Consider the following 70517-nt stretch of genomic DNA (forward strand, 5'->3'; position numbering starts at 1 on the left):
AGGCTCGAGGGGCCATTTGCACAGAAAAGCCCCTGGAAATGACCTGGATGAGCTGCAGGTGGGGAGGGGCGGGGCCTCCAGGAATCACGGGGCGGGGCCAAAGGTGTGGGTCAGGGGCTGGAGACTCAAATATGGCGCCTGCCTGCCGGCTGTGTGCGGGGAGGACTCACCAAAGGAACCATGGCTTCTGCCAGCTCCTCTCCCTTGGAGAAAGCCGCCCTCCAGCTCTCACCCGGGTCTCAGGCAGGTTAGTTCCTCCCCGAGTGTCCCGGGTCCCTTCAGGCTGCCGCCCGGCACTGGGCTCAGAGGGAGCGTCCGAGTGAGTCTGTGCCGGGCCCTTTAGAGGAGCTGCTGGGGCTCCCGCAGCCTCCGTGACCCCCAGGGACAGTCCCCGCTGGTTTTACAGCCCAGAGTTGTGGGGACGTCTCTTCCTGGCCCTGGAGCCCTGGGCTGGGGGCCTGCTGTGGGGCTGGGACCCCTCGCTCCTCTGGGAAACCTCCGCCCTGAGATTCCCTCTCGGGTTTAACCTGGGGCACCGTGGCCGCGTCTCTGGGATTCAGCCCCAATCTGCCCTTGTCTCCGCCCCTGATGCTCCTCCAGTTCCCTGGTTGTGGGGCTTCTGTTCAGCCAGATTTCAGGAGGCTCTGAGTTCAGTATTTTAGTTGTGCGAGGCGGGGGGAACAAGGTTACTTGCACCACCATCTGGTTGTCTCTCCATCTGAGGTTTTCTTCATTTTCTTTGAATATGCAGGTCACTTGCTGTTCCTTCTGCTTATAATGTCATTTGTCTAGATGACCTTTTACAAGTCTTGGCTCAAATATCACCTTCAAATTGAGTTGTCCTCTGACCACTCTATTTATTTCCTATTTATAGTCAGGATTTATTTTTCTGAATAACACATATGATCTTCCCCAGGACCATATAGCACATTTATTTAGTTTTATGTCTAGACATCTGCCTCCCCTAAAAGTTAAGCTCCTTGAAGGCAAACATTTTTGTTTATTTTATTTAATGCTAAATCTAAATCCCCAGTGCATTCAACTAATATTTGTTAAATGGAGAAATTAATTTATATAATATTATACATTTTCCATGGAAAGTATATTGATGTGTGTATATCTCCAAACCAAGTTTAGCACTAGGGAGAGTTGTGAGCTGGGAAAGGGCAAATGGGATAATGATTGGTGTGGGCGAAGAGACTATCAAAACGGTATTTTACCTTTATAAAAATTATTTCAAGTTGTTTTAAAATATGTTTTTATTGATTTCAGAGAGAAGAAAGGAGAGGGAGAAAGAGATAGAAACATTGATGAGAGAGAAACATTGATCGGCTGCCTCCTGCAAGTCCCCTGCCCTGACTGGATTGGAACCGGTGACCTCCTGGTACATGGGAAAATGCTTAACCAACTGAGCCACACAAAAATTGTTTCAAGTTTTTAAAGGTGATATAATCATTAATTATCTTTTTATATAATGGGGATTCATTATTTATCAATAGTAACATAATGTATCACAAGCATATATTCTGTAGCCCCTATCTCCTCCCCTCTTCCAGATACAGCTGATTGGACCAGGGTATATATATGTAATTCAAGCTGGAGAAATCAGATTATCTTTCCCAGGAATTTAGAATTGGGTTGTTGACAGACTAAGCCAGTCAGAGAACTGTGAGAACTGGAACTATAGGCCATGTGGAATTTGAGACCAATGTCAAATAATGCCATATGTAAAGCAAATTTTTGAAGTGACAAAGAAACCATGAATAAGGAAAGAAAGCTTATGTGAGAAGAGAAACAGGAGACTAGATGGGGCAGATGTGTAGGGAGAAGTACATGTGGCCTCCTACTTTTCAGAGCCATCCGCACGCAGACACTACACTCTATTTCCTGTCCATGCTCTTTCCTATCTATAAACACCCTTTAACATCAACTACTTTAAAAAGAATTCTATTCCCTGTAATGTTAGAATCTTGACTTAAATACCCATATCTCTTCTATGGTAGAAGCACAATATCCCAACATTTGGAGAAAGAAGAAAAAGTATTTTCAAATATATGAAAATGTGCTCAAAGTTAAATTCAGTGCTTTTAATTAAAAAGTACAAGAAAGCAAAGACCAAGGCTGATATGCCTTTTCAGAATTGTTAAAACCTATATTAATTTGCATACCTTCATAATTTGATTTTAAATTTTATTGCTATTAAAGCGATTCTTTACTATTTATTTAGCAAAACTCCTTAATTCTGCCATACATTCCCCTCAATTAAAACAGCTGCTTTCAGTCTGAGTATCCCAAACTCTTGGTGAGGAGAGTTGCATGAATTTGCTACTACTAATAAAGCACATAAATTTATGAATCATTTCTTTTTTCATACACTTGAGCAGTTGTGGTTCCTCACATTCCCATAAGCATTCATCCGTGGAAGAGAAAGTGGTGAGGTTACAGGTGGATCCACAGAAGTCAAGCATTTTCTGCAGCCTCTCACTATATTCCAATCCAAAATTTAAAATATCCAAAGGGAGTATGTGACACAAGTTTGAGCTTCCTATTGCTGCCTTCCTATTATATGGGTCACTTACTCAGACATCCTCTGGCCCATGGAGCTAAGGTATCCACAAAAAAGTATCTATCACATTATCACATTGTTCCATCTCAGTTAGTATTAATTCATTTAGTATCATCTGATACTTCCTTCCCCCCTCCCCCCCATTCTTTCTTCCCCACTAGAACATAATTCTATGACAGCTGGAAATGAAGATTTCTGTTTTGTTTATCACCATTTCCCTGGCACCTTAGCGTATGTTGTGCCTGGTACAAAAGAGGCGCTCAGCACATACTTGTGGAGAGAAATAGATGAATGCTTTAATTAACATGCCAAGCTAGTTCCCACCCAGCCCCTTCATATTTTCTTTCCTCAGCCAGAATCCCCTATCCCTTGTTCTTCTGATGGCCGGTTCCTTCACATCATTTAGGTCCCGGCTCAAATGTCAACTCTTCAGAAAGGCCACTGATTGCACCAGCCTCTCCACCCCTCCAGACCCTCTCTGACTCATGCGATTTTAACTTAAGCACAACACATGTATGTCAGAATTTCTCTTTTACATGTATTCTTTCCACATTCGTTGTTGCCACCCATTCCCTCTAGAATACAAGCTGCATGAGGAACTTTGACTGGTCTCCCACTGCTTCTTCAGAACCTAGAAGAGAACCTGACACTTAGAAGACATTTAATAAATCTTTGTTAAATGAGTGAATGGAAGGTTGAAAATTGCAGTCTAAAAATATATGTTCACTATTCTTCAGTGTTAGAGTACAGACAAGCTAGGTCGCTAAATGTGAAAGCAATTTTTAACAATTAAAAATTCCTATCTATAAACACCCAAGCCCAGCCAGCATGGCTCAGAGGTGGAGCGTCATCGACCTAGGATCCAGGAGATCTAGGTTCAATTCCAAGTCAGGGCATGTGCCCAGTGTGTGGGCTCCATCCCTGGTGGGTGGTGCGCAGGAGGCACCCTATCGGCGACACTGTCTCATCACTGATGTTTCTATCTCTTTCTCCATCTCCCTCCTTCTCTCTGAAATCAATAAAGACATATAAAAAAAAATTCACACAAAACATTGATCAAAAGTAGCCAAATTATATTTCCAGATGTATTTAGAATCCTGGTTGGGTACAAGTGGCTTATGATCAGGAGCTGGTTCAACTTTGACTATCCTTACTTAGTTTCCAAGAAAAAAAAATTTCTTTCCTCATATAGATTGGAAATAAAATTGCAAAGGATACTTTACTACAATTAAACCACAACTATTCAGACTTGGCAATTGTGTGCCACTGTCCAATGTATTTGTGTGTGCAAACAGACACAATTCCTAAAAGAAGAAAATTTTCCATTCCAAAAAATTATTTCCCATGACTACATCCCCAAACGGAATTAAGTCCCACTTCATAACAGTCTCAGACCTAAGGGGGGGGGGAGGTCCTTTGGGCGAGAAAATGACAACTACAATCACCCCAAGTCATCGATTACTGAATTGGCTCACAGCAGGCCGACTGAAACTGTCAAACAAGGGGACATTCACAGCTGAGACAAATCTAGTCGCCCTGCAGCCCTCCCCCGACACAACCATTCCCAGCCAGCCTATGGGTATCTGTGAGATCTCACCACCTTCTGGAGACCTTTCCTTACTCACTCAGTCAGCCAACCATTACTTATTGAATATCTATTATGTAGCTGCCACAGTCAGCCAAATAGAAAAAAATGCTCACCCTCATGGAGCTTGCATTCTAACTGAGTCACATTTACTTTAAAGACACGTTAATACAGAGATGACGCAGAGCGGATGTTTGGTAGAGATAAACACATAGAGTCATGGATACATCAACATGGTTGGCACATAAACTCACAGTTATCCTCTCTCTGCCAGGGCACTGAGAATTACGTCACCAGAGAGCGTGTTTGGGATATGGATCAGGTATGTTGCTTTCCAATTGTTTTCCTGTAACATTTGTGTGCGTGTTATATCATTATGGGCTCCCTTGAGCAGAAAAGATGTTCTTCATTTTCTTTGCACTGTGTTCAGGGGACAAGTTGTACAATGCCCCCAAATAGGCTAAGTTTGTTAACTGAGTGTTGGTTAAGTAATACATTGTATTTATAAGGTTCTTTTTAACATTTTAAAAGGTAGTTTTATGAAGATTATTATGATTAATATCACAGATATATTCTTACTCAATATCACAGATATATTCTTACTCTACTGATAGATTAAGGAGAAGACAGTGGACTGAAGTAAGGGAAATGGTGGTAACACAAGTAGCATGTTTGAAATAACCACCTTGCTTGCTAAGAACCCGTCCAGTGTTTTGTTGTTTGTTATTTGTTTTTCTGAATCCCTAATAATGTCTAGACTCTAGAAAGTGTAGGCATCAGGAAGTTTAAAAGCACAGCAATTGGTCTCTCCACTGTGCTGTGTATCTGAAACTAATGCAAAATAGTATTGAATGCAAACTGTAATCAAGAAGCAAAATAATTTTTAAAGATCACAGTAATAGAAGAAAGAGAAAGAAAAGAAAACTTGGGCCTAGAGAAAAACTGAAATCCAAGTGCATAGTCTAGGGCTTTAGTCAATGATTTTTAAACTTCACTTTGATAAGATACAGATTCCTGATTTAAACATTCTGGTTTGTTAGACCTGAAGTAGAGACTGGGAATATAAATTTTTACAAATATCCCCCTGATGATTCTGATACAAGTCCTCTGAAAAACACTGGCCCTGAGAGAGCTTACCTCACTGCACAGGTTGGGCAGGTATGGTCCATGAGTTCAATGAGTGGCCTTCACAGTTTGGCACGTTCGGGAATGGTTTGGTCCCAGAGGTCTATTACCACAGGCATAATACAGTAATGAGAAAAGCCATCATTGCTGAGTGCTGGCTGTCGGAAGAACCGCTGCTGCCCGAGGTGTACAGACCAAGATCTAGTCCCAGGGAGGAAAAAACTAGAATGCTTCTAATGTCTTAGTCTCATGGTACAGTCTGGTTGGTACCCTAGGGGAGATGAGTGCCAGGCAGGAACATCTGGCATTACCAGCACATGAAAAGGAAAAAAAGAAAAAACTAAGACAGAATTCCAATCTGTGGGAAGGACAGGCTGAAAAGAAGATAATTTTGCCACTTTGAAGGATTTGCTTGTTTTCATTTCTAATATTCCAGATCTGGTTAGAAGATGGGGAAGAGTAATATAAGCTAACAATAGAGGCCTTCTATAAAAACCCAAGTCTGAAGACCATGATTCAATCTCAAGTTCCATAATGAATTACAGTTGAGGATGCGGATTGGTTTCCTACCTCTAGTAGGAATGGCCCAGAAATGACGTCTGAAGGGCAGATGTGTTATGAAAGAAGAAACAATGAGTCAGGAGTTAACCCTGAACTTTAAGAGTCTACATCTCTCCCCAGGAAAGTATATGACCCAGCATCATCCTATCTCACTTTAAAATCTAAAGCCACCATCGCTTTCCCCACATCCTGAGAGATGTTCTGTCAGAATCAACACACTAAACAATTACAAGTAGAAGATAACAGCTAGTTCCTTTCCTAGATGGCAAACATTCAAGTAACTGCAAGTTTAAATTATTAAGCAACATTTTTCTTGCAAGGTGATAGGAATTGATACCTAATATATAAGAGTATATGGAAAAATATTATCTGGTTTATTTCAACCAGAGGGAGTATTTTTGTTCATGTTGAAAGAAGTTCATTGGCAATTCCATGTACGCTCATAGGTTGTCCAAGATGAAGGAAATAAACTTCTTTCTTTCTAGTTTTAAAGTTCATGTTCATTCTGCCTTCTGACTTTTCTGCTGATAGATAAATGGATAGGTAGACACTTTAGTGGGATTTTACCTGACTTTTTAAAAATTTTATTGAGAAAAAAATTTAAAAATATATACGGAAGTAGAATATTATCATGAACCCCAAGTACCCATTGCCCAGTAATGAAAATATTCATTCTTCTTTCACTCACTCACCCCTGCCTCATGGTTATTTGGAGCAAATTACAGACATGATATCATATCATCCACAAATAAGAGTTTGGGTCAGATCTCTAAAAGACCAGTCCCCTTTTTTAAAAAATTAACCATGTACTCTTTTTTTTAAAAATTAACCACAACATATAACTTCATATAACTTAATTAGATAAGAAAACATGCATTTAAATCACAGTGCATGAATTCATATTTATTATTTTATCAATAATTAGGGGATTGCCTTGGGTGGTATGAAGCCAAAATCCAAGGTGTTTCCGTGATAGTTTTTCAAGTGCAATTTTTTAAATTTCAGTATAAGATCATGTGTTGTTGTTTTTTTCATAAAAGGAATTTCTAGTCGTCACATTTTCCCAAACTCAGAAACTTTTGAGTTACTTCAATTCTATTACGACTACTGGGCCCTGGGAATTGTAAGATTTCCCACTGGAAGCTTCCATCTTCACTGATTGTCATGATAATCAACTGAATTATTCTTTCCCTCTCGGAAGCTACAGAGCTTCTTGATTCCAGTGGCTAACAAAGGCTCTGGTACTGGAAGCAAAACTGCTAAAGGATCGAGAACAGCAACCCAAAACCTCAAGCCAGGCAGTTTTTCAGAAAAATGCATTGATTGCCTTGGAAAAGGCTGTTCTGCTTTGTAGCAAACATAAACTACATATTCGTTAAATAATAAATATTCACACATTAAATAATATGATGTCTAGGATTTGCTTCAAAATCACCTTGGAGAACAGCGAGTGAAAGTACAGACGAAACTAAACTGGCTCTAAGTTGAAAAATGTCCAAGTTGCGTGACAGAGGTTTCTTTTATCATTCGCTCTACTTTTGTACGTTTGAAATTGTTCGGAATGAAAACTTTTAATAAAGAGGATAAGAATCACGTGAAAATGACAAAACAAAGTCCTCAAACACACTTCGCAACCTCTCCTGTCTGAATGGACTCACCCAAACAGCCAGCAAGCACCCACCGCCCTGGTCTGGGTCGCACCACTTCCCGACTGGCCCAAAGAACAACAGCAAAGCGGAATAAACAAAAATCTGAATAATATAGAACTGGTCAGTTATTTCTAATCTTTGATTAGTTACAGGTTAGCCCTGTTTAGACCTTCGAAAGGACTTGAATGCAACCCATTTCAGAAAACATTAATTATTTATTCCTTGGCTCCATGGGGTGACTATCAAATGTTGTAAGGACATAAAATTTCCCCGGAAAATACTACCAGAAAATTAAGTCAGCCTCGGGGGAAAGAAAAGCATGGCCGATTATGTCAGAACAGGTCAAAAATTCACACACACAGAAATGGTATGCTCATACTTTTATAGTAAATATTTTTTAAACTTAGTAAACATGAACAAGCAAACCATAATAAACACGAGAAAAAGGCTTACTTGTTAGTGACAAGGGATTCTGTATTTAGATCAAACAAAGAATAGAAGAGAGTGAAATCATGCACAATTCTGTGAAGTGTAAATATTCTGCGGAACAATCACTGCCATCTTCCCAAATATTAGCCTGGAGTTGTCAGAACTTGGTCTGTGGATGGCCTGAGCCACCTCCACCATAAAAACGGCCACCTGGTTGCTGACAAGATCTGAGCAGCCCCAAGGCCCAGGATGCACCCAGCTGAAGCCGGCCGCTGCGGGCCCGGCCTGACTGACTGCAGGTGGGCACTCGGACAAAACTGCCCGCACGGCAGAGGCCTCCGAGCATTCAGGCCGCCAGCTCACAGCACCACTGCCATCACCCTGAGAAAGTCCTTTTGAAAACCTCCTATTGACGTAGGTTCCAAAGCAAGGGAGAGGAGAGGAGAAAGGGAAGGAGCTGAGGGGAAGGGAAAGGAGGAAGGGAAGCATTAAAAAAAAGGAGGAAAGGTTTGTGGTATGATATTTTGTTCTGATGTTCTAACCCAGCAATTGAAGTCCGATATCTACTTAAGAGAATCAAAAAGTTAAACATTTCCCAGTCAAATTTTGTCTATGCCTCTCTTATGACCAGTACCATATTTTACCTTGAATTTTGTCAAACTGTTTCTGTCTCTCCTTTTAAATTTCTCGAGGGAAAAAACACTTGGAATTCATTCTTGAAGTACATAGTCTCTATAAAAATTACCATATTTGTCTTTAATGTTTGTTGGGTTAATTAATTAATCTGTCCACTCAAATGCAATCAGCTGATAGGGAAGTAACAAGCTTCAGCTGCAGAACCTGTAGATTGACTAATACACTCACTATATTTAGCTCTTCATGCTGATCCAGCAATGAGAGAGCATAGGAGGATTGAGTTTTCTTCTTATTTTTGTTACTTTACATAGTGGGATTTGTATAGCTGTCAGTAAGTTAATAATATAACAAATATATTTTATATCTATTTACAAAACTTCCCAAATGCATGCCCTTAAAACAATTGAATATAATGGTGTTTCCATCGCTTATGCACCCTCTGCCCCCAGTTTATGAAAATATTCTTTATAATCCATATAAACAAGACAACAGGAATTTATTTTATTTCCTTTTCAAACTGAGAAAGAAAGATAGTTTCCTGTACCCTCCCTTGTTTCTTAGAATGCATATTTTTGAAACAGGACTCTCAGAAAAGAAAAACCTTAAAGTGAGATTTTACAATAGAAATTGTTAGTCGACTGCATTTTATAGCCAAATTAAGTAGATTTTCCTGATTTAATTTTTCACAAATAAAATTCTATCTTTAAAGGTTTTGATTTTTATCTATATGCAAGAGCAAAGGAAATCACTGCTTTGAGAACTACATAAAACTTTAATGAGCATCTTGTCCAGGGTACTGATGCCACAAGTGAAAAGGCTAAGAGCCAACGATATTAACTGACTGCATCAGGTCAGCAAGTGAAATTATGACCGAGGCAGCACCAAAAATCACACAATCTCCATAGATTATTGTCTAAATTGTACAAATTGCTTATTTGAAGATATATACACACATAATAACAATCTTGAAATATGGCATTTCTATTAAATTATTACCTTAATTTTGTACATATTTATTGGTTCAGAAACTATAATAATGTTAGCTAACTTTTAAATCTAATGACTATCCTGGGATTTTTCTCAGCCATAGTACTAATACATACTCTGGAATATATCTTAGACCCACAAATTTTACCCTTTACCAAAAATAGCAGAGCCCTCTGTAAAGATTTATAGTATATAAAAGAAGTAGTACAGAAAATAGAAACACAGTACTAAAATTGTTGGATATTGATTAACTGTTGTCTGAACTACAAATATTTTTTTATTGCAGTTAACATACATTTTTGGAATTATAAAAAGTGTAGATATTACAAGCCATGAAAATGGGTAATAATCATTAAAGAAAAAAAAAACACAATTTTGGAGCTTGTACCTTTGTTTGCTTTTATTTACCATAAATGAGGTTATTTTTTTAATTTTCCTTTTGTGTGTAGATATCTCTTTTCCTAATACTTTTAACAGACAATTCCTAGAAATTTTTATTGGTGCATATTTGTAGAATTTTGTATATTTATTAGTGTGACCTTTTAAACTTCCAATTCTCCTTCATAAAGATTTCAATACTACAAATATATTTATATTTTGTAAAAAAATGAGCTCCATTTTTACTCACATTTTACAAAATAATTATTACACACTTCTGGGGGACCAGTATATATTTGTTAATTGTTTACCATATAGTTACTGGTTAAAAATAAATTACTAAATTCGGAATAAAATGATCACCATAACAGTTCTAAATCAAAAGCTGCCTACCAGACTCTAAAAGTTCCAAAAGAAAAATTAAAGTTCAGTTAGTTGGGGGTTTTTTGTCTGTGAAACATTAAACAAGTTATGCCTTTTAATGTACTTTTCAGGATGTTTCTGCCTCCTATAAATATAACTAGAGAGGCTTTTTATTCTGACCCTGTGGGGATTGACAAACACATTTTACATTCATATATATGGAGAAAATTTTATTATTTTGAGAGCTGCTATTTACAGACTATATGCTGTGATAGATGTGACTTTTATTTTTATATATAGGATCTTCCAAATAGCTGATTCTATTAAGGAATTTCAAGGAAATTATTCATGACAAATAAGATAATACTTCAGACATTTGAACTTGAGGATTATTGTTTCCACTTACATAAAAATTGCCTTAATTTAGATGGGTTTTTACTTTAATTCTAATTTCATTTTCCCTTTCCTAGAAAACCACTTCCCCATTACCTGTGGAATTCTATCTTATGTGGCATGATCCCTCCCCCCCTTTGCAGGTAAGAGCCCAAGAGACAATTCTGCTCACAATGACCCTGCTGTGCCCTGTGTTTACTTCAGTGATACGCAGAGAAAGGAGTTTGAACATGTATTAGAGCTAAAACCAAAAACTGGTGTGATTTTGAAGAAGTTATTGATGCTTAAAATTCTATTTTAAGCCATATATAAAAATAATTCCTTTTCAAACAAAAGAAAAGAAGGAAAGCTGCTTTTGATGTTACAAATGAAAGGTTTTGGTTCTGATGCCAAATTGCACTGTTCATTTATTTTAGCCCTATCCGTGTATGCAGGGTTTCCCCCCCTTCCTTTTTACTCAACAACAATAATAATAATATCAGATCTTTTGGACCTGACCAAACGGAAAGGGTGACAGGAACACACTGTATCCAGCTTTATAAAGCAGTGCCCATCCCCCTTGCTAATAGAGCTGATTAAGCTCCTCAAGCTTGAATCTGCAAGGAAGTTGTAGCGATTTTCGGATCCCACATGAACAAATGTTGACACTTCCACCAAGAACCCCCCAAACCAGGTACAAAGTGAGAAGCCCAGACCTGCAAACGAGTGGACCCAGGAGGCGGACCTGGACGCTGGAGGGTGCGAAGTTAGTAACTATGCTTTAAGAAACCTGATCGCTGTTCCTCATTCCATTTCTGCATTTCTTTTCCCTCTCCCCACTCAAATATATATATATATATGGGCTGATTTTATCAGCCTCCACCTGAATCTGAATAGCTTGAGCTTTCTTTTCGGCATTTACTCCCAGATAATTAGTGATGGCCACGCGGGTGCCTTGTGGACAGGGCTGGGGCTCGGGCGCGGGAAGCACCTGACCGCGCACCCTCGCCTGGTGCCTCCGTAGCCCCCCCCCCAGCAGCCCCCGGGGGGCCTGGACCTGCACAGTTCCGGGTGCGAGGAGGGAGCCCCCAGCAGGGCTGGATGAAACCCCAGAATGGTAGAAAGGGGCTTCCCTCAAGCCCGCAGAAAGTCCAGTCCCCGAAGCGCAGCGTTCGCCGTCACCCCAGCATTGTGACCGTGTCTGAAGGCCCAGCCCCAAGTGCAGGTCCCAGGGTACAAGGGTGGGCTTCTGGAGAAGGGAGCCAAAGAAAGTCAGGGTAAGTCTGCGAGCGGCCAGCGCTTTCTTCCTTCCATGTAAGTCAACGTTACATTGTTTCCACTGGCTCCAAAGGGTGAACCATAAATAGAAAGAGACCCATCGCTCTACCTCCACTTGACACAAGGTGGAAGTTAGTGATCGTGGGGCGTTTCCCCGCCCTGCACCGGGCGCTGGGGGGTCGCAGCTTGGGGACGGGGTGCTGGGACCCGCCCCTGAGGAAAATGCCCTAGATCTCGCCAGTCTTTTCTCTCTCCTTCCTCTCCCAGCCTTTTCCTTCTTCCCCTACCCTCCCTTGCACCCTTAGACCAGCTTTTGAAAACCTGTCAAGTCTGGGGAGTTCTCAAGATTATGAAAAGTGTGATTTATTTATTTTTTTCCAAAGAGGTCCAGGGCCACTGTTTCCACAAAACTGTTCAACCCTCACACTCGCCCTTGTCGGAGGGTCGGGGACCGAGTCTGGCTAGCGGTGGGCCTGTGCAGGGGCTGGAGTCTACAGAACTGGGTCTGGACAAATCCTGTAGCTCTCCTGGGCCCTGTCTGGACTTCTCCAACGCAGACCCTTGGCGAATCCTTTCTCTCCCCTAGAACCCTTATTTTTAAACTATCTTTTTCATGATAGTAGATGCTGTTCTCCTGTAATTTTCCACCTTTTCGTCTACACTCAGAGGACAGAGGCGAGTGGAGGCAGAGTCTCCTTGAGCAAAGATTTGAGGCCGAAAACTTTCGCTTGGAATAAATTCGGGTCCCAGGAACAGCCCCTTTGCAGCTCCAGCAACCCCGGCGGAAGCCAACGCCCAGGTGCACCGACCCGCCACTGCGCCGACCCTCCCTGCACCGCGGCAGCGAAGGATCAGCCGTGGCTGGTCTGCGGGGCACAGGCCAAGAATCTGACTTCACCCTGCTCTCCCCCTGAACCCCAAGAGTGGCTGGGCACTCGGGCAGGAGCGAATTTCTACCCCTCTCCAACTGAGAGCAGCTAGCGGGTTCAGTTACTGGGGGAAAGAGAAGAAAAGCAGTTTCTGGGTAATTAAAAAAAAGTTAGAGCTTTAATGTCAACTTAAATAAAATGACACCTTTCTCCACTCAGTCAACAAATTTCACAGGAGCTGCCACACCCTCCCAGTGGCCGCAGCGAAATGCCCAAGTCCAGCCTCATCCGTGAGGCCAGGGAGCTGCAGGTCCTGCCGCCCCCACCAGGCGGGGGTCCTGGTGGCCAGCCTGCCTTCCCTTTCTGGGCTGCAAAGTCTGGAGGCAAGCAGAACCAAACTAAATCGAGACCGGTCAAATCTGAACTAGCTTTAGTATCAGTGATGCTTCCCCCTGAATGTGCCTCACTGCCTAGTGGATATAAATTGTAACATTCCAGTATCTCCAGCCAGTAAATATATACATATATTAAAAAAAAAAAAAAGTATTGCCATAGTGTAACACTGACTTCACAGGCTTGCCTGGTGTTAGGAATTAACACAACAGAATTCATTCCAAGAAGATGATTAGCTTTATTCATAAGCGTCGCCTGGAAGCGGCAACTTGGAGGATTTCAGGAATTATTCGAATATTTTTTGTTTGTTTTATTTTGTTTGTTTTATGAGGAGCTATAAATGTGCCTTCCCTGGTGTCCTCACTGCCCTTTTCAGGTAGTGATCAGCCTCCTGACACTTAAGAAGATCTTAAAAAGCCCATTTCCTCGTACACTCATTTGAGCGGAATCTGGATTCAGACTGTGGGTTTACACGCCCAGCTCGCATGTCTAATGTATCAAATCCTCGTTAAGGAGCGCCCGCTCCGCGGCCGTGTCAGCCAAAGGTCAGCCCTGTGCAACAGGGCACCCGGTTCAAAAGCACTCTTCCAGCGCCTGCCTCCCTCCCCCAGCCCTCCATCCATCTTTTCACGTTTCAATAAAAGAGCGCACGGAGTTTCAACAAGAAATGCCAAGGTTGTTTTTCTTGCCTTCTTTCTTCACATTAGTGACATGTAAACGACGTGTCCTAAGGCAACTGCTGAAAAATTAAGTTTATTTTTTTCCAGTGGGAAGGGAGTGGAGCTAGTGGACAAAGTAATTGTCAAAACGTCCTCAAGAGGCACGAATACTTGAGAAGCTGTGGCTCTTAGAAATCTTCACTTAAAATAGTAATAATAACAATAATTAAGAATAACTTCACAGAATTGAAATGGAAACCAAGAACAAACTTTGTTGAAGAACCTAGGGATTAAAAACCACTCGGGGAAAGGGACAATTCCCCTCCTCTGCCCTCCCCCCTTCCACACACGCACACTTTAGAGCCCAGCAGAAAGCCTGTTCTTAAAAGGCAGCTTTGGTGTCCTCGGGGACAAAGAGGATCCCCGAGAGCGAGGCCGGGCCCCGTGCGCTCCCGCCTCGCTGGGGAGCCCCGCGACATTTCTGAGTACTTGGGGTCCGTGGTGGTCACACACGCGCGCCTCGCAGGCCGGAGAGGCGCGGCTGGCACGCAGCAGCCCAACTTCTCAGCGCGCGCCTCGGGCCACGCGCGCTCGCAGTCACGGGCCGCGTCCACTGGGAAGGTGGCTGCGCGGGGTGGGGAGAGAGCGAGACTTACCAGGTCTGGGGTCTGGGTTTCGGGCGGGGTTGGCAGCAGAGAGAGGCCGGGAAGATAACCAGTCCTACGAAAGACGCGCAATTTGGGCAGGGACTAGGGCGCTAGTGGGGAGAAGGAAGCGCCTCTCTTGTTTGGGGTCCGTCTTCCCCCGGCCCGGGCCCGCGCCCCCCGCTGTCGCCTCCGCGGACTAAACTCGGCCGGGCCTGGGGAGGCCCCAGAGCCCGCCTCGCCGCCATCTAGCCAGAGCCTCGGGACCTCAGGGCTCTGGCGCCGACCCTGGGGGCGCCGGGGCGGGGGCGGGGGTGGCCCGAGAAGGGGCGTCCCCACTCTCAGGCCGGGAGAGAGCGACCGCACCGCCCGCACCGACACTGGAGGCCGAGTCGGCTGCGCCAGGCCGCAGGCTTGCAGACCCCCGCCGCTCCCGCCCCCGCCCCTCCCTTTCCTCAAACCCCTCGCCAAATGAAAAGGGTTCTTGGGGCCTTGGCCTTTTGGGAAAGAGCGCAGGAACCCACGCTGGGTTTGATCTTTCTGCCCAGAGCGAGCCCGACTCGGGTCTTCGTCACTAGCATGGAGTCCGTAGAGTCTAGATCACACGCCCCATCAACACGTTCAAACACAAAAGGACCCAAATTGGGAAGGGATTTCCTGTGGGGTGGCCCTTCTGGCGGCGGCTGGGTGGATGGAGCGGCCTGAGCAGACGCCGGGTGGTCGGGGCCCGGACGAGAGAACCCCCGGGCTCCCTCCCCTTTCCGGCCAGTCCCCGGGAGTGGGGGTGGGGGCCTCTGCCCAGGTTCCCTGAGCCCAGGTGGTCCCGCCTGGCCTTCTGGCACCGTTCTCCTGTTCCTGAGCTCTGCGCCTCGGAGGCTGTGTAGGAGGAAAAGGCCTGTCCTGGCAGGAACGTTTCCGAAAGCCCTCTGCCCCACCCCCGGTGCCAAGCTGGAGGCTTTGCCATCGGCGGCTGTCAGGTGAAATGACGCTCTAGCCCCCAACCCGGCAGGGCTGGGGCTGGCCTGGCCCTAGGCTAGACAGAAGTGAGAACTGGGCAGTGCACAGGCCTCTCCTGTTGGCAATGGGAAAGCAAGAGGGTGGGCACCGTGGAATGGGCCTCCCCATTCAGTTGAAAGTGATGTCCAGAGGAGGAACGGAACCTGCCCGCGGCCTTTTCTGATGTCCTTGTACCTAGGATTTTGACTAAAATACCCAAAGGCAAAATCAGTTACCCAAGGACCCCCCACTACTGCTACCCCTTGTTTACAAGTGCTGACCACTCCTTCAGACAGGTTATGGAAACGTCAGTGCACTGACAATAAAGCGTCCTGCATCCTGCCGATACCCCAAGAATGTCCCAGACGAGGAAGGCACTGCACCCGAACTCCTTCAGACCCTACTTTGCAGGTCTCTGGGCCAGGACCGTTCCTCTGCCAGTCGTCGAGGCCGCACCACACAAGCATGAGCCTAACCGAGTGGACCAGCTCCTTCGCAGGGGAGCTGACAAGTATTATTTCGGAAGGGTCCAGTGAAAACTCTAGAGAAGCCATAGACTCAAGCGGCTGCTAGTCCCCAAATAGGGCGGGAGGGCCTGGGACACAGCCAGAGAGAGGAAGAGGGACCCAGAGAGAGAAAGCAAAGGGGGGGGGGGGGAGAGAGAGAGATGTGTGGATAAAGGATGGATGGATGGATGGATGGATGATAGATAGATAGATAGATAGATAGATAGATAGATAGATAGATAGATAGATAGATAGATAAATACAGATAGATGATAGGAGAGGGACGAGGACAGGTGGACACTCAGGCCCCGGTCTGTGCAAAGACAGAGGGTGGGCGCGAGGGAAACCCCTCGTGTGCCACCCCATCCCCCACGCACGCCTCAGGCTTGGGCTCTGGGCACCGGGTGAGCGGAATGGGATTTCCTCTCCAAGGAGCTAAGGACCACGGGACCAGCCAGGGTGCCAGTTTCCCACTTGGAAGGGGAGAAGGAAGAGGGGTTTTCAGCAGCGCGGCTGGCGGCCCGCTGGGGCTCTCGCACCTCGCCGCCCGCGGCCCTCGGGATGCGGGAGTCAGCCCACGGCGGAGCCACAGACGGCCGCGGCCGACGCCGTCTCCGGGCTTGGTGAACTCGCTCAAGCCAGCGCGGTTGGAAAACAAACACGTGCAGCTTCGCCGCCACACAACTTTGGCAGCAGGGCCGGCGGGTTTCACAGGCCAGGGCCTCCGGGCTGCTCCTCCCGCCGCCCGCGCGGGCGGGGCGCCTCCCGCTCCGGCGGCCGCGCGGGGACGCGAGGGCCGGGGTCCGCGCATGCGCACGGCCCTCCCCGCGGCGGCTCGGGCGGCCCGCGGGCGCCGGGAAAGCTCGCGGCGGGGCTGCGGGGCGGCGGGGCGGCGGGCGGCGGGGCGGCGGGCGGCGGGGCGGCGGGGTGCGGGGCGGCGGGGTGCGGGGCGGCGTGAAGGGCCCCTCAAAAGCTGACCTTCCGGCTCTCTGTGGAGGTGATGTGGGGAAGCCTTGCTGTTCCCCTCAACACACCGACACCCAAAACCTGAGTTTATGTATTTTTCAAGAAATTCTCCAGGACAAAAGCCTCCTCCGAGGCACAGGCTCACCCACCCGGCCCCTCTCAGTAGTTTGCCTTCCTCCAGCGGCCAGGGGCTTCCCGGGTCAACAGAAAAAGTTTAAAAAGGAATCCGGATGTGAGAGCTGCTCTCACCCTGGTTAGGTCCCTGTGTTTTCTGTAGCTTAATGGGAATTGTGACACGAAAGACAGATACATTTCATACATATGTTTGATAAGGTCGCTTGCCTTCAGAATTTTGGGTAGTTTTTTTTAAAGATATGATTCCCATATGTTTATATTCACGCTTAATGGTTGGTTCTTACGGATGCTGTAGGTGAAAATGTCGCAGTGTAAGCTTCACAGCCCGTGACCTCTCCTGCATGCACTCACAAAGATGCCCCCAGACCGTCAGGGGCAGCCAGAGACTTGACAGCTGTAAGCCTCTGGCATCTTCACTGCCAATGTAAATTCCATACTAGATTGCTAAACCCGATTTCTTACTCTTGAAAAACCCACCTCCAGTATAGCATCAATTAGAAATTCATACTATTTTAGGTCCTCGCTCTAAAGTGGAAATAAATGTTAGGAGCTAAAGCCAGACTTCAGCACGCATGGTAAAAATACCCCCTTGTTTAGCTGCATCATGTTTCCTCTTGCTCAGGCAGAGACTCTGGAGTGAACCAGCCTTGCAGAGATTGAGAACATTGCCCATATTTTGTGTATATTAGGCCATTATATTTGCAATAAACTTTGAGGAAAAGGCTTAATGGTGACGTGTTATAGGAAGTTAACATTTTTCGTATTTCTTGTCTCAGATTAGGGAATCTCATTTGAAAACATTGATTACTATATAGTTACCCCCATAAAGTCTTACTCTTTACATCTAACCAATTTAAATGGGTACATATTACTGAGGGTGAAATGGGTGGTAAAAAGCTGAAAATGAGAGCATCATGAATAATGTGAAGTTTCAGGGCTGGGTGAGCCTAGAAAGGATACACCTCTCCATTGCCACTCTATTTCCAAGAATTCTAAAACCAAAGAATATCAGCTGTGACCATCTTTATGAAAATAACACTTTTTTACCCCTAATTTCAACACATAGTTCTAAGATCTGCCCTTGGTACAAGGAGGAGGCCAGAAATCTGTATATAGAAAGAAGATAAATTTCTAACCAGCATTTTGAGTTGGAAAAAAAGAAAAATATATAAATAGGAAATCTCTAAAATCTGATGGTTTCATATCTAGTTTACAAATAATCAAAGGGACGCCCACTGTGTCTTCATTTTGAGTTTGTCAGACCACATACAGTTACTTCCCAACCCATCGTAAACAGATGCTGCTTTTTAAGGACCAGGGCCTTCTCTAAGCTGCTTCCTGGAAGGCAGTGTGCTCAGGTACCAACTCTACTAGCACTGATCCACGAGGGGTCCAGGACACTGATTACACCTTGGCCTCAAAAAGGGAACATCTTGAAGGTTTCCGGGCTGGACAGAGTATTTAGTGAGTATAATTCTGTTGCCATCCCTTTAGAAGTTCCGAGAAAACTTCAAAATCAACAAATAAATAAAAATATCTAAATGCCAGGCCCATCAGCAAAGAAGGTTAGTGCTATTTTCATTGTCAGCTAAAGCGGAAAAAAAAAAAAGAGATAAGCATATGGGGCAATTGAAAGGTTACATCTTTCTTTTGGAGATGGTTTGCTTCTGAAAGGTTAACTCGAATGCTTGACTTTAAAAAATCAAAATCATCAGCTGCAAATGCTTAAAGCAGTTGGGGGTACCTTTTGAAGAAGAAAACAAAGGGTCTGAAATGTTTGAAAATTACTTAGCCCTCATATAAATGGTGCTTGTATATTTATATGCTTACTCTGTAAATGTACACACACACCACAACTCATTTCTCTTCATTTCTCAAATATGATTGCTTGTACTCAGGCATTTTTTTGTTGACACAATATAACTTTTTAATAACTTGTTAGCTACTCTAATCATTAGACAGTATCCAGAAAACAATGCAGTTGAAATATGAACCAGGACAGCTTTCTGCCTCAATCAAAATCCACAGCTCCACACAGAAACCAGTCATTTGCAGCATCTGCAGCTTCGGCTAAATAGGGTCTAACAATATATTTTGCTGTTCACATGCATGTATTTCAGGACCTAATAGCCCATGAAGACAAGTATGAAGAGAACATCTCCAGAAGCAGACATTAAAGGTACCAGCAAAAATAATAGACTACATTTAAGTTTGAAGCATTATTTTAGGCGACCTACATCATTAATGACTTTTTCTTTGTGGTGGGTGTTACAGAAAAGAATGCATAAGGTGGGTTGGCATAAATATTAGTTTCTACTATAAAAGTTCCTTTTCTGTGAGATTTTTCACAAACACACACACAGTACTTCTCAGCTGCTTTTAAAAAAGTATTTGGCCTTCAAAGTCTAAAAAATATGTTTAAAATATGAAGTATTTTTGAAGTACATATTTGCCCCTACATTTACCTTTAAAATACCCTACTTAAATCATATATTATAGTATAGTTATTATACCATGACATTAAAATTTAAAAGAAGGCACCAGGTTCATAATAATGAGACATTCATATTTCCAAGTTTGAAGTAAACTGCATTTAGAAAAAAAAAAATGCACTCATTTACTATCTTCCTAAATTCAACAACAAAGTTACAAAAGTACTATTGTTATGATTATTAATATTATCATTCTCATATCACACTCCCACACATTCTGATCTCTAATGGGGAAGGGAAGGATTATTAATTGAGGTGTCTATCTTTCCTTCCTGGAGAGATGATCTGCCTTTAATTCCTCCAAACGCTACACTGTTAATAAATTTCAAACCTCCAAAGCAAACTGGAGACAGCTTTTGGTCTCACAAACTGTTGGAGCCAGCAGCAAGTCCTGCTTAGGTGCTCCACTTCCTTAAATCTGGCCACACCTTGCAAGGTGACACTCTTTCCTGAAAGGTAGCCATCTACTCTTATAACCACAATAACATTTTTAAAAAGCTAAACACCACCATTTCCAGTTTTTGATCGGAAGTTCACCAAATCTCCTCAGCCAGTAAAACTTTGCTACAGAAAGTTCACCAAATCCCCTCAAGCCAGTAAAACTTTGTTGCCTAAAAGTGACAAACACAAACATCAAGAGATGAAAGAACACGTCAACAAATGATTTTTAAAGAGAATTTAACGTTTTGGTTTTCTACACTGTGAAAAATTGTCACTTTTAAATAAATGTGAGGATCTTAAGAGGATGATGTCATGCTTTTAAGGGTTTTTCCCCACTTGCTTTTCTCCTCAGAGCCACTTCCTGAACTCACATAGTATATTAAGAAGCAGGCCCAGGTTCCCCCTTGCCCAGGGTGAGGTCAGTGTCCGCCTCCCGCTCGCTCGGACACATCCAGGCCCTGGCATCTACAGCCAAGGCCCTGATTCGTAGTCTCCAGCTACGGTGTCTGCCTAATGGGGCGATCGTGCAGGCTACAGCCAGAGACAAAGAAGCTCGCGCTCCTACCAGGGCAGCTAACTTTGAGGGAGCAGCATAGCTTGCAAATCTATCAAACTAAACTGCAAGAAAGACAATCTGATTTAGAGAAAAGGCGTTCCGCTACAGTCATTAAGCACAAGTAATTTAGATTTTTTATATTGTCTCCTCATTTACAAATTTACTGTATCAACGCCAGCCAATGGAACGAATTTCTTAAGTAAATGAGAAATAAATAAAAGAGATAGAAAGATAATAAAATTACATAAAATAATTCTCTCCCCTAGATGTATTTTTGAGAGAACTAATAACAGTAGCAAAATTATAGTGATAATAACATATCATAGGAAGTAATTAATTTAAATTAGCATCCCGTTTAAAGAAATATAAGTAAAACGCTTTATGGACATTTACTTTTGTACAAAGAAGGAAGGCCTGGAAAAGCATGCATTGACATCCTGAAAATTAGTTATAGCCATAAATGGCTTAATTGAAGACGGCAGTTTAAAATATGATATTGTAAATCTGTAACTTGGTTTCAGCCTGGGGAATTTAATTTGGGAGCAGCGGAACCCTCGGCTGCAAGTTCATTTGCAGCGCTGCAGAGCGAGCCCCGAGCTCCTGACAATTCGTCTGCATTAATATTGATGTCGCCGGTGCCATCTATTTCTGTTATTTTTACGGTTGTTATTCTACGTCTGCAAAGGTCATTTAAATTATACTGCGGCCTAAAATTTGTTTCATAAATTTTGATATAAATACTAATTACACCCGCTCGGAGAGCCAGCAGGGTAGCGTTCATTTATCACGTTTATACAACCTGCGATGACAGAAAGGGAAGGCAGGGGAGACGGCGCAGCTTGTCCGGGAACCACTGAGGGCGGCGGAGGGCAGCGGGTCGCTGGGGTCGTGGGGCCGGAGAAGAAGAAATCCTGCCACAGTCACTGAGATTTAAGAATCTTTAATAAGGTACGAAAGATTACCAAACAGTTCTGGAAACTAAAGTGTACATAACGAGTTCTTCTAGCCATAAATATTGAATAGCTGTAACAGGAATGAACCGGCCCTTTACATGCGGATAAATATGGTAGGTATGGAAACTAGGAACTATATACATTATGTGGTTGTATCTTTTGCCAAAAGCAACTGACAGTTATAGTTTATATCTTTTTTAATATCACTTTACATAAACAAATGGAACAGTTTTGACACGCAGATCCAGGCTCCTACTATACGAAATCTTGACAGGACGTGAAACAACATTTTACTGCACTAAAGTACTTAGACTTTGGGACGAAATGTTTGCACTTTATACAAAAAAAAAAAAAAAAAAAAAAAAAAAAGCACATTAATACCAATATTCTGTTAGGTCGACGTGGAGACTGTAATCGTACAAAGTAATTCACATTTTGGTACACATTTACTAGGACATTCTTGCCATTCAGTACAAACAGTTGGCCTGCGGCCGCCCCTCCCCCCCCCGCCCGGCCCCCCGCCCCAATGCAAAGACCACGACGCCACGTCCCACCCGCCCTCTCCAACCGAGATGTAACTATGTACAGAATCCAACAGTACAGTTTTAAGCTAATAATTCTGTATTTACAAGAATGCAAAGGAAAAAAAAAAGCCGAAGCCCAGAGTCTGCTCCGATTCTGGCGAGAAACTGGCCCCCCGGGTTGGCAGCTTTTGGTCAGGCGGCCGCCTTCCCCTCGACCCCCATCCCGCCCCTTGGCTACCAAGCTTTTGCCAAAAAAAAAAAAAAGAAAAAGAAAAAAGAAAGAAAGAAAAGAAAAGGGGGGAGGGGGCGGAAGGTTGGCGCTTTCTCTCTCTTACTCGGTCCTGGGTCTACAAGCAGGTTCAAAACCGGGACTGCGGGCGGGAGCGGTGTGGGTGCGCAGGGTCTGCCGGCACATTTTGCGTACGTGTGTGCTCAGTCTCTTAAATAGGGCTTGGAAGGGTGTTTTGTTTCTGGTTTTAAACGTACCATTCATTAAAATTGGAAGAGAGCGCGCCGTGGCCGGCCGTGTGGTGCACCGCGGCGGAGGGCGACAGGGAGCTGGCGCTCGGGTTGTCTGTGGAGGGAGACACGATGGTGGGCGGCGTGGAGGACTCGTAGCCCGAGCTGGCGGCCGGCGACGGCTGCGAGCCCTGCGAGGACGACTCGTGCACCTGCGGGGATAAAGCCGCGTCGTTCAGGAGACGGGAGACGGGAGCCGGGGCGGCGGCCGCAGGGCCGCGGGGGCTGCGCGCCGCCTCTCCGGGGAGCCCCGCGGCCCGGGACCCGCGCGGCGGCCCCGCCTCTCCCCCGGCGGCGGTCCTCCGCTGCGGATTAGGGCCCCCGGGTCCACAGAAGAAAAGCAGATCCGGGAAGAGGGAGGCCGGGTTGGAGGCTAGAGCCCCAGAGGCTCCCCACCCTCCCCGCCGCCGACCTCGGCAGGCTCGGCTCTCCCGCCGCCGCCCGGGCGGCGCCCCCGCCCGCGCAGCCTCGCGCCCCGCTGGGCCAGGTTCGAACTCCTCCGCCGCCTCTGCTCGAGGGCTCACTCCCTTTTTACTTTTCTTGTTACTAAATAATAAATGCAGCCGGGTCCGGGGGTCCCCCACCCGCTCCCCCAGCCCCCGCCCCGTCTGCCCAGCCCGGCTCAGCCGAGCGCAGCCGCCGCCCGGCCGCGCGCCCGGCTCCTGCCGCCGCCGCGGGCCGGGCCGGAGAGCGCGCGGGCTCCCGGCGCCCGGCGGGCGGCGGCGCGGCGGTTACCTTCATGTGCTTGCGCAGCGAGCTGGGGTGCGTGTAGGACTTGTCGCACATCTTGCAAAGGTAGGGCTTGTCGCTCGTGTGCACGTGCATGTGCTTCTTGCGGTCGCTGCTGTTGGCGAAGCGCCGGTCGCAGCCCTCGAACTCGCACTTGAAGGGCTTCTCCCCTGGCGCGAAGGGCGATAAAGAGGCCTGATTAGAACACAGCCCGCGGCTGCATGTTTTTAAACGTAAACAAATGAAAAAAAATAATAAACACAACATAAAAAGGTTGCAAGCCCAAAACCCGCGTCTTCAATAAAGTCAAATGTATGCAGCGGACTTACAAATATTTTAATTATATTAACTACTACTCTAATTAGCCCCAGATGTTATTGTTGTTGCTACTGTTATTAGATTTTTTATTTTTTTTTTAGATCCCGGCGTCGAGGCAGGTTGTCCTGCCGGGGCTGCCCGAGCGGCTTCGGGCGCAGCACCCGGCCCCGGTCTCTCCGCTCACGTCCCGGGCGGATCCTCCGCGGCTTCGCTCCCGCCGCCCCCACCCTCTCCCTGACGCCCGCACCCCCGTCGCCTCCCCACCACACCCCCACGGACACTCCCGTTTTATAAGGTAATCTGAGCCGGGAGCTCGGCGCCGCAGATTCCTCCTTGACCGCGGCCATAAACCCAAAGCTCCGCAGGCGGGTCTCAGACATCACCCGGGGCCACCCGAACGGGGCAGCCGGCCCGACGCCCGGCCCGGCGGGGGCAGGGGGCCCGGACAGCCCGCCCGCCCCGGCCGCCGCCGAGAGCTCGCCGCCAACTTTTAACTGTTCGCGACCAGTCTCTATTTTAAAGGCCGAAGTAGGGGGCCGGCGTTTTTGAAATCCACCTCATAGAATCTAATTGACAAAAAAATAAAAAGACTTCTGTGCCTTCCGCTGACTCTCCCAACTCCTCGAGCCTGCTCGCAAACCAGCCGCTACTGAAACTGGGCGCTTTACACACGCGCAACCCTCCAAAAAGCCGCCTCTGGCGGGACCTGCTTCCACCGTCCCTCCTTCCCGTCTCTGTTTTTGTTTCTTTCCGTGCCCTTCACCCCGCCTCCTCCCGTTTCCTCCGCTCCTGCCTTTGGGAAAGTCCTCACTCAGGTGCACCCAGAGGGAGGTTGTCTGGAAGCGAACGTTTCGATTTAGATTCGTCGGCCGCCGGAGCCGCCGGAGCCGCCGGAGCCGCGCGGCCGCGGGGAGCCGGCCCCTTCTCCTGGCTTCGCGCGCACCGCGGCTCTGCAAAGCCGGGCTTGTCCCTCCGCTCTCCCGGCCTTTTTCATTCCTCATTTAAAAATCTATATCCCAGGATCCTTCCCATCCGATCCTTCCATACTTTTTCACAATTTCAAGCCTGAAACCAAAAACCGGCTTACTCCCGCTGCCTGCCTGCTGGAACCTGACGCCCAAACCCCCATCAAGGCCCGGTCCGTGCGCCCTGGCCACTGACATTTGGATTTCGGGTCCCAGGCCCGGGATGAAGCGGGGTGGGAGGACACGGGTCAAAGACGAAGGTTTCCGTACCTGTGTGCGTCCTTTTGTGGATCTTTAAGTTCTCGGAACGCGCGAACACCTTGCCGCATCCAGGGAAGGGGCAGGGGAAGGGCTTCTCTCCCGTGTGCACGCGGATGTGGTTGACCAGTTTGTATTTGGCTTTGAAGGGCTTGCCCTCGCGCGGACACTCCTCCCAGAAGCAGATGTGGTTACTCTGCTCCGGGCCGCCGACGTGCTCCACGGTGACGTGCGTGACCAGCTCGTGCATGGTGCTGAAAGTTTTGTTGCACGACTTTTTGGGGTTGGCCAGCTGCTCCGGCTCGATCCACTTGCAGATGAGCTCCTGCTTGATGGGCTGGCGCATGTAGCGGAAGAAAGCCCCGGCGCCGTGATGTGCGGCCATGTTCACGTTCATGGGCCCGTAGCCGTGCAGCTGCGGCGCGGCATAGTGCTCCGAGCGCGGGCTCGTCACCTGGCCGTACTGCTCGGGACGCGGGTACATGTCCCCCGAGAAGCCAAGCCTCATCTGCCCGTTGACCACGTTGGGCGACGCGTGGCCCGCCGCCTGCTCGTGAAGGCCGGGGAAGAGGAGGTGGCCCGCAGCGTCCGTGTGGCCGTGTGGGCCCCCGAAACCCCCGGCCGAGGCGGCGAACAGGCTGTGCTGAGCGCTGGCTGCCGCCGCCGCGTCGCCGAAGCCGCGGTTGCGGAACAGAAAGTCCCGCGTGGAGTTGAAGGCGGCGCTGGAGTAGGAGCCGACGTGGCCCGGGTGGTGGTGGTGGCCGAGGGCCGCGGCCGCCGCGTAGCCGGGCGCCTGCGACGTGAAGGCCGTCTGGCCCGCGGAGGCCAGCTCGTGCGAGCTGGGGTTGAGCTTGAAGGCTCCCATGCCGTCGGCGAACGGGTTGATGCCCAGGCCGACGTCGCGCTCGGACACGTCGCCCGCGGAGTGGTGGCGGGACGCGCCAAAGGTGGTCACGCCGATCGCGGGGTACTGGGGGCCGGCGTCCAGGAGCATCGTGGCTGCTCCGGGCGAGCCCCGGCCTCCCCCGCCCCCCCCACCCTCGCCCGCCGAGGAGGGAAAACCAGGAGGCGGAGGAACGGGAGGCGGAGGAAAAGGAGGCAGAAGGAGAGGAGGGAGGAGCCGACCCACCTCGCGAAGTCCGAGCCCGCAGGCGGCGGCTCTGCGCGCCGGGGAGCCGCCGGGCCGAGCGCAGGGAGCCGGAGGGCGGCGCGCCGCGAGCAGACCCCGCCGGCCGCGCTCGCGCCTCTCGCCGCTCAGCCTCTGCCGAGAGGACCCCGCGTCAAGGCTGCCCAGGGAAAGCCGCGGAGCATCTCAGCCCCCCCAGAAAAACTTCCTCCCGGGTTTGCAGCATAGAGGAATGTGCGCGGAGCCGCAGCCGCTCGCGCTCTCCGCCGCGCGCCGCCGCTCGCCCCTCGCCCCGGCTCCCTTTCTCTTAGGCTCGCTCCACGCTCCTCCACTCTCCCTTTTCCCCTCTGCTTTTTGCAAAAATAATAATAATAATAATAATAATAATAATGAGAAGGGGGGAGCAAAAAAAGAAAGAAAAGAAAAAGCCAAAGAGAAGGCGCAAATCATGCACAATATTGTCTTTTGCGGTTTATCTTCCTGGGGAGAAACTTTCACCTCCTCAGCCGGGCGGTGAGCGCGAGACTGATAGCAGCAATCATTCCTGCAGATAAATGAATTGAAAGGACGACACCGGCCCCCCCCTTGATGAATGGGCGCGGGGGGAGGCGTCACGTGCCGCCGCCGCCAGCGCCGATTGGCGCGCCCGCCCTCGCCCCGCCCGCCGCCGCCGCGCCAGCCGAGGGCGCGCCCGGGCGCCGCGCGCCGCTCATTGGCCCGCCCGCCTCATCAATCCCAGGTATTGTAAAGCGCCTGACACCCCCTTTTGACAAACCCGGCTGCCAGGGGTAGCAACTTTTTTTTTTTTTTTTTGCCAAAAATTGTTTCCCCTCTTCTCATGGAAGAAAAAAAAAATTGCCACGATTCCTTTTTCTTCTGGCAGTCACACGCATTTTCCCGCCGCGCCCTCGCCCTCTGCCCCCTCCCCCCGCCCCTCTACCTTGTCCTTCCTCGGACCCGCTCCGCTGGGCGGCGGGCGGCGGCGGGGTCGGGGCGAGCGGGCGGCGGGCGCGGGGCCGCTCCGCGCGGCGACGGCGCTTCCAGAACGTCCGATTCAGCAACTTTCTTTTCTTCCTCCCCCCTCCCCTCCCTCCAAGGGCAGCAAAGGAGGCTTTTGTTATCTGCTGCTTTTGAAGTTTGCTTCTCTCTTGCCTTGTCCCCTCCTGTTTATAATTTAAGATCTCGGGAGCACACGGACACTCCACTCTCTCTTCACCAAAAAAAAAAAAAAAAAAAAAGTGATTTGTCAGGATAACCGATTGCCTCGATTCTCTTACTTTTATCAAATCCAGCAGGTTTCCTTCGCCCCTCCACACACACCCCCCGCAAATAAGCACAGGTGGGTGAGAGCTCCTAACTTTCTAGTGGATTGAGGTTTGGGGTTTTTCATGGCAAACTGGAAACGTTGTTGCCGAGTCCTGCTTTTTCCCCGTCCCGGCTATTCTTCAGCCTCTCCCTCTCCCTCGGCTCCCTCGCCGGCCCGCGGGCCCCCTCCTCTGCCCTCCTGTTCCCAGCCCGGGCCCCTTTCATTCAGGTAAAACTGTAAATTTCCCAACGCGCCATTGTTCTTCACAACTGTCCAAAGCTCCCTAGAAATCCCCGAATACTTTTTTTTTTTTTTTTTTTTGGTATTTAAATCCCCGATAGATAGAACCAATGTAAATTTTGTGACATTCAAACCTTTTTGAGTTCACAAATCAGTCACCCTTGTCACAGTTATTGAAATTCCGCAACTCGCCACACCAGGACGGTGGAAAAAACGGGCGCGGTCTTTGTTGCCGACCAGGCTTTTGATCGCCAGGGAAAATTTACTTACCTTCAGATGAGTGAGCAGAAAAAGAAATAACACTCCCTTTGATTTAGTTAGGAAAATGCAGACATTTGGATTCAGTGCAAACATACAACACTCGCTTGTTTTCGCGATGCGGCCCTCGATTAACCTGTCTTTGCCCAGCGCAAAGTCTATTCAACAACTGCGCGTAGTTGCTTTTTGTCCTGTCCACAAAGAGCCATTGACCATATATTAAAATGATTGTTGAAAGGTAGAAGAGTATGGCACTTAAAAGCAGCAAAAAAATCCCTGTGACTCAATCAATTAAGGCGAGTAACATTTAAGCGTTTCAAAAAATGCAGACGGATGGGAGGGAGGGATAAAGGTTGCGTTTCTCCGCAGTTCTGTTTAGAACCCGGCCGTCCCGCCTGAGGATTTAGCCCAAGCGTCTGCATATTCATTAGGTCTAATTATTTTCTAGTAAGGAAAACACAAAAAGCCAAGAGTCGGAATCTTTCAATTTGCCCTTTGTTTCCAACTTCATTTGGCGTATTTGCAGCTGAACCGGAGCCCTAAACTCTTTTTGCGGACAAAGAAGCCCCAGCTCATCCTTTCACAGGCTCCGGGTTAGGAGGCTCGGCCGCGGCGGGGAGAGCGGGGCGCGGGCGGCCTGCGCCCGGGGCCGCGGGCCGGGGAGGCCGGGCCGCGCGGCCGCCGGCTGCCTGTCGGGTCCTCTCCGCGGCTGGATTGTCACCTGGGGCGCGCGAGCTGCGCTGCCGGTTCCGGGCGCTCTCCCCTCCCGGCCCCGACTTGTGCAACTGGGATGGTTTCCCGGTGTCTGAAGAGACCTGGCCGAGCGTTTGCGCTTAGGCTGGGAAATAGAAATTTGAGAAAGAAAAAAAATTCAGATATTCTGTCCCCAGCAACAAGTCTGAGTGCAGCGGCCCAGCATTCCAGACCGGCTCGACTGGGCTGGGGTGGGCAATGGGGGGGAGGGCTTGGGCTTGAGGGGTGTTAAAAAAAAAAAAAAAAAGCATACACTTCGAGGGCCTCCAACATATCTGTTTTGAACAAAGTGTGTTGTGCTGCCTGCAAGGGGAGGTTGGATCCTGACACCAATGCAGTTGTAGGAGCCTTATCTGCAAGTTTTCCATAGAGGTGGGACTGCTATCACCAGGAAGAACTAACATTGAACCCACCTCTCCTGCCTTTCAAAAAAAAAACAAGGGAGGGGACATTCGGGGGAAGGGTAGCCATTGGGAGGGGAGAGCAAAAATAATTCTTCAAAAAAGAAAAGTCAGTCTTCTCCCCTCCAGTCCTGGAAAATCCAAAGGGGACGCTGACAAGAGAGTCTTTTTAGGAAATGCGTCCAGATATACAGGGTAAGAGTGAGTGTACGGGGGGAGATAAAAAAGTTGTGGGTTGTAGAAGTTATCAAGTGGGATTTGCGGCGCTCTCTGCAGGAAGCGAAAGCGGCTCCAGTTCAAAGCCACATGCACCAACGTGACATATAAGCCATTAAAATATCATCCTGACGGCTCATTTCTGCTCCGTCATACATTCCCTAACTGCTTCCCGAAAGCTGGAAAAAGAAATGAAGGATGACCGCCTCGCTGGAACCACAAAGAGAGGCTCGGAGGGGTTTGTGGTCCCCCCTCAGCCACCCCAAAGTGATGTGCAGAAATGAGGCGACCCCAGCAACAGGTGGAGCGGGGTAAGTGCGTGAGCCCAGGGGGCAGACAGAGGGAACCTGGACCCTCAGCAGCTTGGGGGCCACTGGCACCCAAGCCCCACTGGGGGCAGAGGCCCATCCAGAGGTTCTCCCCCAATCCCCTCCCTCTCTAGCCCCCCAGCCGTGAGTACTGGCCCCACCCCACTGGCACTGGGGGGAGGAGGGGTCCCTTCTACACAGGGGCAGTGACGGGGCTGAGTCCATTCCTTCTCCCCAGGAAAGGGGGGAGGGGCAAGGGGACCGGATGGCGCTCCAACTGGCAAGGGGACCAAAAGCAGCTTGTTGCCCGCCTGCCCTCCCTACCTCGCCTCCGTGTAAATTGCCTGGGTGTCCACGTGGGCACAGGAAGGGGAGTCGTGGCCCTGACCTTCCCTCGCGCGGAGCGAGCGGACCCGCGCCGGGAAGGGGCCCCTGCCGGCCGCCTCTCTGCTTTGCCCCCAGGGGGCTGGCGGGAGGGACTCGGCTGCCCCTTCCCAGGGTCAAAGGAGCCACGGTGGCCCGGCGGCGGCAGGACGCTGGGACTTCTCCGCGGCAGCCGGACGGCCGGCGCTGGCTGGGCCGGGCGCGGGCCGGACGCTCGCCCTCGCGGGCCCCGGTGCGGCCTCGGGACGCTGACCGTGGGAGCCGCTCTCCGCGCCGCCCGCCGCGGGTGTGGAACGTGGCTTTCTGTCGCTCAGGTGCAAACGAGGGCGAGGACTGGTTCTCCGGGGAGCAGGCCGCAGGCACCTAGGGCTCCGGGCACTGCCCTGACACCGAGGGACACTGTAAATCAGGGGCAAGAGGGGCGGAACGGTGTCGGGCTGTGCGAGAGAGCAGGACGGCCTCAAAGGCTTGACCGGGAAGCTTGGGGTTGATGAATGGTCCGTGGGGACAGCTGGGACCTAGCGAGGTCTTAAGAATGGAGAAGGGGCGTTGGAAGGTTCAACTTGGCGGGCACCATCTGCAGGAAACTCCCTTTGGCTTCCAAGGTCATTTCTCCCCCCTTGGGGAGAAAATTTCCGGCGGCTTAGGCGGCACAGCAACCCCGGGGGAAGCACCACCCTCCTTCCCTGCATCCAGCCGCGGGCAGATTTAGGGGTGGGGGTGGCTCAAAGGGATGGTTAAATATCCAGGCTGGTCCTTCAGGCGACTCACTCACGCAAACGCGTAGACACACGGAGGCCGCCCAGCTTTCAGCCGCGGGCCGGACCCGAGCTCTTCCCTCCCGGGAACAGAGTGAGGAAAGGCCGGCACACGCCCAGCCTCGCACCCCAGCGTCCTGGTATTCGAGGGCCCGGCGGAGGGGAGCCGGGAGGGGCCTGGTGCAGCTGACAGCAGCGGCCCGCTGGCAACGGTGGGGAGGGCTTTTGGCTTCGGCCTGGGCGCTCCGAGGAGGAGGCCGCGCCGGGGCCCTGCTCTGCACCCGCGCTGAGCTGCGGCCGGCAGGCTAGCGCGCCTCCTTCTTAGGGGAGCCTGCAGGCTACTCAGGGTGGGGCAGTGAAGGCTGGCCACCAGAGCCCCTAGCTTGGGCAGCAGGCTGCAGGTGACCTCTGACCTTGACTAGGACCACACAGACTAGGGTGACCCCGCAAAATGGGGCCCTTTGCATGTACCCACCCGCCTAACCACTTCTTGGCTCTCCCCCAACACCATTAACTTACTAGGGCTGATGACACCTCTTCTCAGGATGTGGAAACGCAGGCAGATTTCAGTGGGTCTCCAGACCGTGCTCCTGAATGGTGGTGATTCAGTGGCCGGCCGGTGTGAGAAGACAAGTCAGGAGCAATCATTTGGGGGAAAATCAAGCCTAGCATTTTCAGGGCTTTTAAATCCTTGGGTTTTGGGGGATCTCAGGTCCAGGGACTGCTCCCCAGTTCTCTCACCCCTCGTTCAATGAGATGACCAGCTCGCTAAGTGGGGTCAGAGTTTGAACCAAAGACGGTATTTACCCTTGTTCCCTACACTGGCTGGTGATGGAGCTGCTACAGAAAGCAGCTTGAGGTCCCAGTTCCCTGCCTGAAGTCCAGCCTCTGCAGCAATTGTTTGCATGCCTATGGGTTTGTAATGCACAAAACAGTGCCAGGACCTGGGGGTAGAAGTCGCCTAGGCCTCTTAAATGGAGGGCTTGAGTGAACAGGGTTTGCTAGGGAAATTCACACCCATTTTCTTCAGAAGCAAAAAAGTAAAGTCTATTAGTTCCAACCAACCAGGACGGTTCCCCTGCATGAGGAAATTTCAGAGTAAAGACACCCAGCATGCCACCCCTCTGTAGGAATGCAAAGTTGGGCCTGCTTTCTCCTCTGGTTTGTGTGGGAAAGAGCTTATTACCTTTGGGGATGGATGTCTTTTGGTTAGGAAGAATTGAAAATAAATAAAACTCTTTGGGAAATGGTGAGTCTACTCCCCCCCCCCCCTTTCAGGCTTGAACCTATAAAAGAAGGGAGAGGGAAGGGTGAAAACACCCAAGGTAGTTCAAGCCCCAGATGGAAGGCAAGGAAGCGAGAAAGAGATCTTTGAACCTAGAGAACTGGAAAGCCTTTCAGATAGCAGAGCCCCACTTGGATTTGGCCTGCGGTTCAACAAGTTAAACAACCGCTTGTTCTGTGGGCTGGAGTGTCAAGACAAGCAGACTTCCTCATTGACAGAGGGCTTGTTGTGTTTGTCCAGCCTGAGACCTTTTCAATGACTGTTTGTCTTTCTAGGCCAAACTGAGGGCCGGGGCCGGGTGGATCCCCTCTGTTTGCTGCTCCACTGCCTTTCCTCGCCTGACAGATGCAGAGGTTCCCGGGGTGGGTTTCAGGCTTTAGGATGACCAAAGGCTTGCTGGTTCTATCTGAAAAGGGAATGTGATAAAGAATGCACATATCTTATGTTGGGGAAGCTGGTTGTTTCTGACTTTCTTAAATAAGAAATGGGACAGATGATAGAAATGATACCTTCGCCCCCTAATCTGGGGGATTTTATATTAACTTTGAAAAATTAGCCAGTGATGGCTTCCAAAGGGGCTTGGGGGAAGAAGCCATGTGAAGGATTACACACCAGCAGAGTAGAACAGGATCTAGAAATCTGCAAAGAAATCTCTCTTTTCCCAGTTTCAACAGTTACAACTCAGTTTCTAATCTGCTAACCTCCCAGCCCTCCCCATTATGTTTCACTAAACTCGTTAGTACACTTAAAGAAAATAATGGATGCTTCTCATACAATAAATTCAAATTCTAAATATTAGAGGTGGTTGAACACTGACTAACTGAAAGGGTGCTTAATTCTACCTGCAAGGAAGATCAATACATCAGTTTAAGATGAAAATATTGTTCGGGAATGATGATTTTAACATTTTTTATCATCAGGGATATGCTGTTTTTCAATGAATACAGGAAGTTCCCAGCAGAGTTCTTTTTTTCCCCCATTGCCAGATTTGAAAATGGTCAAAGAAAGACTGAAAGACTCTTCAGATTAACGCTTCCTTTCACTCACACATGCAGGGCACAGAACCTTGCCATACAAACATGGATAAAATTATTTAGCTAGTAACTGTTTCTCTCTTTTTCCCCCCGAACAGGCTCAAGGGCAGAAAATGAGGTACAAGACTTCCTTGGTGATGAGGAAGCGGCTGCGGTTTTCCCGAACCGCTCTGAAGGAGCCCAGTAAGTTAAAATCCTCTTTTGAACACTGATTTGCTGAATCAATTTAACCAGGAAGTTTTGTTTTGTCTTTTGCTTGTGTTGGTTGTGAGTTTCGGGGTGTTTCTTGACTTCAGGTGAAACTTAGAACAACTCGTTGGTGTCTGATGCATTTTCACACAAGTGAGCGACTAAAAGTCCCACCAGCTGCTGACTAATCTCCCTCAGTGCCTTCTCATCTGGACTGGGGGTTCTAGAATTAATATTTGACGACTCTCTCATTGAAACAACCACCCCTGACCTTCTGCAGTTCCACTGTCACATTATTCTATGACATATTCATCTGAATTCATTTCCAGACGATTTGATTGGAATGAGGTTTGACATGTATTGGCTTCCACGAAAGAAGCATACTTTGATCTTGGTGATGGGGCTTACATGATATGCATCATCTTTACCCGGGACACCAGCCTTCTGCAATGTGGTGGTGATGATCTTCCCACAATGTGGTGTCTGAACAGGGAGTGACTGACAGCAGCTCAGTCAGGAATACCTTCATTGTGAAGAATTTAATTTAATATTCCATTTAGAATAAGCATATGATTTAGGGTTGGGTGTTTCCCCTTCCAGGCTTCTAGTTTTCCTCATTTCAATTACACCACCAGCTGACGGTTGCCTCCAAGGTGTTTCTTTGTTGGTAGGAAAAGCAACCTTCTTAACAAAAGTTAAATGACAAATCAGGAAATGGCTCCTTCTATTATTTGGGAGGATTTGATGGCAGAATTCTCCAGAGAGGTGTGGTTATTATGTAAATTCAGTTGTTTTAATTCTTCAATACTGTTCTGAAAAATCCTTTAGCCGTGTTTCTTAATCTTTTGTTGAAAGATGTTTTGCAGAACCATTGTTTGAAAATTAAATTCTATCCAAGTATATTTCCTTTCATACTCAGTTCTATTAATGCTGATTAAAGCCCAAACTTGCATAGCAAAGGGGAGGAAGGTCTCCAAAATCCTGATAGATCTCATCTCTTTTGTACAATTTGGGCCTGGAAACAGGCCCTCCTGGGGCTTAAGTTATTTAATTATTTTTCCATAAGTATAGAGACAACCTCTTACTGCAGGGATCCTGAAGTCTATCTGTGAACAGCTATGAAGATATTTGTCTCTAGTCTGGGGTGGTAACCTGGTCAGAAATGAGGAAGAAAGGATTGAACAGGTGACTGCAGATTTAGATGCAGAACATTCAGGCAATAGGTTTAGGCTTAACCGGCCTCTATGCAGTGGCCCTCAGCTCCTAGGATACTGTTTTGGGCATAATCTGCAACATATAATGACCATTTAGCATTGTTTAAAGGAGCAAAATTGAAAAATAGCCCAGTTATGGATCTGAAATTTCCCTCACTTCTTTCCTTTCCAAGGGAGAGAGAACAGACATTTCCCCATTAGAGCCAATGATGTGAGGAGTTCTGGCAGATGGTAGCATCATCAAATGTCATATTTCTATATAGCAGGACTAGAAAATCAGTTTAGTTTATGCTGTTGCATTAGTCTGGCTGGGACAAACAAAGGTATGTAGGGCATGATTCTGGGCACTGGAGGAATGGTGAAGGTCTGTTGGTGAACCGTGCTCCAAACAGGCCCCCTTGAAAGACTCTAGAGCTTCTCTGACTCTGCTGAAAGATCTCTGGGCTGCAGAATATGTCTTTTTTTTTTTTTTGCAAATGAAGCAGGAAAGTGGACTCAATAATACAATAAACCCTAGAATGGTTAGGAAAAGAATGTTGCAGCCAAGCATTTGGCATTGGAAGTAGCTGTGGTGAGATAACATTCTAAAAGAAAAATTGTGATCACCACTGAGAGGGATACTACTCCCAAGCCTGCCCAATCAATAGTCAGCCAAACCTGAACTCCTTGCTATCTGGGCACTGGAAGACTCAAAGGAATGTCTCTGAAAACTAAAATATGCCCCCCCCCCCATTGATGCCCCACCTGTCTTTTGTGGTTAGCTGGATACTGCTTAGGTGTGAATTTCAGAGATAAGTCTTGAAGGCCCTTATGTAATCACCCAGAGTTCCCTGTTTATAAATATTAGTGGGTGCAATGGATTTTTCTCTCCCTATCTCTGTCCCTCGAGAAATGTCCAGATGTTTTCAGTGCTTCAAGAGAAGGCTGCATCTGGGAGGGAGCTCCACAGGGCCAGGTAACTGTCAGTGAATTTGACTGAATCAGATGTATCTGCCCTTTTGCTGTTGGCACAAAAAGCCATACACATGTTCAAAGCTTTTCAAGGTAAAGTTAGTAAGTGAGAGTGTGTAGCGTACTAACAGTTTCTGTGTATAAGACCTCTGCCTCTTATCCCTGGAGTCCACAGAGTCAATGCTTAGAATTCAACAGTCTGCAAACTTGGATGGGGGGGAAATGCATCTTTATTTTCAGCACCTTCTAATGTAAAGTTATAATTTTCTCCTTTGCAAGCGTGGGCAGCAAACACAGTACTATGAGAATTCCCTAGCTTCACCAGGCTTCCAAAAGGGTCTACAGCCTCAAACAACTTAAATACCCTTGTTCTGTACAGTTATTCAAAGAGTAAGATGCAGGTGGGGTCACGGTGTATATATTAAGAGATCCATTTTTGTGCAGATCAGAGTTTTAACGGAAGTCAAAGTGGATGGTGAGTCTGACAAACATCCTGAACAGTAGGTTGTAGATGGCATCCATGGGAAAGAAAATGTAATTGCTGAACTACTGCAAAAGTGCCCCGCACTTAGGTCGGAATGCTGCAGGAGGGGATGTGTTGAGGGATGACTGGGAGAAACAGCAAGGGTCCCAGGGAGGAACACACACGTTTGGGGTTTTGGTTTTGATCTATTTTCTGAGCCTTGCTTGGGTTCAGCCCAGACTAGCCTAGAAAGCTGCGTCACTCAACAGACACCTGCACCACGGGGGTTTTGGAACCACCCACAGAGACTAGGAACCCCTGGGCTGGAGACAGAGCTCATCCTGGCCAGGCTTGGAGGAAAGGAAAACAGGACAGGAGACCAGAGAGGAGGCACCTGTAGGCAGAGGGGTGAATCCTAGAAAGTGAGAGTTGAAGAGAGTGAAATCCAGGAAAGGAGACAAATAAATCCTCAAAGTCTAGTCTCCACACTGCCATGGAAGCCCTTGGTTTCCAGAGCAGACGGGATGGGCTGTCAAATGCTCCCCTTCAACTTTTTTCTTTTTGTTTTTTCAATGCTAATGCAGCATCTATTGGTAACGTTGCTTAAGCTCTTCCGGCTGGGCTGGAGGAGCAGAAAGCCCTGCACTTTCAAAGGCAGGGGAAATTGTTGTGGAAGTTAATCCCTCACTAAAATGCACCCCGAGGAGGAACAATGTATTAAATGAAGAAAGTCTCAGAGAACCTGCCAACCATTATAAATAAGTCAATTATTTTTAAAATTTAAAAGAAATCCTTATTTACTGGCCCGGAAAGGTATACCAGTGCTCGCTGCTGGGAATGGGTGGGCAGCTCAGAAAGCCTGGTCCGAGTTCACAGCAATCTGTGCCAACTTCTCGCCTCTGCTGCGGGTACGAGGATTTTTACTCCGTCCTTAAAACTTCTCTTAAAACCCCTTCTCGGCTTTGGGGTGCTTTCTATGGCCACCAGGGAGGCCCGCGTACTTAGGTGGGAATTTTCGGCTAGAGACCAAGGCCGGGGTTGGAGCCTGCAGCCCTTCACATCGCCAGGCGACCCAGCCGGCCCAGCGGGTCGGCAGGGACAAAGGATCCCCCAGCCACACTCGCCGGGCCAGAACTGAAGGGGTTCTTCCCCCTCACGCCCCCCACCCCAAGACGGTGGACCCCGAGGCCCGGTAGGGAGTCTGCGAGGGGAGGCCAGGAGCCCACATCCCTCCCGCAGCCCGGCCGGTAACGCGGCGTCTGCTCTAATCAGAACCCTGACGGCGAGCTAGGAAGGAGGCAGAGACTCTGGCCACGCGCAACAAGTGGGGGGAGCGGGGAGTGGAAGTGGTCCCTAAATCCCCATTTTCAAAGACAGGCTCGGCCTGGGGGCGGGGTCCCCAGAGCTCAAGACCTGGGGGAGGGAGGCCGGGAGAGGGAGGGAGTGCCCCCCCTGGCTGCGCTCCCCTTTGTTTCCTTGGCCAGTCCGCCCGGGGCGCTGCGAGCTGCGCCGAGGGCACCCCGAGCCCCTCTCAGGAGGGCCTGTGGGTTCGAAGCCAGCCTCCGCGGGTCATCACCTGCTCCGGCTCACTGCTGGCTCTGTCAGGGCTGGAGTCTGGGGTTCCCGAGTCAGTGAGAGCGCCCGGCACCGGGAGGAGGGGCCTCCAAGGCTAGGGGGGCAGAGGGGAGGGGAGAAGAAAGGATGCAAGTTGGAAGGCTTGGTGTGGCCTGGGCTTGGGAGGGGTGTGTGCGTGAGAGAGAGTTTTGGAGAGGGAAAATGAAATTAGGCTCAAGGGCTGCTAGCCTGGGCTCTCTCTTGCTCCGGCCGCCTGGTCTGCAGCAGCCTTCGGTCCCTGGGGCCCCGCCTTCGCCTCCACCGGGCTCCTGGGACAAGCCTCTGAAGCAGTCCGGGTGCCGCGGGCGCTGCCCACGAGCCGGGCGAGGCCGGGCACCTCCGGCTGCCCCCAGGACGCGTGCAGCGCAGCACCCCTCCCCACAGCCGGGGCGCGGAGGCGCTACCGAGCCCCGCTCGCTTTCAAGCAGATGCACCCAGCTTTGGGGGCCGAGGGGGGGGCGGGTTCAGGGGCAGAGAAAGGCTCCGCGCGCGGGTCAGAGCGCATGAGCAGTGAGCAGTGGAAGTGGGAGCCGATGGGGGGCGAGGCGGGGAGGAGCGGGAGCAGGTGTGTGCGTGCGTGTGTGCATGCGTGCGTGTGTGCATGTGTGCGTGTGTGCCTGTGTGCGTGTGTGCACGTGTGCGCGTGTGTGTGCGTGTGTGTGTGCGTGTGTGTGCGTGTGTGTGTGTGTGTGCGCGTGTGTGTGTGTGTGTGTGTGCGCGCGCGCCCGCGCGAGGCGAGGCCTGTCACCGCTGACGTCGGGCCGGCGGCGGGCCAATGGGCGGCCTGGGCGATTGTTCCCCTCCGCCGGCCCCGCCGGGCCCGAGTCTCTATTCACCGGCCTACGCGCCCCGCTGCCGCCTCCGCGGTGCGCAGGTTTCAAGTAGGCTTTAAAGACCGAGAGAGAGGAGGGGGGAAGTCACAGTGCAGAACTTAAGGGGGGAGTCTGCCGAAGTTGTTCCGTGGTCCCCCCCCCCCCCCACGCTGTCAGGTGACCGTGGCCGGAGCGGCCCGACCTAAGGAACTCCGGGGAGTCAGCCCGGATGCAGCAGGCCGCCCACTCCCAGCGGACCTGGGCGCTAAAATTAGTATATATGGCCGCGCTTCAGCAGCACCACCACCCGCAACACCCCGCTTCCCTCACCCCACGCCCTGGCGGCCGAAGCTCGCTGCGGGGCAGGCCCGATCTTCCTGGAGCAGAGGCTGGGGGCTCGCAGCCGCCCACAGACTCCGCGCTGCGCGCCCGCTGCCCCCTCCACGTGCCCCGCCGCCACCATGCCCCTTAGGCTGGCGCGGCGGCGGGGGGCTCTGCCCAGCAGCGGCGCAGCCCGACGGCCGGGGCGCTGGGCCTCGCGCCGCCTGCGGGGTTTGCCGCCGCCGCCCGGCCCGGGGGCTCGGCGCTGAAGGCGGAGGCTGCGGCGCGGCTGGGCCGGGCCCGCCCCCGGGGCCGGGCGGAATGCTGCGCTCCCGCCGCCCGGTCTCACGCTCGCTATTTGTCTCGACCACAGGTAGTGGCTCCGGACGCCATGACCCCCAGCTCGCGGCAGCCTCCAGCCCCTGGGTGTTCCCTGGCCTTCGCGAACAGCCTCCCGAGGCCTCCGCCAGTGGCACTTTGAACGGACTCCTGCGTCTGGGGCTCCCCGGAGAAATGTACGCGCGTCCCGAACCCTTCGCGCCGGGACCCGTGGCCCGCGGCGACGCCCTGGCAGCTGCCGCGGCCCTGCACGGCTACGGGGGCCTGAACCTGACCGTGAACCTCGCCGCGCCCCATGGTCCCGGCGCCTTCTTCCGCTACATGCGCCAGCCCATCAAGCAGGAGCTCATCTGCAAGTGGCTGGCGGCCGACGGCCCCGCGCCCCCGCGCTTCTGCTCCAAAACTTTCAGCACCATGCACGAGCTGGTCACGCATGTCACTGTGGAGCACGTCGGCGGCCCGGAGCAGGCCAACCACATCTGCCTCTGGGAGGAGTGTCCGCGCCAGGGCAAGCCCTTTAAAGCCAAATACAAACTTGTAAATCACATCCGCGTGCATACGGGCGAGAAGCCCTTTCCCTGTCCTTTCCCGGGGTGTGGGAAGGTCTTTGCTAGATCAGAAAATCTCAAAATACACAAAAGAACTCACACAGGTCAGTATTCGGCAAATCTCATGCAGATCCTGTGGGGAAGCTGGAGGCCTCTTCCGGGCCCTCGGGCTGGATTTCCTCAAGTTCCATCTGGGGAGATGGGGGGATATTTGGTGTTTCCATGAGCCAAGTCCATAAAACATTAATTATGCCTTTCTATTAGAATCACAGAGGTTCCCGAGGCTCAGCGTGGGGAGAATAGTAGGGGATTTCTGCTCTGGCGGCCGGGGGTGACCGTGTTTGCATCTCTGAGTGTGCGTATCTGTGTTCCCCGCTCATTTAGCTTGATTTTAAGGTATTTAAAATAGTACTGTTTCTCAGTCTTAAAGATATAGGAACAATTTAATTTTTCCTGGCTTCTTTGGCGAGCACTCATCCAGCTTAACAACCTGACCGCCACCTGAACTGAGGGGTCATCAGGCCCTTGGCGCCTTCTTTAGGATTTGGGGTCTCTCGGCTAACTTTGGCCCTGTTTTGGAGCCTAGATGACTGGACACTTGGGACAAATCCTCCCTTCTGCTTTAGCAGAGATCCAAGGAGACTCATCGGCCTTAAATGTCATTTACCGAGCTGTTAAGTGAAATGGGGACATGTGTCAACCACATCTGTTAGTTCTAGTTAACAGAAAGAAAAGGAACCAGGGCAGGAGGCTGCGAAGTCGAACTTCTCCGGCCAGAAGCATCTCTCATTAATGCAATTGCAAGGAGAAAGTTCTCACACTTCCCAGCACAGCCCGTGAAGTCACATTAATTAGTCTGCAGTCATGTTTGTACTCTACTTAGCTAGGGTTTTCTCGCCCACCCCCCAAGTTTAAGAGGTCAACATTTCCCCTCCCCTATCGCTTTTTTGTTTGGTTGGTTTTTGTTTTTTGGCGGGGGGAGAACGGACCGGAGTGAGACCAGGGTATGAAATAAGTTCCAGCTTGAGGCCCCGCTTCTCCTACTCCCTGGCGCTCTCTTTTACTCACCTCTATTATTGGTGGAAACATTGGCAATTATTAGAGCCAAAGGACTCTCCCAGGCTGGCCGTGTCCGGGAAAGAGCCTCGCTAAGGCCCGCCTTCTCGCACCAGCCCCGCAGCCTGGGAGGAGGTCCGCGGCCGGGACCCTGGCACGCGCGGAGGCAGACCAACGCCTGCTTTTAGTCTCCGGTTTTATTTCTAGAGCACGTCTGGAAACGCAAGGTTTTCTGGAGCCGTCTCCAGGCCGCCCCCGCCCCGCCCCCTCAGGGTTTCCTCGCGGGCGGCCCGGAGGAGGTGGGGTGCTGCCGGCCGCCGGCCGGCCGTCGGGGAGCGGGCGCCCAGTAGAATGGCGGTCCCGAGCCCGAGAAGGAGCCGATTTTTAATGACCGGGGAGTTCTAAACTGACAAACTTTCACTGCGCTTTGTGGGCCTACTGTTTGAAGGCCGTGAAGCAGAAAATGGTTAAATTCTCAGTGCAATCGACCTACAGCAGAGAAGCGAGTTCCGTGCGCCCGGGCCGGCTCAGGTTCGCTTCTGTTCAGGACCGAATTCTAGGCGCGTCCTTCCCACGGGCAGCCCCGGAGCCTTGTCGCTGGAGCGAAAAACCACAGAGCCTCGCCTGGCCGCGCCGGCCTTTCTCTCAAAACCCCTCCCAAGTAATGAAAAGGGGGGAAAAACCAACAAAATGTTTCTCAAATGGCAGTAGACCTCAGTACGAATTATTCATGAAGACAGTTCAACAGGAAAATAATTGCCTTTTCAAATATTAATGGCGTTTCATTTCCTCGAATCGCGGATGCGGCGACTAGGAGCTGGTGGTTTCTCGGGAGTTAAAGTCTGTCCGGATCGGAATCCCGGCCCGGCTCCGGAGGCGGCCGCCCCACGCCCGGGCCTGAAGGCTTCCCTTTGTGGCGGTCTCCGCAGCCCGGGAACAATGGTGCCGCCCGGGGTACCCGGCCCGCCGCGCCCCGGGCCGCCCCCCGCCCGGCGCCCCGCCCGGGCCTGCGCCTGGGACGCGCCACCTTCCCCGGCGGTGCGCGGAGGCGCGGGGCTCGGGTCTGAGGCCGAGGAAAGGCCGCGCCGGGGCGCGGAGGCCCGGACGCGCCGGCCCAGCCACAAGTGCGCGAAATGGCGCTGGCGCCCCGCCCCGCCGCCGCCAAACGCTGTCCCGCGGGCCGGGCGCGGCGCGAAGGGGCCTCTGCCGGCAGCCCAGCAGCTGGGAGGAGACTCGGGCCGTTCACGACTCGGCCCCAGGACGCTGCTCGGGGTGGGCTGCGGGCCCTGGACCAACCCTGCCCCTCCACAGCCACCCACCCGGGCTCGGAGCCCAGACCTGGTGGGAGGGACGGGGTGGGAGGCAGTGGGGGGGGGTTAGGCAGGAGCCCCGGGCGCCTCCAGCACTGCGGAGAGGCCGCGGGGGCGCGGGGCGCGGGGCGCGGCCTCCCAGGGGCCTAGGAACTTGCAGCTTCGCGCGTCGCCTCCAGTGTCCTGCCTTTTTCCGCCTCTGCTCCTGGTCTGGGGCGAAAGCATTGTTTCTGTTTTACGTGAATGTCCAGCGAGGCGCTCACAAGGTGGGACAAGTGTGGGGGGGCACAGTCTTCAATGCCGTGCAGCCTCTGTTTTCTCAGCAAATCTTGCTTCCTTTCGCGGGTCCCGAATCGCATGGTTCTTGTAAGAGATTTTAGAGGGGGAAAGGGGGGTGGAGAGGAAGAAAAGTTTTAGTTTGGCAAATACCAACAGGGATTACAGGGAAGAAGACGAGGGGTAAATAGGGACACTGACTTATTTTGCATATCTCTTTATTTATTTATCTTTATAAAACGGCGCCGGTGTCCCAAGAAACAGCAGACTAGCGCCGGTCTAGCCCGAGTCCTGCGGGGCAGCAGGGCCCGGCCGCAGCCTCGCCGGCCTCACACACCCGCCGCCCGGAGGCGAGGCTGTGCAGACCTCCGGCCCGCCCGAGCCTGGGCAGGCCCCCGGAGAGGGTCTTTGTTTCAGCCTGCCCCCAGAGCGCCCACAGAGGCTCCAGCGCTCCAGCCGTGCGCCTCTGCCGCCCCCCGGGCGCTGGTCGTGGTTCCCTGCACCCCGCGGCATCCGGCTGCCGAGAGCGCCGGGACACTCTCGCCCCCTCGCTCCCGCGGCGTCGCGGGCCCCGCGGGGACCTGGGCTCCCGCGTTCCCGGGCTCCTTCCCCCCTCGCCGCGGAGCCAGCCGGCCGCGCGCTCCCGGCCCGGCGCGGCCCTCCGGGGTCTCCGGCCCAGCGTGCACTCGCGCCTTCCCGCGGCCCCACAGGGCATCGCACCGGGAGCCGAGTCCTCGCGGCTCGGCCCGCGGGGCCAACTGGCCCGCCCGCAGCAGCTGCGCTCGCGCCGAGGCCTCCGCGCTCACGGGTGCGGCGCGTGACAGGCCGCGGGGCCCGCTCGGCCGGCAGATCCCGCCGCCGCGGCCTCTCCACTCGGCCTGCGAGGCCCGGCTCCGGGCGCGGCGGTCGCGGAGCCGCCGACCTCTCGGCGCGGCCTGGACGGCTGGTGCCGCGGGCAGCGTCATAAAGTAGGGCCGGCGGCGCGCGTGGGGCGCGGGACCCCGAGCCGCTTAGGCAGGGTTCGAGGAGCGCTGCTAAATGTTCGCCCTCAGGGGGCCCAAGGGAAGGGGGGCTCCATTTCCCGTAAATACCGCCTCTGAAGTGAGTCATTGCTCAGAGTACCTTTCCCTACGGCTCGTGCATCGGGGGCGCATTCTTAAATCATCCCCTCGCCTCGGCCTTTACGCGGAACCTACTTTAGGAAACAATTTGGGCCAGGGCGGGGGGTGTGCGGGGTGGGCCTCTGAGTGGGGAGCAGAGGCCTTTGGCAGAAGCAGCAGCTGTGAACTGGGCAGATGAGACCTCTTTGGTCAACTCTGTTCTCTGGGCAGAGGAGCTTCTGGCTCCGGGTGGAGAGAATTTGGAGGAAAACAATCGGAGTGGATCGGGATTTTCCAGGACGGAAGCTCCTCTAAGATGGAGTCCTCGTCGCTCCTCCCCCTGCCCCCCCCCCCCCCCCGGCCCGGGCAGGAGAGGGGGGTGCAGGTCCGCCCGAGGCAGCCCAGAGGGCGCGCTCCGAGCCCGGCGGAGGTGCGGGACCCGAGGGGCCGAACACAAAGGTTTCTGAAATCGTCACGGGCTCTTTTCCAAATAACGGAAGAGACGCTGGGGGAGGTTCGTGAGGCCGAGCCGGCCGCGGCTCACCCGCACTAACGTCTCTGCATTGCCTCCGCCAGGGGAGAAGCCCTTCAGGTGCGAGTTCGAGGGCTGCGAGCGGCGCTTCGCCAACAGCAGCGACCGCAAGAAGCACTCGCACGTGCACACGAGCGACAAGCCCTACACGTGCAAAGTGCGCGGCTGCGACAAGTGCTACACGCACCCCAGCTCGCTGCGCAAGCACATGAAGGTGCACGGGCGCTCCCCGCCGCCCGCCTGCGCCCGCTACGACCCCGCCGCGCCGTCCGCCCTCGACTCGCTCTCGTCGGACTTCGGCCGCGAGCCCCCGGTGGCCTCCTCGGCGGCGGTGGCGGCGCGTGGCGCCGAATTGAGAGAATGGTACGTGTGTCAAGGTCCTGGCCGGGTCGCCACTGCCCCCGCCGCGCCGAGGCCCGCGCCAGCACCTGGCCCCCGCCGCCGGTAGTAGGGCCGCTGCTCGGCGGGCACTGACTGCTAGTCTAGGCCCCGGCCTTGAGGCTTGAAGAGAAGGTGAGGAAGGAAGAGGGAAGGAGGAAGGAGGAAGGCAGGCAGGCAGGCAGGCAGGCAGGCAGGCAGGAAGGAAGGAAGGAAGGAAGGAAGGAAGGAAGCTTGCCACTAATAGTTGTTAGAGCTCATTAAATATGCTGATAAAATGTCCATTATTTTGAAATGTAAATATGGTACTCATTTATTGTACAATCACACCAGTACCCCCCCCCCCCATGCACACATCCACACAGACACCTTCATGACTGGGTAGCATGAAACCAGTGCAGTGTTGGGGTAAAGAAGGTAGATAAACAGACGGGCAAAAAATATATATATATATATATATATATATATATATATATATATATATATATAGAGAGAGAGAGAGAGAGAGAGAGAGAGAGAGAGAGAGAGAGAGAGAGAGAGAGAGTTTATGTGCAATCTTGGCAACTTCAGGTTGACAAAAGTAAGACCACAAAGTCCTCCGGAGATTCAGAGGATGGGAACTGTTTTCCTCGGGCCTGGGCCGCTGGGATTGCCAGCCCCACTCCTTTCTCAGTTCCCAGTTGGAGCCTCATCTGAAGTTCGGATCACTTATATCTTACCTCCTATTTCCCTCCTCTTTTGCTTCCTTACAATTTCCCATCACCCAGCTGTCCTTTGAAACCAAAACACACAAGTTCCAGATCCCAGAATTTCCAAGGACTTCTATAAAAGAGATGAGAGGGTTTCCGCGGCACCCTTGGGGACCGCATGCCCTCCCCAGTGGACTGACCCGAGCACACAGATACATCTGTCTGCAGGCCTGCCTGCTTCGTATGGACGTTATATAATTGGGGTGGGGGGTGAGTCCAAACAACAGGAAATTCAGGCAAAAGAGTGCTAGAGGGGCTTTAGGATCCAGTGCCCCAGGTCTCCCCAGGCCCCCGCGCTCGCCTGCCTCCTGCCCTTGCGGGTCTCTGCCTGCGGCTGCGGGGCGCTGGGAGCGCAGTGAGCCAGTGACGTCACTGAGCCCAGGTCTCCACGGCAAAGGGAGCCCACCCGGGCCTCGGTGTCTGGATAAACTGAGTCAATTCTGAGATGGTCTGTCAAAAATAGTACAGTGGTGGCCTTAACTTTTTTTTTAAGGTGAAGGAGGGGACAAGAGATGAACTGCAATAACGAATGTTTTAAAGGCAAACACCCAAATGGGGTTAGATTGAATGTGTATTATTATTTTATTTTTTTAGAGAGAGAGAGAGAGGAACATCAATGTGTTGTTGTTCCACTTATCTATGCATTCCTTGGTCAACTCTTGTATGTGCCCTGACAGGGATCAAACCCAAAACCTTGCTGCATCCGGATGATGCTCCAACCAACTGAGCTACCCAACCAGGGCTGGGTCTGGATGTGTAGTTTATGTGCCGGGTATTAAGTCCCCAGAAAGAGAACCAGATGTTGGTGTCAGGGGAGAGGAAAGCCTTTGCAACTGTTGCTAAGGGGGGAGGGGATTGGGAACTATTTCAGTCTGCCACCCTTCGGGAGAATGGGGCTTCCCAGAAATCCTCGTTCTGTTTAGGAGGAAAAAAAGAAAGAGAAGGGGGGGGGGGGGGATCTCGCACAGACCCATTCCAGTCCCCTAAGAATTTGGAGATAAGTAGGGGTGTGGTATTCCCACCTAGGGGGGACCCTTAAAGAGTTCATTTTTGAAAGTTGAGCCCAGCAGACAAGTCCTGGCCCTGCCACTCTGCTGGGTCTTCCTCTGCTCTCCTCTTCAGAGGCATTAGGCAATTATCGCTCCTGCCCAGCAGCCCCACAGTTTCCTCAGATAAATAATGTCCTAACTGAAGTGGGACTGTTTTCATGACTCCTAATAAGAAGCAGAATCTTCCCAACACATCCTTGGTGAATCTCTCCTTCTGGAAGGGGGTCCACCAGCCCCTCTTTCCCGCACTGCAGTAGGGCCCGGAGGCTGCCTGGTCGAGGCCGGGTTGGCAGCAAATCTTGCTCGGCTCCCGGAAACGCCCCGCCCCACGGCGAAGGGCACAGGGCATCTGGGCAGTCTGCTTGTTCTGACGATCTTCAGAAATTCCCCCGTCCCCAAGCGGACTCGTTGCCTTCCACCCCCACCCAGAATAATAAAATAAAATAGCAATGTTTGGTCGGCCACTCATCGCCTCTAATTTTTCATCCGCTCGTTACAGATGTCCTCCGCGTGGCTCGTCGGTGCCCGCGCCCGCGCAGCTGAGAGCCCGCCTCGCCCGCGACATCAAAGGGCCGCGCACAAAGCGCCGCGTCTCCGCCGCGGTGCATCTTCATGGTAAGTTAGGATTTCTATGGCAATGGGCAAGTCGCACTGAAGTCCTGAAAGGCCGAGGCTGGAGCCCGTCCAGGCTTTTCATTAAGGACATAATATTTACGTCTAACAGGCCTTTTTTCCTGTGTATACAAGTATATATTTTTGTTTGACGCGGACTAAATCATTTTCATTTAATTTCCGGTAAACAAAACCCACGCGAATGGGCACTTGTTCCCGATCATAATAAAAATGGGTAATAATGTGAGGGGAGAGAAAGGCCGCTTGAATCGCCGCTCGGCCCCTTTGTTTCTGCTTTCTGCGGTGATCAGAGGGCGCATTTGGGTTTGATGGCGAGTTTCTAAAGGCGAGGAAATGGTTTTTAAGAGGGGAAAGAAAAGGAGAAAGGTCTAATCAAGCTCGGGCCGTTCAAAGGCTCGGGTTCTGGGGTTGAAAGTGTGAGCGGACGGCGCATCCGCACGCCGCGTTAGGCTCGCCATGGAAATGCGCGCGGGCCGCGGCCCTTCAAAGGCGGCACACTTCCCCGCAGACCCTCTCGGACGACGCATTCGCGCCGACCTTTGCTTTCACGCCATTTAATCCTGTCACCGCGCTCTCCAGTGTACCTTCCCCCCGGGACCCCCTCGCCGGCCTTTAGGGGTTCACCCTGCATTCTAATGGCCGGGGCTCGGGGCCGGGGGCGCTTCCTGGAAAGGGAGGGGCCTGACTCTGCGCGTCCTGGCTGCTCTTCCAAGGGGCTCCAAGGTCAGGAGTAAATAACTTTAGGGCAACCCCAGAAGCTAAGCAAGTGAGCATCCCGAGCTCTCGGTTTTGTGCACAGACCTCTCTGCATCTTGAGCAAGGTGGAGGCCTGAGTTTGAAAGGGGCTTGCGGGGCAGGGGGGCCACCCTGGATGAGTCTGGGAAGTTCAGGCCGTGGCTTTCGGTCCTTTCCACTTTGGCCCCCAGGGCAGGCCATCCTGCCCCTCTCTCCCAGGAGTCCCTCGCAGCCCCCCAAACTGGCTTCTCCCTAGAGTGCTGTGTATGGTACCCCTCAGGCCTGGGCTGGCCCTGGGCACGAGCTCAAGAGTGCAAGGCCAAGGGGAGAGGGAAGATGGCAGGAAAGTTAGAAGTCCATGTTCCCTTAATTGTCATGTTGTTTATTTTATCCAAGTACCCCAGAGAATAGGGGAAAAATAAACATGGTGGAAAAAATCAAACAGTGGAGTCTTCTTTAGTGCCAGTCCTTGTGGTTGAATGAAAAGGATGGTCCGCTTTCTATTGAGCTGAGAAATCTTTGAAGTGGGAGTTATTATCTGAGACATTCCTGCCTGTCGTCCTAACAACGCTGATGAAACGTAAAAGGTTCTTTGTCAGCGATTTGTTCTCCTCTCTGTCAAACTCCCTCTGCCCTGTTAGTTTCAAACCGTTTCTAAAGAGATAAAAATCAAACTTCTTTTAAAAAGAAAAGACACGCACACTAACTGGTAACTTTAGGGCTAAGTCCTGCTTGGGGGAAAACAAAAGTAATGCAGAGACATCAGGTCCCAGGCCCGTGGAGGTGTGCAGATGTTGAGGGGCCCTTTGCACAGGCTCTGACTCAAGTGTGCAGGCTTCTCTATGCTCTGGCCTGCACTCAGTCAGTCCAAGTCAGCTCAGCTGAGCCTCCTCTGGGGACCCCTCAGGCTCCCAATATTCTTGCCTGGGATCCTTGGAACCTAAGGCTGCAGCAAAGTTATTGTTAATATTTCTGGCTCCTTCAAAGACAATCTTTGCTAAAAGTAGACCCATTATGTGTTTCCTCTCACTAGCAGCAATCAGCAAGCCTTTTTGGCCATTAATAGACAGGAGAGCGGCTTGAGGGAGAGAGACTTTTTTTTATATATATAATTTCCTGTTTTCCTCAGAATCTTGGCAATTGGAGTTCAGAAGATTTAGTTTACAAGATAGTGACCCCAGAGTGCATGCAAACGCCCCCCTGCTCCCATCCATATAGGCAGTTCTTCATGTTATATTGTGCCCAGGAAAAATCGTTCACCCTGTCCAGATTTCCCCAAACCTCGTTCATGTGGTTTTAAAGGTGGTTTAAATAAACAAGGATGCTTCAGTCTCTCAACTCCATGTGTGCTGACTAAATGATTTGTAAAGAACTTTCCTCAAGCTGTAACCCATGCTGTTATTATAGTTGCAACAAAATGTCTCTTATATTGATTTTTAGTTGCTTACTTGAGGTCCCCATATGTTTATTTATCTCACTAATTTATGAGAGAATGTAATGATTACAATAAATGTGAGTTATACAGACAGGCAAATGTTTTGTAATCATAATTCACACACACACACAAACCGAACTGAAACCTTAGAGTATTTAGTATCCTCTCTGTTTGTGATTTATCATCTGTCCCCTTAGCATCCTAAATTATGAACTAAGTTGAAATTTTTAAAAAAAGTTGTTACAAGTACTTGACTGAAAGTGATTGTTAAATGAAAACACAGTTGCAAGAGTTGGCTTAATCTTGCTGTAAATATGTAAAAGTGAATTAAAAGCTGTGATTGATTTTCCCTCCAAAGATCTTTGTGTACACGGACCTGCATTTTCCTATTTTCTTTGGAAATAAAGGATGTGATGTTTTCCTCTTTTGGATCTGAGTGTCTTGTTGCGTCATGGTCCTGGTAAAGGTGTGGACTCTCCCACAGCCTCCAGCCCTCTTCCCTGCCTTCCTCGCAGCTACCCAGGAACATCTCTGAAGTCTAGTTGTTCAGGGTAGAAAAACGGAGGGACCCACCAAAGTTGCCATCGTGGAGGAGACCTCCCTCACCCCCAGCTTCGCCCAGTGACACTGGCCCTCGTCAACCGACAGCCATTAGGAAGGAGAAAAGGTAACAGTCAGTGTCTTCCCGAAAGGCCGCCTTTCCCGCGGCCCCGCACGGGCCACCCTCCCACCAACACCTCTGCCTTTCTAGGGAAAGCCAGTAGTTGGCGGGAATAAAAACAAGGAACGAGAATCACAGGGCAGGCTGGCCCCAGCCCCCGCCTGAGCCCTGGCCGGGGACGCGGGGCCGGTTGGCTGCAGCCTCCCAGCCGTTTCCACTCCCTCGGGCGATGCGCAGAACCGCCAGGGGCCCAGCCCTCAGCGCGCGTGGCTGCAGGCGCCCCGCTCTTTCCCGAGCCCGACTGGAACCCTCGGTGGCGTTTAGCATCTGATGCAGGGGCCCTTCATCTGACCCTGTCTCTGGAGAAATAATTTTGGATTCTCCAGGACCACAGGACTCACTAGAGCCTTCCCCCACCTACCCAGCAGTCAGGGAGCCTCTAAGCCCCGGTGTCCCCTGGGTGGGCGCGGAGACCCCCTCCGCTGGGCCCGGCTCCGTGCGTGGGAAGCAGGTTCCCGCGGGCCTGGCGGGGCCCGCGCAGCGCTGAGCGAAAGGACCACCGCTTTGGGGGGGGAATGCTAGGTCTCCCTGGAGAGCACCTCGGAGGCCCAGCTCCTAGCGCAAGGGATGCAGTGCTGAAGGCAAGGTTGGGAGAGGGACCCGGCGCAAAGGCGAAAGGGCGACACACCTGCGGGTGTGAAACGAGCGGCCACAGGAGGAAGGCCCCCGGGAGCCACGGGGCAGGAGGCCGCTGGACAGCAGAGCTGGGGCAAACGCGCCTCGGGGCTCTGGCGGAAGGAGCCCCTCCTCTGGCTCCGGGGCAAGTTGCGCGCCTCCCCAGAGCCGGCCTTTGGCGAAGCGCGCTCCTTAAGGCCCTTTCACGGACAGAATGGGTGCGGTGGGGAGCTAGTGGGCTTGGGAAGAAAGCTGGGCTTGCGGGGCCCGGCTCCTCCGGCCCGGCTCTCCTCTTCGCCGGGCTGCCCGGAGTCCCAGCACAGCGGGGAGGGGGACCCCGAGTGGTGGCCCCCACCATCTCTGCGAGCGAGGTGAAAAGAGCGTCTTCGGAGGGACGGCTGGCCCTGGCCTCCGTGGTCTCGGAGAGGGAAGGGCCTGCCTTTGAACCTCTTAGTTGGAACTGGGGTGGAGGAATCGAGGGGTTAGAGAGGGGTTAGCCTCAGCGCCCCTCCCCTAGGAGAGCTCGTACTCCTGGGCAGAGGGTTGAATTAGTGGTTCTCAAGGGCCTCCGTTTAGCCTCACCCTAGAGACAAACTCCCCTGTCTTCTGGGGAAATTACCCCCCCCGCACCCCGCAATGGCAGGGCGGAGGGCTGTTTGGGGAAATCTGAGACTGTCAGTTATTCCCTCTGGGCCTCGCAGACCAAACATTCCCGTGGTATCTCCTCATCTGCTAACATAGAATTTAGAAGTTTGTTTTGAGCGTTAAATAAGATAATCCCTGAACTATTTAGAATCTGCACGGTAAGCGGTTGTTATTATTATTTACATGGCAGCACCTTTTAGACACATCCAGTAGCATCTTCCTGACTCAGATCTCTAGGCCCTCCTAGAAGACGTGGCATCAGCAGGGGCCATGGGCAGGGAGCGCTCCTCCCGGAGCAGGCGCCTGGCTGCGGGTTCTGCAGCCACCGGAGTGCATGTTCTGGGAGAGGTTCAGAGCCCTATGCAGCGGGTCACCAAGGCAGAGACAATAATTTATTTTAAAAGGTTCAAAACAAAGTGAAGGGAATCAAGTGTATGTGGGTGCAGAAAGAGGCTGGAAAACAACCGCCCCCCATTGTCTTAATGCCACCCCCCCACACACACTTGTTGAGACACTAGCACTACAGTAAACTCTGTGGCCAGGCCAGCCCAGGTGTTGATTTATTTTTTTTTAAGTCTCTGCGGTTAGTGTGAGTCCCGGGATGGGTTTTTCAAGACCCAGGTGTGGAGGGTGGGAAATGCAAGTGGAGGGGGGTGAGTGTTTTGGCAAAAGCCACAGAACACATTTTTTCCAGGAAGGGTATCAGGGCCCGTTTCATAATAATAGTTTTCTGATACAGAATCCTCATTCTGGGAAAACTAATAACATCTTAGCTACCAAGTGGCTGAGGATCCCACAATAACGTTTCACTTGTCACCTACTTCCCATCTGGGCATGAGGGTGGCCTTGCCTTTTTACCCAAATGTCTTCAATGAGGAAAGTGCCTGAGAGTTTTCTAGGAACTTCATCAAGTTCAAACCCCTAAACCATTCAGGAAAAAGGGAAACTCAATGGACAATTTATGGGAGGCTTAGTGGTTTGCCTCTGAATCTTCCAGTGGCTTTGCAAACATCCAAAACAGCTGGATAGAAAAAAAAAAATGAAGAAAAAAAAGTTACAACAGGATGCAAGTTAATCAATGTAATTATGACCAGAGAGGAGGGCTTGAAGCCTGTTCTGCATCGTGGGCTTCCTTAGAGCCAGCGTAGACTGTATGGGCCAACGTGCAGGACAAAAGTGTTGATTTGTACAAAACAAGTAGAATGGGGGATGTGCATGGTTTTGTATCTCCATCAATAGGCAGCCTTGGAAAATGTCTGCAGAGAGAAGAAACTAAAATTGGGTAAATTTCTGTGGTTTTGGTTGGACCCTGAAGTTGTAGAATAATAGCAAAAATAAGAGGGAAAAACAACAGGAAGAATATTATCAGATGATTTATATTGTATATCAGAAGGATGATCTAGTTTTTCATTGCCTGTGACTGACAGCTGGCCCGCGCAAGATCAGATTAGCCAGATGAGATAATATTCTTTGCCAGAACTGGGGAGAAACTGCAGACAGTTCAAGGTCTCGTGACCTGAGCCACTGCAAAGTCTTGCTCAAGGTGTAATGAGGCCTCTACCTTTCCTACTCATCAATGTATTCATTAAGTGTTTTTCCTTTATTTATTATTACTTTTAAATTTTTATTTATTTTTTTAAATGTATCTTCATTGATTTCAGAGAGAGGAAGGAAGAGGGAGAGATAGAAACATCAGTGATGAGTCATTGACTGGCTGCCTCCTGCATGCCCCCAACTGGGGATGGAGCCTGCAACCAGGCGTGTGCCCTGACCAGGAATCGAACCCTGATCGTCTGGATCCTAGGTCAATGCTCAACCGCTGAGCCATGCCCAGCTGGGCTCATTAAGTGTTTTTAAAAATACACCCAGCATGTTAGTAAAAAGTGTTCTGTCTGAAATATGCATATTTCTAAGTTATGAAAAATAGGCATCTGGCCCCAAAAGCTTTGCTTATTTATTTTCTCTGAGAGAAATGAGGAGAGTCACCTGATGCACAATGCATATAAACAATTCTGAATCACACTATACCCACTTTCATCTGAGAAATTTTGTGTTTCAAATATGCCATAAAAATTTCCGCTACATTTTCTGCCACTGCATTTAGTAAGCAAGCATTCCATTTTCAAATTCTTTGCATCCAAAAAACCTGCCAAATTTCTCATTAAAAAAAAAAAAAACTGCTGTAGAATAATGGGGCTTCCTTTAAGTGTGAAATATCATTTCATTGTAAAAAGTAAAAAAAAAAAAAAGGGTGGAGAGCCGTAATCCAACTTCCGGATACTGTTCTGAATTATTTCACCAGACCCTTTTAAAAAGGGATTAGCAGGGCTTTGGAAGCAAAATCCTGTTTTATTCAATCTCTGATTTTATGTTATAAATACTGGTTGTAAAGGCTGTGGAATTAGTACGCAGGCACTGTCAGGACACAATGCAGGTGCTATTCTAATGGTTCAGCTTTTTAATTAAGAGAAGAGGTAAGAAAATTGAATCATAGAAACACTTTTGTGAGAGCTGGGAACATAGCAGAGACTGCATGAATAAAGCCTTTACACCTTCCCCTGACAGGTCAGCTACCAGCGCATTGACTTACGACCTTTTTACAGGCCAGACAATAGTTCACAGCTTTCTCACCTAGTCCCCACTGAACTTATGGAAATTGCCTTAAGTATTTTGACTTCCACAAAAGACACTGCAGTTAGAATAGATGATATCTGTACCGAAATGCCTGTTCTTAGGTCCCAACCACAGACCTCTTGCTCTCTGTATCTCTTCTCATGGATGGGGTAGGGGTATGTGGAAGGCTCAGATAGTGTATGGGGAATGGAATCTGCTCTCGAGTACCCACCCCAGAGGAAGCAGAACCAAAGCCAAAGTGGACCTCCCTCTATCCTTGGGAAAACAAAACAGGGAAACTGCAGAGAGAGAGAGGCAGGGAGTACAAGTAGTTCTGAACTTCTCTGAAATGGACTCTTCTTGAAACAAGAGATTTGGCCTGGACAGGAGAAATGGCCTTCTTGGAGGCAAGGCCGCTCAAGCCAGTGGGTGTGTCCTGGGCCTCTGTGTGTTTCTTCAGCTCTCCAGGTGCCCTCAAATAATCATCACCTGTGGCCAAAATTGTTCCTGCCCAGGACACTTCAAGACAAATCCTCCAGCTCTTCCAGTAACTCTCCCACAAAAGTAATGCTGGAGCTGCTCCCGCCTTGAGACACTGAACCACTGGACCTGTCCGAGGGCTTGCCTGGATCCCCCAGGTTTCTCCTATCCCAGGCTTTGCTAAAGCTGGGATCCCAGATCTGGACTCTCAGGGAAGACCCTACTCCATCTTTCTTAGGCCCCAGTAAAACTCCCAGCCATCATCACCTTTTCTTCCAAAACCGGGCAGGCGTGCGATTAGGGACCTGGTCCACCGCCAGCAACGCAGACCTTGCCCTTGCGCAGGAGGCCAGGGCGCCCCTGGGCCCAGCTGAGAACAATGGGAGTATTAGGATATCAGCCGCCCTCGCAATGATCACGCGTTCAACGAGTTTGTTTTCACGGCTGAGGGGGCTTTTTTTCCGATGTAAATCAAGCGCTTTAGTTATTAAGGCCGAACACTAATCTCCAACAACCTTGACATAATGTGGCCCAGCGCGCCGGCCCACTTCGCACCTGCAGTCTGAATAGGGCGCCTTGTCAACGGGGGACACGCTTGTTGCCCTGCCTTGCAGAGGCGGGAGTGAATAAGCGAAGCTTTGTGAATGCCCATGCGCGCTCTGCCTCCCGCCTTTGATCACGGAAAATGTCTTCTAATTTGTCCCGTTTTCATTGTAACAACGTTTTCAAGGCTCTTTCTATTTTTCCAAACCACATTTTTATAAAGAACATAAATCGCCCCCCCTCCCCCCCTCGACAGCTTCAAGAGGCAACAAACTTTCCAGCGCAGCTCTGGAAAGTTTGTTGCCCCTGAAGCTGTGCTCACAGCAGCCCCCGCGCCGGAAGGCCCCGGTCTAGATACCCAGGGCCCGGCGTCGGTGCGAAGGCGCTAACGGGCTGTGGGGGGAGCCGTACAGGGCTCTCCCTTCTGGGGGAGGAGGGAAGGGCTGGCCTGGGGAAGGCGCTCCGAGGGCCACGGGACTAAGATTAAGATTCATAGGATCAGGACCCAGGGGCAGAGGCGTCCCTCGGGAATGCTTTCCCACTTCCTGGCTCCCCAGGACTCAGCGGGCTCCGTGGGAGTAGACGCGGGCGGCCCACCTGTTCTTACACAAGGCAGGTGCTGGCGCTCGCTCCCCTCTAAATAGCCTTTCAAACTGCCCCCCCCCCCCCCCCCCCCCCCCCCCCGCCGCGCCATCACCGAACCTGGGGAACTGAGGGTGTGGAGTATCTGGAGAGGCTTCCTGTCTGCACACAACCCCCCAGATACTTTATGGGGAGCCAGAGCATTTTAAAAAGAAAATAAAAATGCTACAAGAAAGCAGAATGAGTGCCATTTTATCGCGGGCTATGAAGTAAGCTCTTTTTGCAGGACGTGGCTTTCATTCGGGATTGCAATTCGTTCACATTCTCTCTCCCAGAGCACACAGGCACTAATGACTTTGATGCCTTATTTGGTGGGATATTAATGATCATGTTTTAGGAGACCTCTTGCTAGGGACACTTTTATCCTAGAGTTTTATATTTCTCCCCTTCTTCTAGAAGATCAAATCATTTATTTTCTCTGACAGAGGCGGGCTAAGGCTTCTCTTTTCTTTTTTCTTCCATTAGCTATTATTTTGGCGCAGGCTCTGGGTAGGAAAACTAACATAACCCACTAATACAGTTTAAAACACTTTGATGTCTTGCCAAGAAACACACTTCCTTCAAGAGAGAAGTCAACATTTGTTTTTCACATTAAATGGCATTTAGTTGCCAGTGGAAAAAAAATAATTCTAAGGACTACTTTTTAATTCGCTGGATAACAACCGCAGGGGTCTAAAGGAAAAGAGCGGCGATGGCGAGACACAAATAACTAAATTACCAAAACGTTAGTATATCTCCCAGCTTCATTAATATGTAACAGACTCCCCAGTTAATCTCCAAAAGCTAGTGTTTCCCCTGTAAAATAGCACTCTGGGACGAATTGTACATGAGATCAATCACTGCTAACGCAGGAAGGTTTACTGCAGGAAAGAAAAAAAGCTATTTACACCTTCAAATAGAAGCTTTTCAGATTTAAGAGTAAGAGCCATACATCACCAAGAATAAATGATTATGAATCGGTAAACGCGCCCTCCAGCGATTAGCTATGCGATGCTATTTATCATTTCTGGGGTGGTGGTGGTGGTGGAGGTTTTTTTCTACCTCTCCTGCGCCTTCTTTTTAAATTCGTCTGACTGTTTGGAAAGACAAGCTTGACAAGCAGAGGAAAATTAAAACAAAACAAACAAAAAAAACAAAAAACAATGCGGGAAAGTTTGTGTTTGCATCTACTGTAAGTTTTCAAAACACGGCCTTGCAGATGCAAGCCGGGCGGTGTATGGAGAGCTTAACGGGGAGCAACGCAGCCCTTTCATTGTTTCATTTGTTATTAGAAGATCCTGTTTCCACTGAAGCTGACACATCAGCAGGTATTGTTTTTCAGTCTCCCCCCCCCCCCCTTAATTAATCCTCGACTTCATTATATTTCCCCTTTCTGTCTGGTTCACGTGCTCAGGTAGTTCGCCCACAGTGCAAGTGCAACTCCCCCCCCCCCTTCCGAACTCTCTTTGTGCGCGGGGGGCGCGGGCGCGGGGGCCGGGCGCCGCGTGCACGCGCGAGGCCACCGCCCGCAGGCCGCGCGGCCACAGTTGTCCAGGGAAACCGTGCTCCCGGCAAGGCACGGGGTCAGGGACTCCTGGGGACCCTGCTTGCTGTTTGCAACACAAAAGCATATGCAGCCCCTAAACATTCCAACAGAGACAAAAGCTGGAGCCGAGGACTGACTTAACCCTGGTTAAAACGAACCCACAGCCCGCCCCCTGGGCGCAGGCTGGCGCTGGAGGCGAGGGGAGGCGCTGAGACCCGCCTTGGGCCGGGGGCTGGGAGAACTTAGCCCCAGCCTCTCCTGGGGTGGGGCCGAGTCCGGGCTGAAAGTGAGACTCTGCTCTAAAGCAGGGTAGAAGAGCGACCCAAGGCTCTGGAGGGGTAGGGCAGGGGCGAGAGGCCGGCCCTGGAGCTGAAGCCCGTTGAGCTCTGGTCTGTCTGCGGGCAATGCCCGCCCGAGAGCCCTTGGGCCGGAGAGCGGCGGCGCCGGCTTCTCCCGAAGCTGGTGGGAGCGTCAGCCCTTCGGTCAGTTACGACGCCAACTGTGTAGAAGGGGGCGGGGGAGAGCACAGGTTCTCGGGCCGGGACTTCGGAGGCCCAGGCCGCCAGGCCCCGGGCTCACGCGCCCACTGCTCTGAGGAAGTCGGCCGCGGGTGCGAGGGCCCACCCTCGGGAGCTGGGCGGGGCTCTGCGGGCGCGCGTCAGGGGCCTCAGCTCTTCGACTTCCACTTGCGGTGCTGCAAGTGGTTAAGAGTGGGACGCTTTGGGGACCAGTTACTGTGGGCTGCCAGGACCCCCAACTGAAAGAGAGGATGCCAGGGCAGTTATTGCGTGCTCCCCATGGCCCACAGATACGGACTTGAGTTGTGTCCAGGGCCTTTTTTCTTAGGTTGGAGAAATTTAATAGGGCAGGGAGAGGAGTCGTGGCTGTAAGTCTGAACACTCCCTACAGGATCTTTCGAGCAAACAGGCAGGCCTTTCAGATAGTCTCAGGTTGTGGAATGAACCTAGGGCATGTCCCCCACAGGCAGGAAAAGGGCCCATTCTGCGAATGCTTTATGATTGACTCTTAAAGGTAGAGCCTTTGCAAAGCTGTGCCTATAACTGCACAAGGAAGGTTCCTGTCCACCCCCAAAGTTGATTAGAATAGTTGAATCTAAAGTATCTACTCATGCACTCTCAGTTTTAAGACATATTATGAAGTTATTACAAAATAAATTAACATCTGGGGAGTGGGAGGAGAAATGAAGCATCCCTTGTTTTTATATCATTCTCTATTAAGTAAACTTTTCTCTCCCTCTTCCCCGTGGAATTTTCTCCCATTTTGATAACTCAGGACAGGCTGGTGTAGAACACCTGCTTGAAGGGTGATATGTTCAGACAGTATTGACCTTCTGGTAATGAATTTCTCTTTTGCTTTGCAAGGCTGGCACAGTCCTGTGCTTCAGAAAAGAGACATGGAGAGCAGGAATGAGATCAGAAGTTTGAAAGACAAAACATACATTCATTCCTCTTGTATCTCCCTCCCAAGAAGCTTTTTATACTTTGCACCTAACACGGACTTCAGAAGGGGAAAAAATCATCTTCATAAAGGTTTAATTTTGAAACTCCAAAAAGAGTTTCTAGTGCTTAAGCTTTTATTCTTAATTTTACATTTTAATTCCATTATTTTATCTGGCACAACCCGTTTTTGAAATAAAGGGTTCCCTTTATGACATGTTTTCAACAGTGAAACTCTCTGAGGATCTATAATATCATTATTTATCTGATTTTTGTAGCTATGAGGACTGTACACACGATGTAATTGCTTTAACATGTTTTCATAAATTACATTCAGAAATGTGTCATAGTAAATTACCTTTGTAATAAAATGTAAAAAATGCAAATGGCTGTTGTCTTTATTACGTTTTAAACCATTGGTTTATCTGCCCTATTTCACTTGTCACTTGCACAATATGTTGGCTAAAGGGGCGGCACAGTTTGATAACAGAGAGCTGGTCCTGTGTGTAATCTTGCAGGCACGTACAGTTTGGGTCATTTCCTCATCTCCCGCAGAAAAGACATTATCCCGCTCCTATTTACATACTTTTCAATATTTGTCAAACAATCATAAATTATAAATTAATGAAATGTTCGACAGTCTTCAGAGATCAGGCTAATGAAGACATTTACCTTTTTGGTGATTTTGAGTCTCATCTTTATAAGTTTAATGACATTTTGACGCTCATGCTTTATTAGGCTTTATTAGATTTGCCCTTCACTCCCGCTGCCGTTCAGATGTCTCTGCAGAAACATCACCTGCTTCAGGTACAAGAACAAATCGACTTCAACCAGGAAACCTTCCAAACAGGTTCTCTGCAACCTTAGTTTTAAGAATTAATGTCGAGTTGGGTTTGAAAGATCACTGGAAATTTTTACCCTTCTTAAATGTTTTAATGCGACTGCTGTTACATTTATTTTGCTGGCAGGCAATAACGTGGATACTCTGACTGAGGTGCAGCTGAGATACACTGTAATTTCACAATGATTTACAGCAGTGTTATCAAGAGGAGGGGGAGGAGCTCTGATCAGAATTTCATCTTTTGAATCTTGTGAAATTTCCTTAGGATTAAGGTTAGGCACACAGTTTGTAAACCACCTTTTGAGTACAAAGGCAGAGGGCTCATTTGGAACTTTGCCTAAATGAAGGGATGGGCACTTTCTTACCCAGCTCTAGTCCTAGGCAAGCAAAGAATTCCTTTTCCAAAATGCTACCATGTATTCATTGGGTGCTGCACTGACCCTAAATTCTCAAAAGGAACCCCAGGTATGTGCCCGCTCAGCCCCGGGCAGGAAAAGGTTGGTTAAGTGCCTTGTATTGGTGAGGTTGACACATTTTCCTGAAAAATATTGGTTCCTTATGCTTTCATTATGATTGATAGCCATGGGGTTTTTAAATAAAATTATAGGTGATGACTTTAGTTCAATCCAGAGAGGTCAAATGATCAGTTTTGACCTAAGAGTCAAATAGCAAATCACACAGAAAAAATGCACATCTCTGCCACTCCTCCCCAGCCAAGGTAAAAGTGAGCTGGGGCTTTAGTACCAGGTTAATCTAAACAAAGGGCAAGGAGCCCAGAAAGTAGGAATGACAATGTCTCTGTCATCTGGTTGGGTAATTTCATTAGCCCTCTTGCAAATTTTATCAATCCCTGGTGGTACACAGGACTCCACCGGTCCACCAGACGGTTTGCTTTTCTCAGCCCTTGCCCGTGAGGGACATGCAGCCTTTGAGATATAGTGACATTTGTGGAGGTGGGAAGGGGCTGCTGGAAAGAGGGGGCACTTTTAGTTGGCTTGAATTATCTTTAAGTATAAAGAAATATGTGTGTGGGGGGGGCAGAGAGAGACAATTTTCGAGGCGGCTGGTTGCCCTGCTGCAAGCCTTAATACCGGTCCATTACACCCCCTTCAGCCAACTCTGCTGGGGCTGGAGCATGTGGGTGAGCTCTCTGGAGGGAGGGGCATTGACTTAGAATTCAGCCTTTGCCCTTTTATAAAATATACATCGGGAATAAACCGGCTGCCCATTAAAGGCCACAATCATAACATAGGAAAATATTGAGAGTGGCTCCAAAATATTTCCAAACACTACTTTATTTTATTTATTTATTTATTTATTTATTTATTTATTTATTTATTTATTTATTTATTTATTTATTTATTTATTTTTAAAAGATATCTTTATTGATTTCAGAGAGAGGAAGGGAGAGGGAGAGAGAGAGAGATAGAGACATCAATGATGAGAGAGTCACTGATCGGCTGCAGCCCGCAACCCAGGCATGTGCCCTGACCGAGAATCGAACCCTGATCGCCTGGATCCTAGGTTGATGTTCAACCCCTGAGCCATGCCGGGCTGGGCTCCAAACACTACTTTTAAAATACACAAGGGAGAGTTATTAACAGGCTTCTTGGTGAAGGGAGCATTGCTTCTGCAATCATCAAAAACTGATATGTACTGCTAGTAATTAGGCACCGTACTAAAGGTAGGGAGTAAACAGTTGTTAATCCACTTGCACACCCATTGACTAGCAGCACCAAGTTGCGAACAGCTTAATTAAGTCATACACGTGAACTATAGCCACATCACTCCATTGCATCATGCACGCTATATCTCAGTGTATTGGAACAATTAATGGGAGAGCTCCACCTCAGGTGGAGATGTCATCCATCCTGCATCCAAGTTCCTTTCAAATGATATTTGCCCAGCCAAGAAAGCCAAGAACAAGGGAGAATTAAGAGAGAAAGAGATGTCCAGTTGGGAGTGGAGGTGAGATTTGTCAGGAGCAAATTTTGGCCCAATGGAGTTGTCTGAATGGGGTGCCTTGAAAGCTGAGGCAAAACCAGTGCTTTGGACAGATCACAATTCATGTTACATGTTTAAATGTGTAGAGTCCCCGTTAGGTTAATCATAATTGTAAACTGCAAGGCCAAGCCCATTCATTAATCATAAGAAATCTTCAGCCCAGCAGGTAAGGGGTCTGTTTGGACAGCTACTGTAATCAGCTCTGCTTACCCCCCCCCCCCATCTATGGCTAGAGGCAGTTGGTTTTTCTAAGATAAAACTATAGAAACCTTCAGGTGGAACCCAATCGATTTCTCCCCATTTACAAACAATCAAGACTTAAATTTCTGTCTAGGAATTCCTCTCTCTTTCATCTGTGTTCTTGAGGATTTAAATTATTCCAGGTGAGGATAAGGAGGAGCTTTAGAAGCCGTGGGGAGTCAGGGTGAGGGGCTGATTGTGCCCTGGGCCAGCCACCCTGGACTCCAGCTTCCACAGCAGGGGCCAGGGGACTTTTGGTTCCCCCTTCTCTTGAGGAGGTGGGGATCTGCCCTGTTTGGGTGCCAGGCAGTGTTCTAACTTGGCTCTGAGGTGTGAGATGCCCAAGGTACGCAAACATTAACAGAAAGTCTAGTCCTCAGGGTGGAGATCAAGCATCCTTTCCGCATTTCGAATAACTCCAAGTGGAGGTCAAAGGACTTCTCATCTATGCCCCAGTAAATGCTGCTTGATGTAGGTCAGCCCAGTCTTGTAGATGTTTTAGTTCGTTTGCCCGACAAGATGAGGGCATTAATTCTGACAAAGAATTTCGGAGGCCTCTCTTGGATTTTGAGCTGCTGTGGTGTCCCAGGGTCCCGGAGCTGTTGGGGGTCAGCGACTCTCTCTCCAGGGCCCCCTCCGCCCCCTTCCCCTTCACCCCTCACACAGGCCAGCTGCTGAGCCGGAGAAGATTTCCTCCCGGCATCCTCTGCGAAAAACACTTGAGCGGGAAGACCCAGCGTGAACTTGGAGGGGCTGGACAGAGGGCCCGGCCCTCAGCCCCGGGCGGCTTTCTCAGGTTTCCCTCCAAAAGGTATAAAAGGAGCACCTTTCCCCAAAAGGCCGTTTCCAGCCCAGCTTTGGAGGCTTTTTCCAGGGTCTGGGCACCTGTGAGGGACCAGGTTGGGGATACTCCGGGCCTCCCCAGAGACGCTTGGGGTTCTGCAGCATCGCCCAGGGGGAGCGGGAGCGACTGGGCGCCCGGGGGGGGGGGTGCGGGCAGGGAGAGCTGGTCCCTTCCCGGGACTCGGGACCCGGGGACCTCTGCGGGCTCTCTCAACCTGGACACGTTTGGGTCTCTAGAGCCAGGGACAAGAGGGCAAGGGCCCCGCACCGCCTTTGGGAGCCCGTGTCTCGGGGTCCTGGGCACGGTGAGCGCAGAGCCTGCGCCGGCACGCACAGTGAGAACAGCAGCAGCTACGCGGGCGGCGCGCGTGATGGCTCGCAAGCTGAAGCGCCGTGCAGTCTATTTAACACCAACGAAGGAGCAAACAAAACACCCCTTAGATAGGTTCTATTCTTCGCGCCCATTTTAGAGATGGGGGAACAGAGGGTTGGGGGTGTCTAAAGGCCTTTGTTGAGGGTCCTCAGCCGGGGAGAGGCGGGGCAGTCCTCGGAGCAGCGCCGCCAGCGCTCCCACTCTTCCCTTTCCTGGAGCTGCATCTCCTTTGGGGGGGGCCTGGGGAGGCTCAGATCCCGCCTCCCCCTTTCCTCCCGCTGCTCGCCGAAGGCCCTGCACACCCAACGCCATCCGCGAGCCCTCCGATCTCTCCCGCCTCTTTCCCAGCCACTCCCCCAAACCCCTGCTGGCCCGCAGGCGGGTGTCTTCTGCGCTTAGACCTGGGCCTGCGGAACCCTAATCTCCAAATCCTTCTAAAGCCCCGCCCCTCCACCGCACCCAGTTCCCAAGCCTGGAGAGCTGTAGCGGGACTACCGTGCAGTCCATCCGGAGGCCTTCCGGGTGGTGGTGCCCAAACTCCCAGACCGGGCTAAACCCGGTCAGGGTTAAGGCAGAGGGATGGGATCCTGGCGGCTCCCCCTCGGAGGCAGAGCCCCAGGTGCTCAGTCTTCTCCCCCCATTTCTGTGCTTAGCCGGCATCGGGCTCCAAGAACTAGCTCACATGGGATGCATATCAAATTCACAGCTTCCATTCCAAAGTTGGAATGGAGCTGCTGTGGCCTCCCCAGTCTGTGCCCCTCTGACCCCTATGCACTTTATAGGGGACCCTAGGAAAATTTTCGGGGATACGCTGCTCTGCGGGTTGAGATGGGAGGCTGAAAGGGAGGGAGCCGAGAGAGTGCAAGACTGCGGGGTTAGCCGTGTCCTCTGATTTCCGACGCTGCGCGGGGGAAGGGTTGGGCAGGGGTGGTGGTGAGAACAGACTCGTCCTTACATTCAAAAGCCTTAGCTGCCTGGAGATGGCAGGAGCCCGGGCATTCCAGCAGGACCGAGGGCGGCGGCGAGGGCCTGGGGCTTTCAGGGCCGGTTTCACACCCGCGGCAGGGCCGCTCCAAAGTTTAAGTCTGTTATCAAAGGGGAAGTTGAAAAGTGACTTCTGCAAACCCCAAGGCAGTGTGCCGCCGGCCACTCCTAGGATGGGCGCAGGGTGGGGACCAAAGGAGAGGTGAAAAAGAGAGCGGGGAAATCAATTGAAAGAAAAAATAAAGATATACGCGGGATTAAATAAGTTAAGCAGCTCAGGCGGCGGAATTCTAGAGCTGGGTTTTGAAATCCAGAGGGCCCGTCTACCTTTGGCCATCTGGCTGTTTTAAGCTCTGCCCCATGCTGTATGATTTTGGCTGAAAATCTCTTCCGTTGCAGCTTTGCTTTTATTGAATTCATCAAAAGCAAACTTTCCCTGAGTTTTTTTTTTTTTTTTTTTTAAGAAGGCTAAAATAATACGCCGACCACTGTGACATTCTCCGCGCCCAGGCCATTTTTCATAACGCCTTGGATCAGCTTTTGTGCTTCTGAGGCGACTAAACAGATGAATGGCCGGCAAAATCTCCCGAAAGTTAGCGAGCAGCTTTCTCAGCTCGAAAAAAGTTAACTGAAGTGAGGGGCACGGAGAACCCCCACCGAAGCCGGGCCACACTTCCATTACCCTGAGTGACAACGACGTCTTTTTAAAAGCAACTACCTCTCACACCAGCGGGCGCGTGCGAGCGCGCACACACACAGTCACACACTCACACACACACAGTCACACACACTCACACACTCACACTCACACTCACACTCACACACTCACACTCACACACTCATTCACACTTAGGCGCACAAACCGCACAAACTTTAAGCCTTGCTGCCTAGGTGGTGTTTTGGGAATTTCGTTAAAGAAAGAATGAAGACAGAAGTATTTCAGGCAGATTCTAGCTAGCGAGATGTGAGAGGTGTAAAACCCGGTTTCATTTAGTTCTTAAAATTATTTTTTTAAGAAACGCAGCTAGTTTGAAACGGTGTCTGGCAAGAGGAGAGAAAAGGCCGCGGCACTAAAGGAAGAGCCAAAGTGTCCGGGGGACGCTCAGAATGTAGTTTTGTGGCAGGTGGGTAAGTTCACTTTTTTCTCCCTGTTTTCTCTTCGGCTTTGGAACACGGTGCAAGGGCGCTCGGGGAGACTGTTCCCGGCGTGTTCAGGGACCAGAAAGTAACTGCAGGTTCCCGCCCGGGGGCTGCCTCCTGAGGCTTCGCGTCGGATTTGCGGGTGTTTTACAGGAGGCGCTCCCCCCCAGCCCCGGGGGCGCGGTCCCGGGGCCGCCGAGCCCGCGAGGATGGGTTTGGGGCGCCGCGGTCGGGCGCAGAGGCAACAAGTCCCGGGCCGCAGCCCCGAGCGAGCCCAGCCCCGCGCGCCGCAGCTGCGCCGGGGGCCCGCCCGACTCCCAGGGATGAGTTTTGCGCGTATGAACGACTTGCTTGTGGACGCGCACAGCTGCGGCCCTCGGGTTTATCAGGGGAAAAAAAACTGTTGCCTTAAATGGACGATTTGGAAAAAGTCAGCCATTGGTTCTCGCTAGACGCTTATTGATGCAAAGTAAACTCTCGGGTTGGAGCGGGCGCGCGCGCGCGCGCATCTGTTTAACCCTGAGAGTGTTTCCACCGCCGAGGTGCTCAAGTTGACATCCACTTGAAACTGTTTGCGGGCTCTCTTTTCAGGGGCTGGGGAAATAAGCAGAGGTGCTCTCCTGGATGGTGTAGACATACTGGGTGGGAGGCATATTTCGCCAGAAAGCGTTGCCCTGCATTCGCTGAATTGTAGGAAAGTGGCCTCAAAGAAAATCGGAAGGCGGCCCCCAGCGCGGGCACACCGCGGACGGACGCGCGTGACCAATGCTTTCTTAGACGCCCCCCGGCCTCCGACCGCGGCCCTGGGATCGCTCCGCGGCCCGGGCGACACTGCGGGCCGGCTGCGCCTCAGGACACGGGCGTTCCGGCCGCGCGGAGGGGCCGTCCACTCGATCGCTGCGCAGCGACCCGCCGGCGCCCGCCCTCACCCCGGCTTTTCTCTCCACTAGTCCCCCTCGCCCGAGACCGTGGAGGAAACGGGCGCCGCGCCGGGGGCTGGGCGGAGCTGATCCAGATGTTGGCAAACGTCTGTGCCAGTAATTTCCGAGGAAGCCAGGAGACGCTGACTGGGCAGCGGGGGGAAACTGACCAGGGAGTTGACCCCTCACTGGAGGCGATTCTGTTCACGAGCAGGCGCGACTCCCGCGCCTGGGTCCGGCGGGCGCGCATCTAAAATGCAACTTTTGCCCCATTGGTTCGCTAGGTGAATTAGCACATACTGGGACTGAACAGTCCTTGACCTTTGCCTTTATGTTTGCGCAAATGTTTGCCTAAAACACAATCGGCCTTGACAAGGGAGCGTGCTACCGTGTGACACCGTCTATTCACCAGATAGATGTTCCTGCCACACACGACCCAGAGGAGCCTTTTAAATAGCTTAGGTATTTGTGCGCCCCGTATAAATTAACGTCGGGTGATTGCCAGTTGCTGGTTAAATAGAAGACCATTAGATGCGAGATAAACATCTCTTTCTCTCTCTGGTCTTTTTTTCTTCTTCTTCTTAGAACAGTCAATAAAAATGATTAGGAAGCAAAACTGGTAGTGGAGAAAAGTTTCTATTTGGGGGAGTCAACAGATTCTTGTTTGATCAAAAGGGCATGTGAATGTAGTTTCCTTTTTTTTTTTTTTCCGAATGACGCTTCCACTCCCATCTTAGTGGAAAATGACACTTGTACAAATGACTTTTCCACAAAGGTGGGAGTGGATACTGAAGAGAGAGGACAGTGGGGAGAACTGTGAGGAACGAATGCTCAGGGAAACTGGTGATGCGGAGGTTTGGAAAATGAACCCCAAGATCATAAGAATTTATTGTTCCTGGAGGAGCCATGAGAGCCAAGAGGCTCTCGGGGCCCCAGAAACCCGTGGGTCTTGGGAAGTTATCTCCATTCCTGAACTTTACGGGTTTAAATACTTCCTCCAATAAAATTAAATACTTTAGCAGGAGAAGCAAAACATCTTGTAAAAATTTAAAATCGGTTTAAACCCTCTTTTAACCCCCACATTGTGTGTTTGAAATGATTTATAGCAGCAATTTTCAACCTTCTTCATCTCATGGCACAGATAAACTAATTACTAAAATTCTGAGGCACACCCAAAAATATATTTTTTTGCCAACCTGACAAAATAGGTGTAATCTTGATTCACTCACACCAGATGGCTATTGCAGTGCTGGCTGTTGTCATTTTTTCATTTGACAATCTAGGGGAAGAGAGGTCAGTGCCCCTGACTAGTCGGGTATTGCAGGTTTTAAACATTCTTGTTGCACACCAGTGTTTCCCAGCATATCAGTTAAAAATCGCTGAGTTAAAGGACTGGGCTGCTTTTCCCTGAACTTTGACATGGGGAAAATCCCCTGAACTTCCTTTAGCTGTTGCTTCCAGCTGGGTTCAAAATTTTACACATTTTTTTCATTACCGGCAGGATGGCAAAACCTCACCAATTTCCGGGGCTTAATTTCTGGGCAGATTGGACCTCAGAGGCAGGGAAGACACATTAGGAAAAATGGGGGCGTATGCGGTGTTCCTTTAGGGAATGTCACTCCTTTGGGAGAGAGGAGCGCTTGCTTTTTTCGTTACAAAAGGATGCAGCTGACCAGAGCAGCGCCGACTCAAGCCATAGCCTTGGGGTGCATACTTGAATGCCTGAGAACTTTTGTCCTTTATCCAAATGCTGGCCAGGTCTCCGTCAGGTTTCCTGTAACCATCTGCAGGTAGAGGGGAGGGCGAGTCACCAGTTCTCTGCTGGAAGCCCTGTCCCTAGTTCTCTGGGCAAAATTTACCATTTCTCTGGTGGGCTATGGGTTAGAGGAAGGGGGGAGCTTATAAAAAGCTATGTTTGACTTAAGAATTTTGATATAGCACAGAAATAGCGGAAAGGTATAAACAACCACCCCAGAATGCAAAAGAAAAACATAAATCTAAGAACAAGGACCTTGCAGAGAACCGTAGCATGGAGAGCCTTTCAGGAAGAATGAACACAAGTGGTCTAGGAGAAAATTAAGTAGCGTGCCCCTATTTTTTTAATTAACAGATCATATTCATTAGTTTACCCTTATTATTTAATTAATAATGTGGCAGGTGTGAACTATTTCAAAACAGTTCTGTGAGTGTGAAAGCAAACGATGCGGATGGCAGTCCCTATGTTTTGTTTAGAGTGCAGGCAACTAGATACACATGCACAGAAATAGTGTTTGAGTCCTCAGAGGATAGTTGCCCATTTTCTTAAACTTGTAATCATCCTATTTTTGAAAGAACTGTTTTATTTTAAAGCAAAGTGACTCCAGCCATTTTCTTCCCTCTGTCCCTTCTCACCATTCCCTAATCTTTGAGAGAACTTAGAAATGAAACATATACAGATGCACAGACACTCTACAGTGACATGTCGAAAGCGAGGCCAGGTCCGAGAGACCCTGTAACTGTGCTTGTGCTGGATGAAGCTGGTCCAGGCTTATGGGTGAATTGGGACCCAGGAAACACCCAGGAGGATGACTCTGAGGGACTTAGGTCCAAGTGTAGTTGTTGTAAAAAATCAGTTTAGGAATTAAAAACTTTCAAATTTGCTTAGTGAGAAATAGATATATTTTAATAAAACACATCAAGTTAAAAAAATCTACATATCATATAAAACATATATAGGATATGTAAAACATACAGGATATAGGTGAACTATATCCGAGGCACCAACAATTCAAGTATGTTGTCCGAGTATTCAATTACTTATTTAACTATAATGAATCAAATTGAAGATGAGAGATGATTAATTCAATCTATTGCTGACAAACAGCTAGACATTGTACATATTTCTGGCAAAAAAAACTGTTGAATATTTATATTATGAAATCTGTAGTTGGTTTAATCTAGCAGTGTTCAGAGGACATGCAGTAATTTGTTAAAGACTTAGCATAATTGCTGAAACTATTAGTAGTAAAATGAAAAACAGCTTTAATGGAGAAGGAAGTAGAAATTAAATATTGTTTCTGGAAAAACTGACCTTTCATGGTAAGGTTATTTTTCTCAGAGCAAAAAAGGTAAAAATATTAGTTTAAAACTACATTTGAAAAATTAAGGTAAATTTGTTCTCATGAGTTGAGTATTTGAGAAAAATCTCTGTTGAAAATTTCTTTTCATATGAAATTAATATTCATTAAAGGTAAAATAATGGCCTATAGTTGACACCAAAGCTTTACAATCTTTTAAATAACTCTCTAATATATATTAGCCTCTATTTAATAATTTTCTTACTGACTTGATTATAGAAGGGCATCTGCCAGTTTCTGTGGAATCCTACATTTGACTATAGAATGAAATGAACGTGAAGAAGTGGGTTAGGTTGCAGGTGCTAGAGGGAACACCGTGGACCTTCCTCCCACTCTAGCCCTTCTAAGGAAATTTTTGTCTCCTAATTTACATAGACGTGGCTTATATTACTTTAAAAATCCTCATTAATAACTTGCTATTAAATTTCATTCTATTATGCACAGGAAAACTTAACTCTTAATTACGGAACTTGAGTTGGAATAGCCCAAATATGCCACTTCCAGGCACTGTGCTTATACATGCAAATAGCCAGGTCACGCCCAAGTCTGGGTAGTCTAGGTTCAGACACCAGCCGTTGCCTCGTTGGTGACAAGCCTACTTGTTCTTGCTACAGAGAATAAGTTCTTTCACCTGCATTTTGACTCACACCCCAATTACCTACTGTTGCAAAGAGAATGGGCAGGCTGGGGCAATACAGAGCAGGGCTTGGGTTCCAAAGGGCATTTGGAAGGGGGCATGCAGAGCCTTGCCCAGGAGGTGAGATTTAAGACCTGGATCCATGGAAACTGTTCCTATGGACAGTCATGGAAAATCCTGAACCTGATGCTCTTTTTTGTAAAAGTTGTGAATTCAGAGTTAAAGAAGTGGGAGGGAACGGTGCGGGCCTCAGTGGACAGTATGGAAACTAGTTCTCACCTGACATTTCAGGAGTCCCATCATTTGCCAAGAGGGCATAGCGGAGCACCTGTGCCAATCAGTCACTCAAAGAAGGTGATCCCCACAGACAGTGTGAGCCTGGCAGGTACCAAGAGTGTTTGAGGGGTGGAGAGTCATTCTCTGCTCTATCTGAAAGCAGGCTGATGGAGGCCCAGGAGTTTCCTGGCTCCCAACTCAGTCACTCACACACGTCTGATCCCTACTCATTTCCACTCTCAGTCTCTGTGCAGCAGCCTGGCAGGGGTTGCCCTGGCCCACTCCCTCAGTCTCTGTGCAGCAGCCTGGCAGGGGTTGCCCTGGCCCACTCCGCCATCCCCTCCCCTTCCCCCACCTCCTCTTAGGCCTCAGACCTTCTCACCCTCTCATACTCCCTCAACCCTTCACAAACTCTTTCTTCCTCACACTTCTTCACAGCACCCCTCTTCTCCCTCCCTTCCACTCCCCCCCACAAACCCCTTAGAGCTCCTCCCCCCTCCTTACTTCTCTCACCCCTCTCATACCCTTTACCACTTCATACCTCTTCACCCCTACACCCCCTTCTACTCCTACTCACCCTGGCATTGCCCCACAGACTCCCCTCACCTCTGACATCTCTGCACCTACCCATCCTGCCTTCACACCCCCCATCTTCCAAAGTCCTCACATACCTTCTGGAACCCCCCCAAATTGCTCACACCCCCCGTATTCACATCTGTCACACCCCTCGCACAAACCCCATGCTCAGACCCCTACTCTCACGCACACAGGCCACCCCCTCGAGCTGCCTTTTCCCCGGCGTTCTTTGAGCTCCTGCCTCTTTTCAAGAGCCTCCAGCCTCCTTCCTTCCCTGAAAGCTAGCATCTCACCTGCCTCCATTCTGGACTTACCTTTGCAGAAGAGGACATGGCTGCCTCCCCTTCACCTTTTTCTCCCATGGGGACTTAAAGTCAGAGCCACCTGGTGCTGCCAAATACAGAAGTTGCTGCCCTGTGCCCTGGGCTCAGCCAGGAGCAGATAGGAGCCAGAACCTCTGACTTGACTCCTCTGCTCTTAGTTCTCAGCTTCAGGGAGTTTTTCCTTGACTCTCCCTCCAGATTTATCTTGCAGAGTTCAGGGACAAAAACTCATAGGTGTAACATTTCTGTTAGCAGGGTGGGTAGTAGGGTCCTATAAACTGGTGGTTCTTCAGCCTGATCAAGCTTCACAATCACCCAGAGTCTGCTCAAAAGAAAACAAAAACAACCAGAGATTGCTCAGTCCACCCCCAGAGTTTC

The 70517-nt window shown here is 50.4% G+C and overlaps 2 protein-coding genes across 5 annotated transcripts; one reads left to right on the forward strand and one right to left on the reverse strand.

Moving 5' to 3' along the window:
* Positions 1–22496: 22496 nt before the first annotated feature.
* On the reverse strand, positions 22497–25846 carry ZIC1 (Zic family member 1; the record flags this gene model as incomplete). The annotated part of the gene is made up of 3 exons (XM_081138508.1): positions 22497–22734; positions 23318–23481; positions 24865–25846. 3 exons carry the CDS (start codon positions 25844–25846, stop codon positions 22540–22542), a joined length of 1341 nt encoding a protein of 446 aa, XP_080994634.1. The 3' UTR covers positions 22497–22539.
* Positions 25847–29293: 3447 nt separating this feature from the next.
* On the forward strand, positions 29294–49052 carry ZIC4 (Zic family member 4). Of its 4 annotated transcripts, none has more exons than XM_081138184.1 (5): positions 29294–29463; positions 33020–33104; positions 38859–39476; positions 43691–44009; positions 46322–49052. In XM_081138184.1, coding segments are annotated over exons 2-5 (1008 nt in total). In that variant the 5' UTR covers positions 29294–29463; positions 33020–33034; the 3' UTR covers positions 46323–49052. The 4 variants fall into 4 exon arrangements, with proteins under 4 accessions (XP_080994310.1, XP_080994312.1, XP_080994311.1 ...); XM_081138185.1 differs by lacking the exon at positions 29294–29463 and adding an exon at positions 29831–30158; XM_081138186.1 differs by lacking the exon at positions 38859–39476 and having other exon boundaries at positions 29320–29463.
* The last annotated feature ends 21465 nt before the right edge of the window (positions 49053–70517 follow it).

The sequence above is a fragment of the Miniopterus schreibersii genome (genome assembly GCF_964146895.1).
Source record: "Miniopterus schreibersii genome assembly, chromosome: 5".
NCBI lineage: Eukaryota > Metazoa > Chordata > Mammalia > Chiroptera > Miniopteridae > Miniopterus > Miniopterus schreibersii.

Coding starts and splice junctions, on each gene's coding strand:
- ZIC4 (XM_081138184.1), top strand. CDS start 33,035: ATGAGGTACAAGACTTCCTTGGTGATGAGGAAGCGGCTGCGGTTTTCC. Junction 33,105..38,858: donor AACCGCTCTGAAGGAGCCCA/GTAAGTTAAAAT, acceptor TCTCGACCACAG/GTAGTGGCTCCGGACGCCAT. Junction 39,477..43,690: donor ACACAAAAGAACTCACACAG/GTCAGTATTCGG, acceptor TGCCTCCGCCAG/GGGAGAAGCCCTTCAGGTGC.